The following is a 68,250-nucleotide window of genomic DNA, read 5'->3' on the forward strand; positions in this document are numbered from 1 at the left end:
GCTGGGGTTAAAGGCATGAGCCACCACACCTGGCGTTAATGCTTTGTTTAGTTTTGAGACAGGCCGATCTTAAACTTGCTATGGGGAGGGGATAAACAGTGGAGGGACAGTCTCAATCTGTGCTTTGGAAAGAATCGCTGGCTACCATGGGAAGGGGTCACAGCAAGACCAAGGACCAGGTGTAGGGGGGGGCTCTGCTGCATGCATTGGGAATGTGTGTGACCCCAAGGAAGGGCCTGGGGAGAAGAGGTCAGAGTGGGAAGAACAGTGAACACTTGGGGGCAGATACCTGAACACACCAGAGCACTGGGCACAGAGACCCCGAAGTCCCAGATCAAACCCTGAACTTCTGTGTGCTGGTGGGGGGCAGGTAGACAGGGGACACAGAAGGACCATGGACAGCATGTCACTGGTAAGGAAGTACTCAGTCTTTGCATGTGAGAACTCCATGGGCAGACTGACGGAGGAGAATGTAAAACTTGCAAAAATTAAGAGTACAAAATGATGCGAGACTTCAGAGGACTTTACTCTGGATATACTCTGGCTTTGTGGAAGCCGTCTGGCACACTCTCCCAGGATACAACAGCAGCTCTGCTTCCTCTCAATGCTTTTTGGACCCCAGGGCTGAGAATGAACACCTTCCTCCCGCCCTGTTCTCCCTCCGGGAAATCCAGCCCTGGTGCTTCAGCTTCCCTTCTCTGCTACCAGCTTCTCCGTCTCTGCCCTTGGCTGGCTTCCTGACTCTCTAGGCTCCTCTTCTAGTAGAGCCCCTCCCCCTGCCAACTTCTCACACCGCAATGGTCTCAGCTTCTTCCCAACCTGGCAGGTCTTGTCACAGCAACCCCAAGTGTCTATCCCACTTCTCCTCCTCCTCTCCCTAGCCTAATTCTGTCCTTAGCCATCTGGGTCTCTGCACAGGCCTTTTCGCAGCTCCTGGCCTTAGTATACCTCACCAAAATCTTCATAAAGCCAAACCTGACCCTTCTTTTCAGAGGAGGCTCCTTAGGGCTGCTGGGTCAGAGTCAGAATTCCTTGGTCTTCCTCTCTCTCTCTCTCTCTCTCTCTCTCTATAGAAAATGAGCATACAAGGACCTCTAGCCACTGCAAAGGAACGCCAGATGCATGCACCACCTTGCGCATCTGGCTTTACTGGGTACTGGAGAATTGAACCTGGATTCTTAGGCTTTGCAGGCAAGCACCATAACTGCTAAGTCATCTCTCCAGCCCAAAAAGATTTGTTAAAAGAGGAGAAAGATGGGCTAGAGAGATAGCTTAGTGGTTAAGGCACTTGACTGTGAAGCCTTAGGACTCATGTTCTACACTCCAGATCCCATGTAAGCCAGACACACAAGGTGATGCAATTGTGCAAGGTTGCATATGTACATAAGGTGGCACATGCAGTGGCTGGAGACCCTGACACGCCAATTCTCTCTCATAAAAATTATAAAAATAAAGAAATAAAATAAATAGTTTTTAGGGCTGAAGAGGTGGCTTAGCACTTAAGGTACTTGCCTGCCAAGACTAAGGACCCAGGTTCAGCTCCCCAGAACCCACATCAACCAGATGCACAAGGTAATGCATGCACACAAGATCGCACATGTGCACAAGGTGGCGCAGGCATCTGGAGTACCATGGCAGTGGCTGGAGGCTCTGGCACGCCCATTCATTCCCCCCCCCCCCATAAACTAAACTCAAAAGGAAGAAATTTTTTATAAAAAAATTGTTTGTGAGGGGAGACAGAGAATGGGCGTGCCAGGGCCTCCAGCCACTGCAAGCAAACTCCAGATGGTTTTGCTGCTTTGTGCATGTAGGCTTACATGAGTGCTGGCGAATTGAACCCAGGCCATCAGGCTTTGTCAGCAAGTGCCTTTAACCACTGAACAATCTCTCCAACCCCTCTCCTGTCTTCTTTCGCTTTCCCCACATCTTTCTCCTCACTATAATTCTGTCGTTCTTCTTTCTGTTCGCATGCCCTTGTTCATCTCTCTCTCAGCACTCCCACCTCATGTCTTCCCTTCTTTCCTCCTTTCTCCTAACCCTCCACGCGCCTCTTTCCCCTGTTCTGGTCATTAAGCTTCAGCATAATTGATGGCACCAGGTGGAGCTGGATCCAGTGCCCCACATGGGGGACATGTGTGCTGGTCCAGGGAGTGTGCAGAGAGCCAGCCCAGGCATGGGAGATTCACTGTGGATATCTGGCAGTAAATCTGTCCTGATGGGGTTAGAGCTCAGCTTTGCTGTTTCCAAGGTTCGAAGGCCCGGACCCGTCCCTTGCGTCTCCAGCTGCTCCTACAGGGACCTCTGCCCTCACACCTTAGAGCCCTGGGTTTCCTAGGGGCAGAATGACTCCTAGGAGATGTGGAAAGCGGAGGGTTGGAGAGCTTCCTGACAGTTCTGTGACCGCGGAGTTTCTCTAGACAATGCCCTGGCTAGCTGGACTGAAGACAGTCCCAGGGGATGGGCCAAGCCGGATATGGAGATGGAACTGGACAGGTGGACCAAAGGAAGGTAACACACCTGTGCGTGTGGGGGGGGGGGAGCTGTGTGTGTGTGCGTGTGCGTGTGCGTGTATGCATATGTGTGCGTGTGCGACCCCCCCTTTCCTGTCGCCGCAGAGCTGGATCTCGGCCCCGGCTTCCTGGGCTGAGCTCAGCATCCACCCCGTTATCCTGACTCCTCCTGCGTTCCCGGCTCGCTCAGACTCAACAGCTGCGTTTGTGGGTTTCTAGGGCCGCCACTTCATCACAGCTTTCTTGGAAAACGGGGGCGCCGAGAAGCTCGACATCCGGCTGGGTGTCGCCCAGATGACGATGTCGCGGGCGGGCGGGCGCCCCGGGGCTGGCGAGAAAGCCTAGTGGGCGAACTCGGCGCACCTGCGCCCCCTGCCGGGCGCTCGCGGGGACTCGCGTTGGTGGCTGTGCCCCTTGCAAGGGCATCAGGTACCCAGGCTGCCAGCCACTCTTGCACCACAAACCCTGAACCCTTCCTTCCAGGCGCCACGGGGGCAGAGCGCAGCAGACCTACCCAGTGACGTGCCATTCATCCGATTGCATTGCTGCCTGGCCACAACTGTCTGCAAGAGAGATTTAAGGTCTGTGGCCATATGAACAGGGTCGCTGGAGCCACCAGGGCCTGGAAGGTGAGCAGAAGTCCTCAGGATGGGAGTCGAGGAAAATCGCCAAACTGTGTTCTATTGCTCACACAGCTGCTCAGCAGACCACTATGTTTAAAGTTAGATAGGGCTGGAAGGATTGCTTAGTGGTTAAGGCATTTGCTTGCAAAGCCACAGGACCCAAGTTCGATTCCCCAGGACCCACGTTAGCCAGATGCACAAGGGAGCGCATGAGTCTGGAGTTCGTTTGCAGTGGCTGGAGGCCCTGGTGCTCCCATTTCTCACTCTCTCTCTCTCTATCCCTGTTTCTCTGTTAAATAAATAAAAATAAAATAATTTAAAAATAAAAAATAGGGGCTGGAGAGATGGCTTAGCGGTTAAGGTGCATGCCTGCGAAGCCTAAGGACCCAGGTTCGATTCTCTAGGTCCCACGTAAGCCAGATGCACAAGGTGGTACATGCATCTAGAGTTCGTTTGCAGTGGCTAGTGGCGTGCCCATTCCCTCTCTCCCTCTCTCCCTCTCCCCCTCCCCTCTTTCTCTCTGTCTCTCTCTCTCTCTCTCTTCCCAGTGCTGAGAGTCTCTCTTCCCGTCCATCTCTACTAAATCAATAAATAATTTAAAATTATAAATAAATAAAGTTAGATGACAGATGATAAACAGATATAGATGATAGATAAAGAGTGTCAGAGAGACGGAGACAGAGAGAATGGGCACACCAGAGTCTCTTGCCACTGTAGAGGAACTCCAGACACATGCACCACTTTGTGCATCTGGCTTTATGTGACTACTGGGGAACTGAACTCCAGGCTAGTAAGCAAGGGCATTTAATCACTGGGCCATTTTCCCAGTCCCCACAAGAGACTACTTTTAAATCTTTTTTAGAAATATATTTTATTTATGCATTTGAGAGAGAAAGAGGCAGAGAGAGAGAGAGAGAGAATTAGGCATGCCAGGGCTTCCAGCCATTGCAAATAATCTCCAGATGTGTGTGCCACTTTGTGCATCCAGCTTTACGTGGGTACTGGTGACTCAAACCTGGGTCCTTTAGCTTTGCAGGCAGGTTCCTTAACTGCTGAGCCATCTCTCTGGCCCCAAGAGACCATTTTTAAATTCAAGTCATGCCCCCTCTCTCAAAATCCTCCCATGCAGCTGTCACACCTTTGGGCAAACGTAGAGCCCTGACAGGGAGCCATGTGGCCCTACGTGACCTGTCACCATTTGGCCTCCATCTCCTCTACCACTGTGTCCCTCCTGGACGCCGTCCACACCAGCGCACGAGCCCCTTGCTGTGGTCTTTCTGTCCTGGCCTTGTGCCAGCTGTTCCCCAGGCATCCATGTGGGTTGTTCTCTCACCGCCTTTGACCTTTGCTCAAATGCCACTTTCTTGCTGAGGCCATCCCAATGATCAGATTTAAAACCACAATTCCCTATCCCTTTGTTCGCTGTCCTAACTTTTCCCACAGGATCTGTCATTTATGATGTGTTTACTTATCCCTTCTCCCCACTACAATAAATTCCTTAGGGCAATAATGTTTTTCATTGCTTATGTTTCCTTTTGAGTTGCTTTCCTTTTATTTTTTTAGAAAAAAAAAAAAGGTTATAGCCAGGCGTGGTGGTGCATGCCTTTGATCCCAGCACTTGGGAGGCAGAGGTAGGAGGATCACTGTGAGTTCAAGGCCACCATGAGATGACATAGTAAATTTCAGGTCAGCCTGAGCTAGAGTGAAACCCTACCTCGAAAAAAAAAAAAAAAGTTATTTATCTATTTTCAGGCAGAGAGAAACAGAATGGGCATGCCAGGGCCTCTAACCACTGCAAATGACTCCAGATACATGTGCCACCTTGTGCAACTGGCTTTATATGGGTATTGGGGAATTGTACCTGGGTCCTTTGACTTTGCCAGCAAGCCCCTTAACTGATCAGCCATCACTCCAGTCCCCTGATTTTTGTTTTTTTTTTAATATTTTATTTTTATTTAGTTCACAGAGAAAGAGTGGGGAGGGAGAGAGAGAATGGGCATGCCAGGGCCTCCAGCCACTGCCAACGAACTCCAGATGCATGCTCCCCCTTGTGCATTTGGCTAATGTGGGTCCTGGGAAATCGAACCTGGGTCCTTTGACTTTGAAGGCAAATGCCTTAACCACTAAGCCATCCCTCCAGCCCCTGATTTTTGTTTGTTTTGTTTTGTAGCAAGGCTGGCCTTGAACTCAAAACTCTATACAGGCCAGGCATGGTGGTGCATGCCTTTAATCCCAGCACTCAGGAGGTTGAGGTAGGAAGATTTCTGCGAGTTCAAGACCACCCTGAGACTACATAGTGAATTCCAGGTCAGCCTGGGCTAGAGTGAGACCCTACCTTGGGGGTGGGGATAAAAAAAAACAAACAAACTATTCAACTGAGAGTGAACTTGAATCTCCAAAGTGCTGGGGCCACAGGCATGCACCATTACAGCCTGCTTGCCCGTGATCTCTTTGTATCTCACCTCTCGGCTTTGAGGTACACTCTCTAATTGTGTTGTAATAATTCCTTTTCCTGGGGAGGGAAAGGAGCAGACCTCATCTCTTGCCAAGTCCACACAGGAACAAACTCACAGAGTCAGGATTTGCACCCAGGACTTCTCACTTGTAGGGCATAGACTTTGCATCACTTTTCTAAGGGCAGTGTTGGTAATTGATGCTCCTTGGTACTGCTTATAATGATTTATAAATAGTTCAGACTTTATGGGCTAAATAGAAAGTACTTTTATATATAATGCATGGACGCTGTATAATACACTCACAGTCACTCTGGAGGCAGGCCTTTTTATTATCCCAATTTTATAGAGAAGGTGATTGAAGTTTGAAGGTGCTAAATCGCTGCCCAGAGCCACGCCTGGAGCAGGTGGTTGCAGGTACCCAGAAGTCGCTGGGGCTGCTGGCCTAGAAGCACATTGCCTAGGGCGCTCAGAGCTTCCCACAGGGGCTTGGCGCTGGCCATGGTTCTGAACACAGGATGCTCCGAGAGCCTGGCTTTTCTTGCAAGCTTAGAATTACAGGGCTCTCACTCAACCACTTCCAGTCCTGAAAAGCAGCAGGAAATCAGAGATGAGTGAAAAGTGAAGGAGCACTTGGAGAGAAGCTGGGGTTTCCCACAATAAAGACATGGGCTTTAATTCATTTATTCATAATGGCTTCGAACTGGATGCTGGAGCCAGGAGGATTGAACTCCTGCACTGAGCTGGGTCACTTCACCTCTCTCACCTTTTAGTTTCTCCTTTGTGAAGTGAGTAATAACAGCAGCACATCAAGACCACAAAGTTGGGTTATTTTTAAAGGAGAGTCAGGCATGGTAGCACATGTCCATCATCCCAACATTTGGGAAGCTGAGGTGGGAGGATTTCCATGAACATGGGGTTAGCTCCAGAGTGAAAACCTATGTCCAAAAAATATGTTAATAGAAGCTGGGCATGGTTGTGCATGCCTTTAATCCCAGCTCTCAAGAGGCAGTGGTAAGAGGATTGCTGTGAGTTTGAGGCCAGTCTGGGACTACAGAGTGAGACCCTACTTCAAAAACAAACAGGGCTGGAAAGATGGCTCAGCAGTTAAAGGTGCTTGCAAAGCCTACCAGCTCAGGTTCAATTCCTCAGTACCCAAGAAAATCCAGATGCAAAGTGGCATATGTGTCTGGAGTTCATTTGCAGTGACAAGAGTCCCTGACATCTATTCTCTTTTTCTCTCTCATCTCTATCTCTCTCTTGTAATAAATAAATAAATAAATAAATAAATAAAGTAATATTATAAAAATAAGGTATGGAAGCTGGGCGTGGTGGTACATGCCTTTAATCCCAGCACTTGGGAGGCAGAGGTAGGATGAATGCCATGAGCTCAAGGCCACTCTGAGACTACATAGTAAATTCCAGGTCAGCCTGAGCTAGAGGGAGATCCTACCTCCAAAAAACTAAAAAAAAAGAAAGAAAGAAGGAAGGAAGGAAGGAAGGAAAGAAAGGCAAGTGTTGGGAGAGTGGCTCAACAATAAAACACTTTCCTAGAATCCACTAGTGAGGGGCTGAGGAGTGGCTCAGTGGTAGTGCACTTGTCTAGAATCCACAGTGAGGAGCTGGGGGCGTGGTTCAGAGGTAGAGCACTTGTCTAGAATCCACAGTGAGGGGCTGGGGCGTGGCTCAGAGGTAGAGCACTTGTCTAGAATCCACAGTGAGGGGCTGGGGGCGTGGCTCAGAGGTAGCGCACTTGTCTAGAATCCACAGTGAGGGGCTGGGGATGTGGCTCAGTGATAGAGCACTTGTCTAGAATCCACAGTGAGGGGCTGGGGGCGTGGCTCAGAGGTAGAGCACTTGTCTAGAATCCACAGTGAGGGGCTGGGGGCGTGGCTCAGAGGTAGCGCACTTGTCTAGAATCCACAGTGAGGGGCTGGGGATGTGGCTCAGTGATAGAGCACTTGTCTAGAATCCACAGTGAGGGGCTGGGGGCGTGGCTCAGAGGTAGAGCACTTGTCTAGAATCCACAGTGAGGGGCTGGGGGCGTTGCTCAGTGGTAATTTAGCAAGTGCAAAGCCCTAGGTTCCTCTCCAACCCTAAGAGGGATTGAGATGGGTAGAGAGCAAACACACAGAACAACAAGATTACCCTCTGAAGTTTCACTTTGTAGGTGGACAATTTCATGTGCCAACTGCAATGAAAAGAAAATGCATATCCCTGGAAGCACAGTGCACTAATGCATGCACATACATATGTGCAGGAGCATGCACACAGAGAGCACACACACTCAAACACACACACACACACACACACAAACTCTGCTCTCAAGGCTGCTTGATGTTGCAAGCCAAAGTCCTCAAAGGCCAGCATCAATCCACGAGATATGTTGGATTTCCTAGTACGGGGATATATGTGTGTGCACACGTGTGCACATGATGGTGATTGAGCCTAGGGCTTCATGCATGCTAAGCATATTCTCTGCTGCTGAGTGACTTCTCAGCACCAGGAGTTTTAATAATTGAATCTGGCTCTCTTCACATGAAGCCTGTGCTCTCCAGCTAACTGCTGACCTATTTTGTACTCAGACTGTGTCGATCATGTCTGTATTGTTCCTCAGACCCAGCCTTCTCTTTCTGCTGATACATCCAGGCCCACTTAATTCTATACTGACAACCTTCTGGCTTCTGCATATTGAATATTGAATGCTGGCAGCTCAGGTGTGGAGGCAGGCCAGAATGAAGCTCGGTGGCAGGATGCTGGCCTGCTGCACCCCCTCATCTCATTTCATCTCCACAAGCTCCAACTGAGGAGGAACCAAACCTTCCCACTGAGTGCCACCTCCTCCCAGAGTCTGTGCTGGTACTGACATTCCAGTGCCAAGTTCCCTGTAATGACTGGGAATTACTACAATGGGACCACATGTCACCTTGTGAAGCACAAGCTGAAATGTATGTCCATCATCCAGACCACATATGGACACATGACTTGTCCCAAAATGTCATCACACAGGAGAGGAGCTAGTTGGAAAGAAAAGGGGGCTCAGTGGAGGGTGTGGGGAAAGGGATAAAGGAATGCAGTGGGAGGGGATTATGATCAGGGTGCATTGTGTTTATGTATGGAGGTTATCAATAAAAAGTTGAAAATAAGGCCAGGAATGGTGGTGGATGCCTTTAATACTCGTGAGGCAGAGGTAGGATTGCCATGAGTTTGAGGCCACCCTGAGACTCCATAGTGAATTCCTGGGCTAGAGTGAGACCCTACCTTAAAAAACAAAACTAAAAGAAGGGGGCTGGGAGATGGCTCAGCACTTAAGGCACTCGCCTGAAAAACCTGTGGACCTAGGTTCAATTCCCCAGAACCCACCTAAAGCCAGATGCACAGAGTGGCAGGTGCGTCTGGAGTTCATTTCCAGTGCCTAGAATCCCTGGCACATGCATTCTCTCTCCCTCTCTCTCTTTCTCTTTCCCTCCATCTCTTTCTCCCTCTCTCTTAGATAGATAAATAAATAACTTTTTTAAAAAAGTTTTAAAAGCCAGGCATGGTGTCACACACCTTTAATCCCAGCACTCAGGAGGCAGAGACAGGAAGATCACTGTGAATTTGAGGCCACCCTGAGATTACATAGTGAATTCCAGGTCAGCCTGGGCTCAAGCGAGACCCTGCCTCAAAAAACACACACACACACAAAAGTTTAAAAATATATAGGGCTGTAGAGATGGCTCAGCAGTTAAAATGCTTGCCTGCAAAGCTTAATGCCCTGGGTTTGATTCCCCAGTACCCACATAAAGCCAGATGCACAGTACTGCATGTATCTGAACTTCATTTGCAGCGACTGGAGGCCCTGGCATGTCCATTTTCTCTCTGTCTCTCTTCTATCTCTCTCTGCTTGCAAATAAATAAATAATAAGAAAATTGTTTTAAAGTTAAAAATAAAATTATAGAGAAAGAAGAAGGGAGAAAGAAGGAAGAGAGGGAGGAGAAGGAAGTAAGGAAAGGAAAGAGGAGAAGGAAGGAAGGAAGACCCTGGAGCCAGTTGTCCTGGGTTCAAATTCTTGCTTGGCTATTCATTATGGTGAGACACTGAGCAGATTATTTAACCATTCTGGGCCCTAGGTCTGTCTGTATCTCTCTCTCTCTCTCTCTCTCTCTCTCTCTCTCTCTCTCTCTCTCTCTCCCTCTCTCTCTCTCTTCCCCCCTCTCTCATTCAAGGCCTTGCACATTCTAGGTATAGAGAACAAGCTGGGTTCACATTCTGTGCTGCATGGAATATCAGCTTTCAGACTGCACTCAGCCTAGAATGACTGACTCCATTCTATAAAGCAACAACCTTGACCTGAGTTACTCCATTGTGAGTATAAATGCCAAGAAGGGATGACTCTACAACTTGTTCACACACATAAACAACCACTGTCTGCCAGCACATCAAGAGGCACAAGCTGATAAATGATTTATTTATGCCAATAAATAATGACACCTGAAAATATACCAAATCATGTCAAAGACACCAGACACCTGACCTTATCAATCAGACAGATGTGGAGCCCCTCACTTGAGACCATAAAAGGAGCACTTTAGGACTCGAAGGTGGCAGGCATGCTGACTAGCCACTGTCATTGTTTTTCATGAGCCTCATGCAGGAACATTGTCACAGCAAAGGACTCTGCTTCATTCCCTGGGATCCAACTACAGCGTGGTTTTTCCTGTCTGTGACACTTAGCCCATGTGGAACTGACCCTCAAATGTCCTGTCACCTGGGGTGACATCTCTAACCTTCAGCAGCACTCTGCCTCTAACTCTATGGCACCTCTGAGCTCTGGAGTCACCTTTACCTTCTCCAAGACACTGTACCTTGCATACCCATTGATTATGGAAGTATGAATGTGTGATCTGGGAGTTAATATCAGTAATTAAGATGGGAGTAAAAGGATTGGCCATGGTGATGCACACCTTTAATTCCAGCACCTGGAAGGATGAGGCATGAGGATCTCTGTGAGTTCAAGGCCAGCCTGGGGCTACAGGTTAGCCTAGGTTAAAGTGAGAGCCTGCATCAAAACAAAACAAAATAAAAGATTGGAATAAAAGGAGCTGAGTGTGTGGCCACACACGCCTTTAGTCCCAGCACTCAGGAGGATGAGGTAGGAGGATCGCCATGAGTTTGAAACCAGTCTGGGACTACAGAGTGAGTTCCAGGTTAGCCTGGATTATAGTGAGACCCTACCTCAAAACACCAAAATAATGAGTAAATTAATAAAAATGAAAAGATAAGAGTAAAACGTGCTGGGGAGATGGTTCAGTGAATAAAGCACTTGACAGGAAAGCCTGAGCTCCTATCTCTAGACCCCCACATAAAAGCCAGAAGCTGGGTTGGGGAGATGGCTCCATGGTTAAAGGTGCTTACTTGCAAAGCATGCTGGCCCAGGTTCAATTCTCCAGCACACATGTAAAGCCAGATATACAAATGACACAGGCATCTGAAGTTTCTTTGCAGCCACAAGAAGCCTTGATGCACCCATATACACCACCCATGTGCACATGAGCATGCAAATTTTCAGAAATATGACACCTGAAAATGTACCAAATCATATCAAAGACACCAGACACCTGACCTTATCAATATTAAATATCTTTTATTTATTTGACAGACAAAGAGAGAGAGAGAGAATCGGCATGCCAGGGCCTCCAGATGCACGAGCCCTCTTGTACATCTGGCTAATGTGGGTCCTGGGGAATTGAACCCGGGTACTTTGGCTTTGCAGGCAAATGCCTTAACTGCTAAGCCATCCCTCCAGTCTAATCACACAAATTTTTTTAAAAGCCAGTACTTTTAGCTGTGTGTGGTGGTGCATCCCTTAAATCCCAGCACTCAGGAGGCTAAAGCAGGTGGATCACTGTGAGTTTGAGGCCATCCTGGGACTAGGTTAGCCTGGGTTAAAGTGGAACCTTACCTTGGCGGGGGTGGGGGGGGGCGGCAGAAGCCATGGCTGGCCGATGTCTATAATCCCAACATACATATAGTGAGTTGGGAGGAGGAAACAAGAGGATTTCTGGGGAACCCACAGGCTGGTTCATTAGTAAACAAGAAAGAGAAACCTTGCCTCAACCAAGGCAAAAGGTGAGGGCCAAGTACCCTCTGACCTCCACACATCTGACAGAGCATGCATGCTCCCACACTCATGCATTCATGTGCCAAAAAAATTAAAAATTTAAAAAGAGATTGGAATCAAAGAACCTGTGTTTGCCAATGGTCAGCTATTATGGGAAACAAGGATTTCTTGACAAATTGCAGCCAACAAACCAATGTAGCTTGTGAATATATTGGTTATTCAATAAATGCTGACATTGTAGAATGACACAAATATGTCTGTTTACGTTTCTGACACAGTGAGATCATGACACTAGGCAAGTATCCTGTCTACCACCAAGCCATACGCTTAATTCTGGAGGCCTGCTTGCTGATGCAAGGCCCTTGGATAGAACAGCCTGAAGCTACAAGGGCAGAGCTTCCAACTTTTTGAGAAAGGGATTAAGAGGAATATCTGAACTGGGCATGGCAGCTCACACCTATAATCCCATCACTCAGGAGGATGAGGGAGGAGGATCACCTTGAGTTCAAGGCCAGCCTGGGGTTGAGTAAGATCCTGTATCCAAAAGGGAGAAGGGCTGGAGAGGTGGCTTAGCGGTTAAAGGTGCTCACTTGCAAAGTCTAATGGCCTGGGTTTGAGCACCCAGTACCTATGTAAAGCCAGATGCACAAAGTTGGGGCATGCATCTGGAATTGTTTACAGTGGCAAGAGTGCCCATACTCTCTGTCTCTCACCCTCTCTCTCTCAAATAAATAAATAGTAAGGAATTGAACCTGTGTCCTTAGGCTTCTCAGGCAAGTGCCTAACAGCTAAGCCATCTCTCCAGCCCCCCAAAAATATTTTTTTTTTAATGGATAGAGACAAGCCGGGCATGGTGGCACATGCCTTTAATCCCAGCACTTGGGAGGTAGAGGTAGAAGGATTGCAGTGAGTTCAAGACCACCCTGAGACTCCATAGTGAATTCCGGGTCAGCCTGGACTACAGTGAGACCCTACCTTGAAAGACCAAAATAAATAAATAAAGGGGAGGGACATGTGTCTTGGAAGGCTGGAGGGACGGCTCAGTTGGTGAAGTGCTTGTTGCACAGCACAAGGATCTGAGCTCCCAGCCCCACATATGAGCTGTCATGCCTGCAGCCCCAGTGCTTGGAAAGCAGAGACAAAACAACCCATGGAACACGCTGGCTAACTAGACTAGACCAGTTGGCAAGCTCTGAGTTCAAGCACCTCAATAAATAAGGTAGAGAGTGATCAAGAAATACACTCAGTGGTTCATGCATCTGGAGTTCATTTGCAATGGCAAGAGGCCCTGGCACACAGCCATTCACATTCTTCCTGGCCTTCTCCTCGCAAATAAAAATATTTTAAGCCAGGCATGGTGGGGCACGCCTTTAATCCCAGCACTTGGGAGGCAGAAGTAGGAAGGTCACTGTGAGTTTGAGGCCACCCTGAGACTCCATAGTGAATTCCAGGTCAGCCTGGGCTAGAGAGAGACCCTACCTCAAAAAAACAACATTTTATTTATTTATTTAAAAGAGAGAGAAAGAGGCTGATAGAGAAAAGGGGTTCACTAGGGCCTCTAGCTACTACAAACATTTTCCAGATGCAAGTGCCACTTGTGTATCTGGTTTTACATGGGTACTGTGAATTAAACCTGGGTCCTTTGGCTTTGCCAGCAAGCACCTTAATTGCTGAATCATCTCTCCAGTCCTTCTTTGTGTTTTGGGTTTTTTAAATATTTTATTTATTTACTTATTTATTTGTAAGGAGAGAAGGAGAAAGAGGGAGGGAGGAAAAGAGAGAGAGAAACTGGGCATGCCAGGGCCTCCTGCCACTGCAAAGGAACTCCAGATGCATGTGCCACTTGTGCATCTGGCTTCACATGGGTACTGGGGAATCAATCCCAGGACATCAGACTTTGCCAGCAAGCATGTTTAACCACTGAGCCTTCACCCCAGCCTGTAGCAACTCACTTCTGATAGCTATCCCACAATCTCAAAGGTTCCACAGCTTTCCAAAAGAGTTCTACCATCTGGGAACTAAGTGTTCAAACATGGGAGCTTGTGGGGGACATTTCACCTGCAAAGTGTGCCAGGAAAAGTGTCTAAGAACTGGAGGCGGGGCTCTTGTGGTTGAGGTGAGGGTTTCCAGGTCTTAGAATTGGAGATTCCTAGGTTCTAGGACCTGAACTTCTGGATTCTTGGTTTTTGGAGACTAGAGTACCTAGGTTCTGGACAGCCAAAGTCTCTGAGTCCTGCTATAAAGACTTCTATGGGTCAAAACAAGTCCATTCAGAAAGGTGTGAAGGGAACCCAAGCGGTAAGGCCTATAAAGCCTAAGGACCAGAGTTTAATAAAGAAAGATGCACAAAGGGACACATTCAACTGGAGTTTGTTTGCAGTGGCTAGAGGCCCTGGTGTGCCATGCATGTGCACTCTTTCTCTCTTTCTCGCTCTTTCTCTGCCACACCTTTAATCCCAACCTTCAGGAGGCTGACATAGGACAGTCACTGTGAGTTCAAGGCCAGCCTAAGACTACAAAGAAAAGTCCAAGTCAACCAGACCCTACCTCAAAAAATCAAAAAAGGGTGGGGGTGGGCTGGAGAGATGACTTAGTGGTTAAGGCACTTGCTTGCAAAGCCTAAGGATTCATGTTCCACTCTCCAGATCCCATGTAAGCCAGATGCACAAAGGTGAGGTAAGTGCAAGGTCACACATGCCCACTAGTGTCTGACGTTCAATTGCAATGGCTGAGGCCCTGGCACACGGATTCTGTCTCTCTCTGTCTCTCTCTCTCTCTTTCTCTCTCTCTCTCTCTCTCCCCCCCTGTCTTAATTAATAAAAAGAAAAAGGTGGGCTGGAGAGATGGCTTAGCAGTTAAGCACTTGCCTGTGAAGCCTAAAGACCCCAGTTCAAGGCTCGATTCCCCAGGACCCACGTTAGCCAGATGCACAAGGGGGCACACGCGTCTGGAGTTCGTTTGCAGTGGCTGGAGGCCCTGGCGCACCCATTCTCTCTCTCTCTCTATCTGCCTCTTTCTCTCTCTGTCTGTTGCTCTCAAATAAAAATAAAAAAATAATTAAAAGAAAAGAAAATAAAATGGTGCCCAGGAGGCTGGAGATATGGCTTAGTGTTTAAAGGTGCTTGCTTGCAGTGACCACTTAAAGTCAGATGCACAAAGTGGCACAAGTGTCTGGTGTTCATTGGCAGCAGCAAGAGGTCCTGGCTTGCCCAAGTTCACTCTTTCTCATAAATAAATAAAAATGCTTTGTTTTGTTTTGTTTAAAAAAAAAAAGCGTGGAGGGACAGGAGAGATCATCAGATAAAGGCATTTGCTTAAAATGATGCACACGGTGCTGGGAAAATGATGGCTCAGCAGTTTAAAGGTGTTTACTTGCAAAGCCTGTCCTGGCTGGAGTTCCATTCCCCAGCTACCTATGTAAAGCTGAAAGGGGAGATTTGTCTGCAGTGGCAAGAGACTCCCCCCAGTGGTACACCCCACGCATACACAAATAGGAAAATTTTACAGGTGTGGATTCCTGGCCTTTGTGGGCCAAAATGTATGCATTGTAGCAGGTAGTTTTCATTCCTGAGCTCTGAGTCCACAGCCAGACTTTTATGTTTTGGAGAGAAGAAATCCTAATTTTTTAAATTTTTTTTTCAAGGTAGGGTCTCACTGTAGCCCAGGCTGACCTGGAATTCACTGTGTAGTCTCAGGGTGGCCTAGAGCTCACGGCGATCCTCCTACCTCCGCCTCCTGAGTGCTGGTATTAAAGATGTGCACCAGCACACCTAGCTGGGAAATCCTAATTTCTTAGGACAAAATCTTCTTTGTTTTTTCCAAGTTAGGATCTCACTGTAGATCAGCTGATCTGGAATTCACTCTGTAGTCTCGGGCTAGCCTCGAACTCATGCAATACTCCTACCTCGGCCTCCTGAGTGCTGAGATTAAAGGCACACGCCACCATGCCTGGCTGGACAGATCTTTACTCTGTGAGTCCTTCCAAGGACTTGTTGGTCAACACAATGAGCAAGTACTTACAGGCATTGTGGTTCAGCTCCTAGCACCTTAACAAGGCTTGGGGAGCCTCTCTTCTTATCTGGAGATGCCAGCACCCTTGGTACCCAGAGCCCCAGCTGGCCCATCCTCTTCCCCAAAGAGTATGGAGACTGGCAGAACCTTCTGCTCCAGGCTCTGGGCAACAGTATACCCATCTGCCACTACTGTGATGCTGTGATGAGACCTGTTCCTCTGGTCTCCAGATGGTGCTGGCCTCTCTAGCAGCACATAGGTGTCATCTGGTGAAGGCAGTGTGCTAACTGCAATGCATGACCCATAGACCACCTCCAGCTGCCCAGAGCTGACAGGCACCAAGGGACATCTGGTGCAATGGCTCCGGCCTTTGGCTATAGCCTGATGGCTTCTCCAACAGGATGCCCAAGGTGCTGGTGGCCAGATGCCACAACTGCCACAGCACCACCCTACCAATCACCAGCTTCCTGTCGTGCTTTTACCCACATCTCTGACATCCTCTTGGGCCCCTGTTTCCAAAATTTCATGAAAGACATATACCCATCTGGGCACTGAGCCCTGCTCCATGCTCAGCCTCTACTGTGAAATGTGCCAGCTATTAGGTGGCAAGGTTTACCCTGGCAGAAGCCAAGCCTGTGTGGTAAGTGCCCAGGGCCTCTGTTCAGCCACTTGGCTTTTGATCAAGAAGGCTGGCTCCATTCCTGCCTGGGATTAGCTCTTTCTTGAATGCCAGGCCCTCCATGCACAAATTATCCCCTGAAACCTTGTGATTGCTCTGGTGCCCAACTCAAACCCAATCCCTCAATTATGGTTCAGACCTTCAATATTTGCACACTCTGAGGTATTTGAGGCAGGAAGATTTGGGTTCCAGAGCAGCCTGGCTGCACAGCAAGACCCTGTCTCAAAAAGAAAGAAAAAAAATTCTCCAGCTCTGTCCCTCCCAATTCTCAACTTTTCACCTCTTTGGGAATCCAGCGCCTGCTCCTGGCCTAGCCCAAGCCCTTTCCACCCAGAGTCCCATCCACACACGATGCCTGGTCTCCAACCTTGCACTTTTCCCACCTGAGGGATCTGGCTGTAGTTCTGTCTGGGTGCAGCTTTCCTTCCCTTTCCCTTACCCTGTATATCCACTCCTCCCACCCTGTGTCCAGTCCTAGGTCCAGACACAAAAGGTGACAGTGGCAGCCACATGACTCAAATAAGTCTCTCTGCAGGTATGGTGTGCCCAGCGCAGCCATACACTGGACTGGAGAGAGCTTAGTGGTTAAGGCACTTGCCTTCGAAGCTAAGGACCCAGGTTCAATTCCCCAGTACACACATAAGCCAGATGCACAAGGTGGCACATGCATCTGGAGTTTGTTTGCAGTGGCTAGAAGCACTGGCACACCCATTCTCTTTCTTTCTATCTGCCTTTCTCTCTCTCTCTCTCTCAAATAAATAAAAAACATATCTTAAAAATAGGAGCTAGGTCGACTTCTCTCCTCTAACTGGGGCCCATTCTTCCCTTCTGCCTCCCCCACCTTCCCCTTCTCTCAGCTTTACTACCAAGCAGATTCTCCCCCTGTGGCAGCTGTAAGGAGTCAGCAGCTCCAGACTGTTTCAAACCCTGACATCCTTTTCCCATTGGCTTTGCTGGCCAACTATAGCAGCCCTGAGGCAGAAGGAAAAATCTAGCTGGCCAGCCTTGCAGCCTTTGGGCATCCTGCCTGGAGCCAGGTTATGTGGAATCACCTCAGTTCACATGATGAAAATGAACATGAGGAGGCAGGACATGGTGGTGCAGGGTGGAGGCAGGAAGATGGGAAGGAAGTTCAAGTTCATCCTTCATAAACAGCAAATTCCAAGTAGTCTGAGATATATGAGACCCTAGTTAGATAGCTGGATGGATGGATAGGTGGATGGATAAATAGGCAGACAGATGAGATGGAGGGAGGGACAGACAGACTGATGGATGATAGATGACAGATGATCAAGGCTGATGAAGAGCAAGGCCCTGGACTTGATTGCTAGCACCAAGAAACAAAAATATAGTTGACAAAAAAAGGTGAACCACTATTATCAAAAAGGAGCAAAAAAAGACACCATTAAAACAGAGATTTAAGAAGCTGGAGAGATTGCGCAGTGGTTAAGGTGCTTGCCTGCAAAGCCTAATAACCAAAGTTTGATTCCCCAGTACCCACACAAAGCCAGATGCACAAAGTGGAGTCTGTTTGTAGTGGCTCGAGGCCCTAGCCTGTGTCTCTCTCCTATCTCTCTCTGCTTGCAAATAAATACAAACATATATTTAAGAAATAGAAACTGAAGCTGGATGTGGTGGTGCAAGCCTTTAATCCCAGCACTTGAATGGCAGAGGTAACAGGATTGCCATGAGTTTGAAGCTAGCCTGAGACTACATAGTGCATAATGAATTCCAGGTCAGCCAGTGCTAGAGTGAGACCCTACCTCAAAAACAAAACAAAACAAAACAAACAAAAAACAAGAGCTGAAGCGATGGCTTAGTAGTTAAGGTGCTTGCCTGAGAAGCTTAAGGACCCATGTTTGACTGTCCAGGTCTCATGTAAACCAGACACACACACAAAGGTGAAGCAAGCACAAAGTCACACATGCCCACTAGGTGGTGTAAGCATCTGGAGTTCAATTACAGTGGTTGAGGCCCTGATGCACCAATTCTCTCTCCCTCTCTGTCTCTAAAATAAAAATAAGTAATGGAAATCTAAAAAGCCATCATTAACATTACTATACTTCCTGACAGGGTGCCCAGAGTTCTACCCAGTCCACTTTCCTGGAGGAATTATCAGTCCACATTCCACTGAGACCCCATCACCACCCCTGCCAACACACATATCCTTTTGCAAAGGCCTACTGTGAGTCCTCCAGCACTAGATCCTGCCTGGCACATCTTTGGGGCACAGTTTATGGCCCTAATTAAGGTTTGACCCCCTCTTCTCACCATTGAGTCTTCCAAAAGGGTTTTTAAATATTTTTTTGAGAGCGTGAGCAAGAGAGAGAGAGAAGTGACATGCCAGGGCCTCCAGCCACTGCAATCAAACTCCAAATGTGTGTGCCACCTGGAGCACATGTGCAACCTTACATTTGCATCACTTTGTGTGTCTAGCTTATGTGGGATCTGGGGAGTCAAACATGGGTCCTTAGGCTTTGCAGGCAAGCACCTTAACTGCTAAGCCATCTGTCCAGCCCTCAAAGGATTTTTCATTAGTTGACTCACCTTCTGATTCCACCATCCCACTGCCACCCAAAACCATGCACTCCCTGTTCTTCAGTGGTCTATGGACTTGTCCACCAGTTCTTCCATTTGTCACCTGATTGGTCTTCTTGCTTCCCACGGGCTCCCACTCACATTGAACTTCCACTGGCTTCTCATTAAGTCTGACCAACCCCTTACTCCAGCCTGGTCCCCACTGATTCCTTACTGACTCACATGGAGCCTCCAGCTGACTTCCCACTGAGTCTTGACACATAATGACTGTCTCCTTTGTCCAACTGATAATGTCTCTGTTTTGTCTGTTTTTTTCTTTCCCTCCTTTAAAAACTAAGCCTGAGTCTCCACTGGGGCCACAGTGCTGAGAAGAAATGGCAGTGGAGTGCTCAGCAGCACTGAGACATCTCTATCAAACCTTCTGAGGCTCAGGCAGAAGAGGTGGCAGAAGGAATATAAGAGCCAAAGGAAGGGCAGGACTGCTTACAATGCTAGGTTTTTTGTTTTTTGTTTTTTTCTACAGAGGATTTTGTTCTAGTCCAGGATGACCTAGAATTCACTACGTAGTCTCAGATTGGCCTCTAACTCCTCTTACCTCTGCCTCCCAAGTGCTAGGATTAAAGGCATGTGCCACCACACCCAGCTCTAGAATGCTGTTTTCTAGACACAAAATGGCACTACCTATGCAAAACGTTCATAATAGGAGGAAAAGATGATGACATCAAAATAGAAGCGAGGCCAATTGGAAAGAAGGGAGTCACTGGAGGGTGGATTTGAGAGCAGAAGAATAAGGGTGGGTGGGAAGTATCATGGTTTGTTGTCTATACTGATGGAAGCTGTCAATGAAGAGTTTTAAAAGGGTCTGAAGAGATGGCTCAGCAGTTAAAGGCACAGGCTTGCAAAGCTTGATGGCCTGGGGTTGATTTCCCTGTAACCACGTAAACCCAGATGCACAAAGTGGCAATTGTGTCTAGAGTCTTTTTTCTTTGCAGTGACAAGAGGCCCTGGGGTGTCCATACTCACTCATTCTCTATCGTGTCTGTCCCCTAAATAAATAAAAAAAAGGGCTGGAGAGATGGCTTAGTGGTTAAGCTGCTTGCCTACCAAGCCTAAGGTTTCCCCAGTACCCACATAAGTCAGATGCACAAGGTGGCACATGCATCTGGAGTTTGTTTGCAGTGACTAGAGGCCCTAGTATGCCTATTCTCTCTCCATCTCTCTCATAAATAAATAAATAAAATATATTTTAAAAAACAAATAAAAATACTTGAGCTCCTTGTAGGTAGATCCCTGTTACAAGGGGCAGTGTCACTGTGGGCAGATCCTGGAGCCCAGCCTCACTAGGTGTGCTCAGGGCAGTTTGTGCTTGCTGGTCTTGCTGTTTGCTTGCTGCAGTTGTTTCTCTCTGCTCAGGTTTACAGAAGCAAGCAGCTTTTTCAGCCATTGATAAGAGTTTCCCCTGGAGATTTTTTTCTTTTTTTTTTTTTTCTTTTTGGTTTTTCAAGATAGGGTCTCACTCTAGCTCAGACTGACCTGGAATTCACTATGTAGTCTCAGAGTGGCCTTGAACTCACAGCGATCCTCCAACTTCTGCCTCCCAAGTGCTGGGATTAAAGGCATGTGCCACCATGCCCAGCATTCCCCTGGATTTTATAAGCCTGAAATAAACCCCTTCCTCCTATAAGCTGTATCTGGTTGGATATTTGTCCCAGCAACATGAAGCTGACTGCAACAGTAATTTGGTACTGAGAAGAGGAGCTGTTTTTGCAATGAATCTGACCATGTAGATTTGGTCTTCTGGAACCTGTGGCTGGAAGAATGTGGAAGGATTTGGTACTTGCGACTACAGAAACCTTATGGAGTGGTAAGCCAAGTTTTATGGCCTATCCTGGTGAGAGTTTGAAAATGCTAAATGTAGAGAGAATTGGGTTTGGAGGCTTGGCTTATGAATTTTCAAAGAGGAAGGAGAGACAGCAGAAAACCTTGTTGAAACCATGCTACTGGCATAAAGGCTGGCTACATTCTTCTGCCCAGGCCAACAGAGTTTCATCAAGGTTAAATTTAAAAGTAATGGACTGCTACTGAGCTCCTGAGATTCAGCCTCCATGACTTGTCAGCTTTGCTAGGTGAGCTTTTCAATGACGCAGCTGCCTTTGAGTCATCTATTGCTCTTATAAGCAACCCTCACCTGCTCTGTAAGTCACCCCAATAAATGCATTAGTTCACCAAAAAAAAAAAAAAAAGTAATGGACTGCTGGGTGTGGTAGTGCACACCTTTAATTCTAGCAATTGGGAGGCAGAGGTAGGAGGATCACTGTGCAATTGAGGCTAGCCTGGGACTACAGAGTGAGTTCCAGGTCAGCCTGGGATATAGTGAGACTGCCTTGAAAACCACACACACGACAATCAATAAGCAGCCTTCCAGGCTGGAGCCTGTCCTCGCCTTGGGCCTCCCAGCGCCAGATGTGGGCTCCAGCTGCGCCTGGAACGCGGGCAGAGCTTGCACTATTGGTCTTTGTCTCCTCACATAATGCCTGACATTCAGTTGATGTTGAATGAACTTGAAGAGACACATAGGCAATTAATTTGGAGAAGAGGGTTGAAACCAGATTGTGAATTTTGTTGAATGGGAAAATGTCTTTGGCCCTACGGTTTGCTAACACTCATTTTTCAAAGTGGTCTTAGTTTACTTTTATGTAAATAACTGCCTCAATTTCATAGTTTTTACTATAGAAACCTACAATCTACAATTGCCAGAGATTTAAACACTCTAAACAGAGATTTATCTGAAAGTACATCCCTTCTAATTCCAAAATGTTGAGATACTGGGGAGAGATACCGATGTCATCAAGCCAGACCAACAGAAGTTCTTTTGATCTGCTTCCACGGGAGTTCCGTCTGGTGGAAGTCCACGGCCCACCTCTGCATCAGCCTTCAGCCAGTAAGCCCAAGCCCCCCACTATGCTAGACATCCCCTCGGAGCCACGCAGCCTTACCATCCATACCATTCAGTTGATCCAGCACAACCGACGTCTTCGCAACCTCATTGCCACAGCCCAAGCCCAGAGTCAACAGCAGACAGAAGGTGTAAAGACTGAAGAGAGTGATCCTCTTCCCTCTTGCCCTGGATCACCTCCTCTCCCTGATGACCTTCTACCTTTAGACTGTAAGAATCCCAACGCACCATTCCAGGTCCGGCACAGTGACCCCGAGAGTGACTTTTATCGCAGGTAAGGAGAACCTGTGACAGAACTGGGCTGGCACCCCTGCCGACAGCTGCTGTACCAGGCGGTGGCTACAATCCTAGCCCACGCGGGCTTTGAGTGTGCTAATGAGAGTGTCCTAGAGACCCTCACTGATGTGGCACACGAGTACTGCCTTAAGTTCACCAAGTTGCTGCGCTTTGCTGTGGACCAGGAGGCTCTGCTGGGGCAGACTCCATTCCCTGATGTTATGGAGCAGGTATTCCATGAAGTGGGAATTGGCAGTGTGCTCTCTCTCCAGAAGTTCTGGCAGCACCGCATCAAGGACTATCATACGTATATGCTGCAGATTAGTAAGCAGCTCTCTGAAGAATATGAAAGAATTGTCAACCCTGAGAAATCCACAGAGGACACTAAACCTGTGAAGATCAAAGAGGAACCTGTGAGTGACATCACATTTCCTATCAGTGAGGAACTGTAAGCTGACCTTGCTTTTGGAGATCAGTCCCTGCCCTTGGGTCTCAGAGTGAGCACTTTCCATCCAACCTTGAGGTGGAAGCGTCACCACAGCCTTCAAGTGCAGAGGTAAATGCTTCTCCTGTTTGGAACCTGGCCCATGTAAAAATGGAGCCTCAAGAGAGCGAAGAAGGCAATGTGTCTGGGCATGGCTTGTTGGGCAGTGATGTCTTTGAGGAACCCATGTAGGGCATGAGTGAAGCTGGTATCCCTCAGAGCCCTGATAACTCAGACAGCAGCTATGGCTCCCACTCCACTGAGAGTCTCATGGGGTCCTCCCCTGTCTTCAACCCGCGCTACAAGAAGAAGATGAGGAAAATATAACTACAAATGGACATTTTTGGTCCAGACCTACCACACTCAACAGGAAACCTTGATGTATTTGAATTTGTTTCCACAAGCAGTGATTGGATTCTTATTCTTAAAAACAGTGGTCTTCTCTAATTACAGAAATTGTACTTAAAAAAAAAAAAAGAAAAACACACACACACAAAGTAATGGACTGGTATGTTTGGTAGAAGATAATAGAACAGAAAAATATGAAAGATGTATGGTATATCACAGGAAAATTTTTATTTTGAAACAGGGTCTCACTAATTTGCCTGGGCTGGCCTTGAACTAGTTATGTGGCCCAGAGTAGCCTAAAACTTGGAATCCTCTTGTCTCAGGCTCCCAAGTAGCTGAGATCACAGGTATGCATCACCAGACTGGTACAAATCAGGGGAAATCCTTGGTAGTAACAGACAAGTCTCTTCTTTATTTTCTTTTGTGTGTGTGGGGGGGTGCACGTGCATGCACATGCGTGTGTGAGTGCAGGAGCACACATACCACAGCACCTGCGCAGTGGTCAGAGGACAACTTTTGGGCTGGAACTCACCTGTCCACTTGAGGCGGGGTTTCTCTCTGGATTCTCACTCTGCTCCTCTTTGCTGTGTAACGGTAAGCTTGCATATTCAAGGACAAAGGAACTTCTCATTGTAGCTGTGGTTTTCCTTGGTTACCTCCTATCTAGCTCCCTGTCTAGGGAACGTCTGGAGTGGCCTCCTTTCTGGAGTAGGTGGAGGCTTTCTTAGAAGCTGTTCTTGTTCCCACTTTAGTCTACTGTAATTAGATGCAGGAACATGTGATAGGGCAGCAAGGCCTTGTATATATGGGGGGAGGTGGTTCCAGGGAGCCACTGGAGCCTGCTGAGCTGGATTTGTTGTTGTTCCCCAAGCCCTGTCCTTCCTTCTATCTGGGCAGCTTTGCTATCTCATACCCAGCTACAAACCCTCTTAATTTTCTTTATTTTTTTAATTTCTGTTTTATTTTTATTTGCTTATTTGAGAGCAACAGACAGAGAGAGAAAGAGGCAAAAAGAGAGAAAGAGAATGGGCACACCAGGGTCTCCAGCCACTGCAAACGAACTCCAGATGCATGTGCCACCTTGTGCATCTAGTTTACGTGGGTACCTGGGAATTGAGCCTTGAACCAGAGTCCTTACGCTTCACAGGCAAGTGGCTTAACCACAAAGCCATCTCTCCAGCCCTTTATTTATTTGACAGAGAAAGAGGGGGAGACAGAGAATGGGCACACCAGGGCCTCTAGCCACTGCAGACAAACTCCAGATGTATGTGCCCCTTTGAGCATCTGGCTAACGTGGGTCCTGGGCAATCGAACTTGGGTTCTTTGGCTTTGCAGGCAAACACTCTAACAGCTAAGCCATCCCTCCAGCCCTTAATTTTCTTTTCCAGTGTTGATCTCACTGTTTTAACCCTAACATCTACTTTAATTGCAATTAAACCAACTAGCAGGGCTCTGTGGGGCCTTCGGTGATAACATTGGCCCACTTGACCTGCCACTGCACACCAGGTCCTGATCCATAAGCCTAGTCACTGCCCCTTGCCCACTGCCCCGGACTAACTGTGGCCTTCTCATCAGATACCCAGGAAACATGCCTATTGGTCAAGGTTCCTCAATTCTGCAGTGGCTCTTTTGGGCACTTCCCCATATATATTAACCCCAGCCTTTCAGGTATGTGGCTATTTCCTCTGCCTTGAAACATTCACTGCTGGAAGGAGGCTCCTAAGAGTGGGGAAGCTTACAACACGCATGAAATAAGACTGGCAACCCCTCCCCAAGGTAATAGAGCAACAAGCAGTTGCCGAGGGGACTGTCCAGTGGGGCCTCCTGCAAGCTGGGCAGGCAGCTCCATCGATACAGTTGAGTCCTCAGCACTCTGAAGGCTGAGGCAGATGGATCCCTTGAACCCGGGAGTTTGAGGTCAGTCTGGGCAACACAGAAGGCCTGGTCGACTTAAGAAAGACAAAATAACTCCTTACAAGGCACTCTTCCACACTCAAAATGGCCTGGATATCCATGACCTTATAATGCCTGACACTACCTACACAAGACCATCATAATAGGAGGAAAAGATGATGATATCAAAATAATAAAAGAGACTGATTGAGAGGGGGAGGGGATATGATGGAGAATAGAGCTGCTAAGGGGAAAGAGAATAGGGAGAGGGAATTATCACGGTTTATTATATATAATTATGGAAGTTGTCAATAAAAATATATATTTAAAAAAAAATAGCCAGACGTGGTGGCGCACGCCTTTAATAGCATTCGGGAGGCAGAGGTAGGAGGATCGCTGTGAGCCAGCCTGGAACTACAGACTGAATTCCGGGTCAGCCTGTGCTACAGTGAGGCCCTATGGGGGGGGAGAGTGTTGCCAAACCATCACCAAAGCAAACAAAAACATGCTTGCGCCAGTCTTCTCCCAATGCCCTGCCATCCTCTCACAGATCCGAGCCCCTAGCTCCCTCTCCTCCCAGGAGCCAGGGCTCGGGCGTTAGCTCAGGGGGTAGCAGCCCCGCCCCCGCGGTCCTCAGACTGGCGGTTTGTTCAAATACACCGACACCCTCCGGGGTGGTCCAGGGCGCCGGCGGTCCCGCCCAAGGTCGTCTTGACGTCCTACAGCAACAACCAATCGCATGCGGCGGCAGCGGAAGGCGGGAGGCGGGAGGCGGGGCCTCTGGCGCGGCGCGAGCCGGAAGTGGCGGTTGCCTGGCGCGCAGGCTCGGTTGCGCTCCGCGTGTTCGCTGCGGCCGGGCCGCCATGAGCCGTCCCAGCCGGCTGCAGAGACAGGTGCTGAGCCTGTACCGCGAGCTGCTGCGCGCCGGGCGCGGGAAGCCGGGTGCCGAGGCGCGGGTGCGGGCGGAGTTCCGGCAGCACGCCAGCCTCCCGCGCACCGACGTGCTGCGCATCGAGTATCTGTACCGCCGGGGACGCCGGCAACTGCAGCTGCTGCGTTCCGGCCACGCCACGGCCATGGGGACCTTCGTGCGCCCTCGGGGCCCGCCGGAGGGGCCCGGCGATACGGCCGCCCGGGATGCCCCACTGGACGGCGGGGACGCTCCGCGGAGGCCTCGTGAAAGCCCAGAGGTGCCGGAGAGCCTACCCGATGGACGGTGACCGAGGTCGCGCGGTGGCGCGCAGGCTCCCCGCCTGACAGTGTGGGGAGGACCGGAGCTCATCTGGTGGCAGGTGAGACTAGCTCGCCGCATTAGGGCCATGGAGAGCCCCGTTGTGGGCCGAGAGGCTGAACCTGTCCTGATGCATGACGAATGAGGGGTCACGCACCCCTCAAATCAAGGGGAGCACTGATGCCCTCCCCCTCCCTACGGACGAGCAGGGAGGGACGGGGGATGCCTCTTCGGAGAACGCGCGCACGCACAGGCCCTTGAGGAGCTGCCCTTTGAGGTGTTTAAAGCAGAGAAAAGAATGCAGACTTTTTTTTTTTTGCTAAGAAATTTAGTAAGACGCCTTGATGAACTGCAAGAAGCTCGGGATCTCCCTTTGGAAAGCTTCCCACATTCAGTGTTATAAACCAGGACTGAGGAGGGATTACTGATCTCATCCCAGGTGGTCCTCAAAGACTCCTCAAGAATCCTTACTGGATGGCTGTAAGGGGAGATCCACACTCCTGTGTGCCTTCCCTCAAGATTGTTCAACAAAGGAATAAATTTTGGGGTGTGCTTACTTCCTTGTTAGTGGTCATAAAGATTTTCTGTAGTTAGGGGCTTTTGCTTTTTGGGTTTTTTTGGGAGGGTTGGGGGGGCTGAGACAGGGTCTTCCTGTGTGACCCAGGCTGGCCTCAAGGTTGGAATCCTCCTGCCTTAGCTTGTGGAATAATGGGATTATAGACTCAAGCCAGGGGAGAATTTTTACTCTTGGCTGCGTGGACCCGAGTCCTCGGTCCTGGGACCTTCCATGTAGAACATGGGAACAGCTTCTGTGGGAATGCAAGTCAGGTCCAGTAGCAGGTATTTTGGCAGACGACCCACAGCATCTGTTCCTGTCTTGAACCTGCTTCTAGTTTCCTGCAGCAAATTCTTGTGCTTTGCCTAAGGATGGGCTGGGGAGAACACCCTTCCAGAAGAGCCCTCACTGATGAGGTGTGGAAGCTGACATATAATTGCTACAACTTGAGTTGGAAAAAGGCTCCGTTGGTAGAGCACTTGTCGTTGGTAGAGCACTTGTCGTATGAGTGTGATGTGAGTTTGGATCCCCAGAACCCACATAAATGCCAGGTGTGAAGTGTGCCTGTGGTCCCAGAGTTTGTAGGTGGAGATAGGATCCCCAGCAAGCTGGCTAGCTAGATTAGCCAAATTAGTGAGCTCTAGGTTTATTAAGAGACCTTTAGTGTAGACCTCTGGCCACACACATACAAACATGCATATACACATCCATGCACATGCAGAAAATAAATATAAATAAATGCCACAACTTGCTCTTGAGGGGAACAACTTTATGTTCCACATGTTTTCCCAAGGTACCTAGCCGTTGTGTGCCTGGAGCAGCTACCAGCTCATTAATGTCACCCAGTGTTGGCCTTCCCTTCCTGGATTACGTTCTTAATCTGCCACTCCTCCCAGGATCACTTCCCAAATTAACAATTTGGGCTTGAATCTTTGATTCAGGGTCTTGGGAACCCCAACCCAAGATGGACTCATTCAGGTCTGTGTACTGCACTCAAAACAGTTCGATCTCGAAGGTGAACACCAGGGCTGTATCCCAGGTACAGGTACTGCAGCATTAGATATTCTCACACATCTTTTGGACAAAACACCTGACCAAAAGTAGTTTATGGGAGGAAAAGATTTATTTCAGGCTTATACTTTTTTTGTTTTAAGATTATTTTCATGTAACCCTCCCCCCCTTAGTTTTGTTTTTGTTTTTTCAAGGTAGGGTCTCTCTCTAGCTCAGACTGACCTGGAATTAACTCTATTCTCTGGGTGGCCTCAAACTCACGGCAAACCTCCTACCTCTGCCTTCCCAGTGCTGGAATTAAAGGCATACACCACCACACCCAGCTAGTTCTTTTTTTGTTTAAGTTCTCACTCAAATCCAAGCTGATCTGGAATTCACTATGTAGTCTCAGGGTGGCCTTGAACTCATGGCAATCCTACCTCTGCTTCCTGAATTCTGGGATTAAAGACATGTGCCACCACCCCCTGCTTTTTTTTTTTTTTTCTATTTATTTATTTTTGGTTTTTCTAGGTAAGGTCTTTCTCTAGCTCAGGCTGACCTGGAATTCTTTTTCTTTTTTTCTTTTAATTTTATTTGTGAGAGAAAACAGAGAAAGTGGCAGATAGAGAATGGGTGTGCCAAGGCCCACAGCCACTGCAAATGAACTCCAGACACATGTGCCTCCTTTGCATCTGGCTTATGTAGGTCTTGAGGAATTGAACCTGGGTCCTTTGGCTTTACAGGCAAGCACCACAACTGCTATGCCACCTCTCCAGCCCTTGGGCTTTACTTTTGAGGGAAAGCTTCACCAGGGCAGAAAAAAGCACCTGGGGCATCACTATTCCACATAGGGAGGGAGTCATCTGAGTGAGGTCAGCTCTCAACACCCAGTAGGGCTGGATAATCGACTCTAAGATCAACCCCCTAGCCACACACTTCCTTCAGCGGGGCACCACCTCCCAAAAGGCTCCACCAGCTGGGGACTGAGTAGGAAGCTTAATCACAAACACTTGAAGCTATGGGAGACATTTTACATTCAACCACCATGGACAGCGACCATGTATATTACACACGTTTGGGCTGTGTGTTCAGACTGGGGGAGGACCGTTGACATAGCTGAGCACCAGATAGGGTGTCCTGGACAGTCGGGCATGAGAGCAGCAGGGGCCACTTGACATGGACCACAGCAGCATAGCACCCACCAGAAGGAAGAGGAGGAGGAAGGTCAGGAGCCACTTGGAGGCAGGAGTAGAAACCCTAAGAAGGGATGTGAAGTGTTAAAATATATAGGTAAGCCTGGTCTCCCACAAACCAGCCCCATTTCCCAAGCCTCTTACCCAGGATCCACATCCACCATGACATCAGGGTGACTGGGAGATGCCTGCCTCTTGTTCTGAAAGTAGAAGGCAGCCAGCAGCAGAATGAATGGAAGTGACACTTGGAGCAGGCTTTCCCTCACTACTGTAGGCCGGCTGGTCTTATTTCTCCTTTCCTGGCACCCCAGGATCCCACATGGACTTGGTAGATCTCTTAGATGTGGTGGATGTCTGCCTGTCCTCCATGCATCCCACCCCACCCCCCTTTTCCTGATAACACTGGCCTAGGTTAGGTCAGTGTGACTCAGTTCCATGATAGGACATGTGACCTAGACCTGGCCAATGAGATCACCCTGACAGCATACTGCCTTTGACCCAGGCCACGGAGTTAAAATCTGCCCTGGCACTTTGCCTGCTACTAGTAGGTCCAAGGCCATCTCCTTCCCCTGGGGTGAGTAGACCAGTGAGAAGTGAGTAACAGCTGGTGCTGCCAGCTCACCTGAGACGTCCTGAGCAGGGAGTGTCGTCTGTGACCTAAGTGTTTCCGGTGGCTGAGCCCCAACGTGAATATGTCCTGTGGAGAAAAAGGTAATGTGGTTCTTGGAAAACTGGCAGCACGGTGGGGGTAGGGCCTGGAAGGAGGGTGTCATAGGGATGGGATTCTGGGGAAACAGCCAAAGAAACCAAGAAGGGAGAGACATTACTAATTCATTTACTCAACAAATGTTTAATTAGTGTCTGTTACATGTCAGGCATGGTTCTAAGAGCTGAGGACTTGATGGTGATGAAATATGGCAAAATTAACAAACAAATCCATCATATCAAGTTGTGGTAAGAGACGTCAGGAGATGCAGTAAATACTAAGTGTTGGGGGTCAGAGCAGCCGCTGAGAAGAGGTTACATGTGGAGAAACAACTAGAGGGAGGAGGTGAGCTGGGCATTCATATGGGAGCTTCGTGATGGGAGTGAGGTTGTGCTGGAGAGGGGTCAGGACTGGTAATAGTGCAGAAAGTACGTAAGCAGACAGACAGGAAGGAGGGAAACAGAGAGAGGACATACATGGAGATGAAAGACAGATGAGGGGAGGAAGTCATGGAGACAAGGCTGGACATGAAGGCACATGCCTGTAATCCCAGCACTCAGGAAGCTGAGGTAAGAGTACTGTTGTGGGTCTGAGGCTAGCCTAGGCTATATAGTGATTTCCAGGTCAACCTGGGCTAGAGTGAGACCCTACCTTGAAACCAGAAAGCACTATCACACCAACAATAACCAAAAAAATCAACAAAAACAAAAAGAGACAGACAGGAGAGAGAGCCACCAAAACCTCCCTGAAAGGTTAAGACAATGCTCTGAGACAAAGGTGCCTGTGAGTGCCCAGCCAAGTGAGGAACTGTCAGGGGACTGCTCTCACCTCAAGGCCCTGTCCGCTGCCCTGGGAGCCCTTGTGGCCACACAGCTCACACGGAGCTCCTGGTATCCGAGATAGCTTTTGCCCTGAGGGCCCGAGACCCCCAACATCCCCTGCTGGATCCCACTCTAATTCTGCAGGAGTAGGAAAGTTACTGGGTGTCCAGGGCCCCCAGATCCCACCAGGTCCTGGCCCGTCCGAGTCCCCCTCAATTTCCAAGTCCTGGTCCAGCATGTTGGCCTTCTCAAACACCTGGAGCAGAGAACAGATGTCATGGTAGATGGGGGCTTAGGCCCTGGGCTGGGGATTAGCAGAGGGAGCCATACCAGGCTGTAGCTGACCAGCTGGGCCTGCAGCTGCCAAAGCCGTCGGAAGATGGTGTCTCGGTGGGCTGCAAGGGCCCTCAGGATCTGCTCCAGAGATGCCCATGTCCTGGGTTCACTCCGCTGTGCCAGCCCTTCACCAAATGCAAGTAGTGCGTCCACACGCTCAGCTGCCCCTCGTAGCTCTGTCTGTACGGCCTAAGACATGTGGTTAGATACCCCCAGGTATACTAGACACCCAGAACCTGGAATTACTCACTCTCCCTTTTCTCAGTCCAGAAAGCTTGTGCCCATGCCTAGGATTTTTCCTACCCTCCCATATACTGGCCTCTTGTTGCCCACCTGAAGCTGAACCATCCTGCTGTGGGCCACTGTCCATATCCCGAGGCCTTGCTCCAGGTCCTGCAGCTGGAGGCCCAGCCCTAACAGGCAAAGGTGTAGGCTGTCCTGTTCAGCCTCCAGTACCTCCAGGCCAGAAACAGGGTGCTGGGGAACACCATGGCTGAATTAGAGCCAGTAGGCCAAGACACTACCCCAGCTCTCATAGCCACCCTCCTATGTAGGCTGTTTGCCTTCTGGATGCTTCTCTGAAGCAATCTTTGGGACTGCTTTGGGACTTCCACTTTTGTGGGGGAGCTTCCACTTGGAGGTTCAAACCATCTAATTCAAGGTTTAGGTGTATGGGCTTGAGGTTCTGGGTAGGGAGTGGAGTAGTAGAGCAGGGTACATCCTAAAGAAATGTGACTGCCTTAGGACCAGTGGTGAAATACTGATTTCCTACTTGGTAAACTATTGAAATACTTCAAGCTAGGGTGTGGTATTACACACCTATAATTCCAGCATTCGGGAGGCTGAGGCAGGAGAATTGATGGTTCAAGGCCAGCTTTACTACATAGCAAGACTGTCTTTAAAAAAATGGGACTGGGGAGATGGCTTAGCAGTTAATGGCACTTGCTTGCAAAGCTTGACATCCTGGGGTTCAATTCTCCAGTACCCACATAAAGCCAGATGCACAAAGTGGTGCATGCATATGAACTTCATTTGCAGAGGCAAGAGGCCCTGGCATACCGTCTTTTACTTTCTCCTTGCAAATAAATAAATACAATGTTTTTTAAAACCCACAAAAATAACGAAATGATAATTGAAATACTTATAGACTGATTGGCAAAGAAATATTCCAGAGTTGTCTGCCTCCACAGATGCTAAAGCCTTCCCAGAAACATCACCCCATCTCTAGGGTGGAAGCCAGATTCTGAAGGACAGAGTAAATGGGGCTGGCACAAAGGGACTGGTCAGCTCACCTCATGAAGTTTGCCCCCAGCTGGGTGCTCATGGGAAGAGGCCACTGGTGGTCTCTGAGGGCTGGTGGTGGGCTGAGTACTCTGCAGTCCACCTTCGGTGCACTCGGGAGGATCCAAGGAGACCTGGAGCTCCTCTGGCCTAGAGGGAAGGGATGTTGGCCAGGCCCTGCATCAGCCTGTATGTCTCGCTTTCCACCCACCTGAACCCCATTCCCAGCTGTTTCTCCATGTCCCCAGGTGATCGTGGCCATAGCACCTCCTACTCTCATCAAGTGGCCCCTGCCAATATTTCCCTTGAGACCAAGTTCCAAAGCCCCAGCACCCACCTGTTTATCTCCTCTTCAGATACAGGACCAACTGTGCATCCATCAATGTCTGGCTCCCTAGGGGCTCCTGGGGGGTGGTTGAGGGACTCGGAGGAGACTCCAAGGCCAATAGGTGGGGCCAGGGCCATAGCTGAGAGCCTGGGACAGTCAGGTGAAGACTGAAGTAAGAGCCTCTCTCCGGTCAGTGGGGTCCTCAGGCCTGAACAAGACTCATCCAGGCCAGAAGCTGCTGAGAGGCCCAGGGACTGGCCTGGCTCCACCCCTTCCCAGAGGAACCTGGACCCAAGTAATCTGATGCCCTGCTCAGGTGACCACAGGAGCCACTTAACTCCTTCCTCCCTAGAGGGACCTGTACCTAAATTTGTCATCCCCCACACTTTCCCAAAGGACTTGAGACAGAAAGTCCCACCCAACCCCTCAAAAGGCCACATTCTGTTCCTCTTGGGGACCCCTATCTGACTGCCAGGGCTTACATATCCCATCCCTTTAGGGTACTAGGTTCAAGGATACTGACCAGCTAAGCATCTTCAGGCCTGGAGGTGCAGGCCTAGTGACACAGGTATGTGTAATGGTGCAGCAGGAGGTGAACAAGTTTAAGGGCAACCTAGGGTACAGAGAGTTCTAGGTCAGCCTGGACAGCCTACTGAGTCTGTCTCAAAAAAGAAAAAGTGCAAAACGTGGGTGGAGGGCTGCCGGCCATGTAGCTGGATGGCAGAGCATTTGTGTGGCATGCACAGAGGAGGAAAGGAAGACACCAAGCGACACCAAACATCTGTTCCTCTCCAATAGAAAGTCTAAAACCAAAGGGGAAAGTCGGGGGGATGGGAATTACTATGAGTTATTGTCTACAATTACGGAGGTTGCCAATGAAAAACTTATTTTTAAAAAAGTCTAAAACCAGAGAGAGATTTTTGGTTTATTTAGAATGGGGTCTTCCCCGTGCTTCCCAGTTACTGGGAGAATACGTAACCCAGGAGCGCCACCTCTGTCCGAGGGTTCCAAAGTCACCGAAGCGTGGAGGAGCCGGGTAATCGGAGCTGGACCTGGGGCTCGCTGGTCACTTGCTGAGCAGGAGGCCGGCACGCAGCACGCGGGGCACGCGGCGGATGGTCAGCGAGACGCGGGTACCGCGCACCAGGCGGGCTCCGGGCAGCGCCGAGCAGCAGGCGGCGGCGTTGGGCGGCGGCGAGGCGGGGTCCAGCTCGTCCACGCGCGCGGCCGCGATGCCGTGCAGGTGGCGCGTGTAGGCGGCGCCCCGGAGCACCAGCAGGCTGCACGGCTCCAGCAGCAACGAGGTGATGGGCTGTGGCGGCGGCCGGGGCTGCGAGGCGGGACAACGATGGTCAGTGGATATGCAGAGGTTGGGAGCGGGTGAAAAGTCAGCAGGGGTCTGGAAGGATGGCTTAGCAGTTAAGACGCTTGCCTGCAAAGTCTAAGGACCCAGGTTCCATTCCCCAGAACCCACATAAGCCAGATGCACAAGGTGGCACATGCACCTAGAGTCCATTTGCAATGGCTGGAGGCCCTGGCGTGCCCATTCTGTGTCTCTGCCTCTTTCTTCCTCTCAAATAAATAAAATACAAAATAAATAAAAAACTAAAATATGTTAAAAAACAAAAGATAAATATATTTTTTCAAAAAGATCAGAAATGAAACTATCAGGTATCTGGGAGAGGGGCGTGCCCAAACACAGTTATGTGGTGAGGCGTCAAGAATACGACAGTCTCTTGCACTGGTGTTGGGGTGCAGTCAGACCATCTGGAAGAATCTTAGGGCACATGGGACTGGATGACACGTTAGTACTGGGATGTCTGAGGATATCAAGAAAGTCTGGTGGGGCTGGAGAGACGGCTTATCAGTTAAGTGCTGCCTGTGAAGCCTAAGGACCCAGGTTTGATTCCCCAGTACCCATGTAAACCAGATGCATATGGTGGCACATACATCTGGAGTTTATCTGCAATGGCTAGAGGCCCTGGTGTGTCCATTCACCCCGCCCTCTTGTAAATAAAAATTAAAAAGAGAGAGTATGGTGGGCTGCTGTGTGGGCTCACTGGCATCCTGCCATGGGAGAAGGGCTCATGAGGCCCCACCCCTCCCTGAACATTTATAGTTAATAGTTGATGGAACAGGAGAAACACTTCAGTTGGTGATGCCACTGGCAAGGTACCCATGCCCCTGAAACAAACCCTCACCCACAGTCCCGTAAGCAACCCTAATGAAACCCATGAAAGAAAAACACAAGGGGAGCAAGTTGGGAAGAGAAAGTGGATCAACAGGAGTGGGAAAGAGGAAAAAGAAAGTGTGATGGGCCAGGAATGGTGGCACACTTCTTTAATCCCAGCACTCAGGAGGCAGAGGTAGGAGGATTGCTGCCAGTTCAAGGCCACCCTGAGACTACATAGTGAATTCCAGGTCAGCCTGAACTAGAGTGAGACCCTGCCTCTAAAAAAAAAAAAAAAGAAAGAAAGAAAGAAAGAAAGAGTGATGGGCTGGATGTGAATATCATCCAAATACATTATGTACATGTATGAAAAATGTCAAAAAATGTCCAACTAATGGGCTTCTGCGTGAGAAGGAAAATACTTGGTAGCAGAGGCCAGTAAGTTCAAAAGGAGACATAAAGGAAAGAGAAAGGAAGGGAGGAGGATACTTAATAGGTTGATATTGTATATATGTAATTACAATGATTGTAATGGGGAGGTAATATAATGGAGAATGGAATTTCAAATGGGAAAGTGTAGGGGTGGGGAGGGAGGGAATTACCATGGGATATATTTTATAATCATGGAAAATGTTAATAAAAATAAAAAAAAATAAGTTAAAAAATGTCCAATTAAAGGAATTAATGGTGAGGCTGGAGAGATAGCTTAGTGGTTAAGGTGCTTGCTTACAAAGCCAAAAGATCCAGGTTCAATTCCCAAGTACCCACATAAAGCCAGATGCACAAGATGGCACATGCATCTGGAGTTCATTTGCAGTGGTTAGAAGTCCTGGTGTGCCTATTCACTCTGTCTGTCTCTCTTCTCTCTCTCTCTACTTACAAATAAATAAAAATACTTTTATTAATGAGGCTGGAGAGATGTTAGTAGTTAAGGCGCTTGCCTGCAAAGCCAAAGGACCCAGGTTCAATTCCCCAGTACACATGTAAAGCTGGATACATAAAGTGGCACATACATCTGGAATTCACTTGCACTGACCGGAGGCCCTGGTACACCCATATTCATATTCCCTCCTCTTAAATAAATACATAAAAAATATTTCAAAAAATTAATGTATGTTGGAGCAATGCATGGTGGTACAAGTTTATAATCCCAGCACTTGGGAGGCTGAGGAAAGAGGCTGGCAAATTTGAGCTACACAGACCTTGTCTCAAAGGTGAACAAGCCAGGCATGATGGTGCATGCCTTTAATCCCAGCACTTGGGAGGCAGAGGTAGGAGGTTCGCTGTGAGCTCGAGACTACCCTGAGACTACATAGTAAATTGCAGGTCAGCCTGAGCTAGAGCAAGACCCTACCTCAAAAAAAAAAAAAAAAAAAAACACAAAAATAAATAAATAAATAAATTTGCTAAAAGTACTGAAAAGTCCTGCATGAAGTATATGAGGTGTCTACATGGTACCAGGGGTACTCAGCAAATAGGGGTAGTGGTTATGGCACCCTGAAAACAAACGTATGGATATAAGCTAGGTGTCTACAGAAAGTGCGGGTACACCAGTAGGGTACAAGGGAAAGTATCTGGGTGTCTGGAGTACCCTGAATGCAGGTGGGAATGAGTTGTTCTGAAGGATTTGCAATGTCAAATATCAGAATGTCCCCAAGTACTTGAGACCCACCGCCTCAAGGTGGTCATCCTCCGGCCGCCGTGGCTGGTAGAAGTCGAGCACAGTGTGAGAGCCCAGGCTGATGGTGCTGACAGTTGGGTAGTACAGCGGTCCATCCTCATGGGGCTGTGGAGGGGGAATCATGGCTCGCAGCCAGGACAGGAGCCCACCCCCCACCCTCTGGGTCAAGGGAAGGTCCCCCAAATTGGGAGGCAAGTCCTGGAGAGTATGTAGCTTCTCAGTTGGGGATGGACAAACACAATGGCTGCCCTGTCCCACAGTGGCACAACAGTCTAGAGGAAGTCATTTACCACACGGGTTAGGGTGAGGGTGGGTGGTTACCATAATGCCCTCCCCAGGCAGGTACTGGTTCACGAGGACATGATTAGCTGGGAGACCCCCAAAAAGGCTGAGATCAGACACTTTATCCACGCAGCGTTGGAGCCATGGAGGCAGTCGCTCAGGGACCATGCCCCTGGGATGGGGGAGCCCACCTGGAGAGTGCAATAGGGTTCTGAGGGCATCCAGCCAAGGAGTCTTGGCACCTGCAGTTCCCATTAGGGAAGTCCAGTGGTTGCATGCATTCTGACTTCCTCATCTCTTAGAGACTACCACTGGAACCTTCAAGGGCTTTCTGACTTCTTTAGAACCTTAGCCCTAAAAGATACTCCCAACTACTCAGGACATCCCTAGTCCCTCATTCCTAACCCCTCAAGACTACCACTGACCCAAGTTCTCCTGGCCCTGAGAGCCTTTGTAACCTCAGGGAGATGCCCTCCCCCACCCCCACCCAATCTTGAAACCACTGGACCTGAGCCCCCTGCCCTGCTCCACATCCCAGAATCACCCACACTCCCAAGGATACTTACCCCAATTCTGAAGCTTCCTCCCAGACAGTTGGGTCCACTTTGGCTTTGGAGCATTGAAAACCTAGGAGGTGGCAAGTGTGCTTTTAAGGATTAACCCTCAGTGACTTCCCAACCAGGCTAACACAAGGGCTTTCACTTCAGGTGGAAATGTGTCAATAGCTTGTTTGTAAGTTCCAGCAGGGGACCACAGCAATTTATATTCCCTTGACTGGAGGATGGTCCTCCTCTTCTAGACCATGATCTTGGTAGGGATTCACATAAAGTAGTGAAGGAGGACGGGTACCTACCTGGCCAGCCAGGTCAGCTGTATCAACCCTGGCAACCAATGGGTTCACAAATGTCCTGTTCAGATTCCCTTCACAGCTGAAGGTGAAGGGTCATCGTACTGGGATTATTTTCTTGGTATACAGTGTTTCCAGAATTTTGAGAACAATTTCTTTTTTTTTTTTTTTTTTTTTTTTGGTTTTTCAAGGTAGTGTCTACTCTATCTAGCACAGGCTGACCTAGAACTTACTCTGATGTCTCAGGCTGGCCTCAAACTCACAGCAATCCTATCTCAGCCTCCAAAGTGCTGGGATTAAAGGCATGCTCCACCATGCCTGGCCTTCTCTTTTCTTTTCTTTCTTTCTTTCTTTCTTTTTTTTTTTGTGTGTGTGTATTTTTGTTTTTGTTTTTCAAGGTAAGGTCTCACTCTGGCCTAGGCTGACCTGGAATTCACTATGTAGTCTCAGGGTGGCCTTGAACTCACAGTGATCTTCCTACCGCGGCCTCCCAAGTGCTGGGATTAAAGGCGTGCGCCACCACATGCCTGGCTATTTTTCTAATTTATTTATTTACAAGCAACAAGATAGAAGGAGGGAGAGGGAGAGAGAAAGAGAAAGAGGGAGAGAGAGAGAGAGAGAGAGTGTGTGTGTGTGTGTGTGTGTGTGTGCACGCATGTGCGTATGAGCAAATCAGGGCCTTTTGACGCTGCAAATGAACTCCAAATGCATATGCCACTTTGTGTATCTGGTTTTACATAGTACTAGGGAATGGAACTCAGGCCAACAGGCTTTGCAAGCAAATGCTGTTAGCCACTGAATCATCTCTTCTGCTTTGACAAAGCTCTTTTTAAAAAATTATTATTTGAGGGCTGGAGAGATGCCTTAGTGGTTAAGTGCTTGCGTGTGAAGCCTAAGGACCCTGGTTCAAGGCTCAATTCCCCAGGACCCACCTAAGCCAGATGGACAAGGTGACACATGCATCTGGATCTGGAGTTAATTTGCAGTGGCTGGAGGCCCTGGCATGCCCATTCTCTCTCTATCTATTTGCCTCTTTTTCTCTGTCTGTCACTCTCAAGATAAATAAAAATAAACAAAAAATTATTATTTGAGAGAGCAAGAAAGAAGCAGATAGAGCAAGAGAATGGGTACACCAGTGCCTCTAGCCCTGCAAATGAACTCCAGACACATGACCACCTTGTAAAAGCATGACTACCTTGTAAACACATGACCACCTTGTACATCTGGCTTACATGGGTCTTGGGGAATCAAACCAGGGCCCTGTAGCTTTGCAGGCAAGCACCTTAACCATTAAGCCATCTCTCCAGCCCTGGAAAGGCTCTTTCTAATAGGCTTTACCAATGCCTAGTAAGAGGAACAGGAAGGGTGGGGGAGGGTACTATATGGCACTCATGTTTCTGCCAGATTTTCAGTTACACTTAGGAGTTCCCAAATAGGAGCTTTGGGTGGGAGAGGAATTAGGGATGAAGGGGAAACAGACTAAAAGGGCATTGAGGTCACCTGTCGAAGCAAATACTCCTCCTCTTCCTTGGAGATGAAGTCGGGGATGTAGTAGATTACAGGTGGTGCCTACATTGGAAAGACTCCCCTGAATATGTGACCCTTTGACACAGGGGTCCACACCATGGAAAAACTCCTCCCTCTGGAAAAGGCCTCAGGATGTCCTCCCGCCAGGATCAAAAGTCAAGGGGCCCATGACCATTCTGGGATGGGGTTTGCAGTAGACTGGACTCTCAAGGTAAAAATGAATGGAGTGACGGGACAGACCCAAGCACAGATCAGCAGTCAGACTGCCTACCCCACTCCCACCTCCCACCCTCTTGTTCCGGCCTTCTCCATCTACATCCCCAGTCCTGACAACCTGTTCCACCCTAAATGGTTCCAGTGCTGGGATACTGGCATCCTGCTCTTCCTCCATGTACGCCAGCTCCTGTGCCACAGTCCTACGGGGAAGAGAGGACGTCCTGGGGTCATTAAGCCTCCCATCCTCAGGCTGCGACACACTTACACCCCATCAAAGGCCAGAGCCTAAGCTCAGTGCTCCTGTGGTCCTCATTCTCTTCACCCGGAGTCCTAAGCATCTCAAAAGCCACCCAGTGAACGCCCAGTCTCCCTGGCTTGACACTGTGAGCAGCCAGCACTGTCCTCCGAAGCTCTGCCCACGAAGCACTCACCAGATCACGCCTCTGTCCTCTCAAGCCTCTCACAGAGAATATCCTCTGACCTCCACCCCCCCACACACACACACACACACGAAACCTTTCTCGAAAGTTCCACACATAGCCACTGGAACCCCTTGAATCAACATTTGACTTGGAGACCCCACTTTAGACCTTGCGATCGTGAGCTTGGCTCTCAAGAGCCCCTCGAACGTCCCTGCAGCATCATCCCTCCTCGATCTCCAGGTCTGAGCACCCCGCTCCCCCAGTCCGAGACGCGTCCACTCGTCCTCCCCGGCTCTCTCTTGGCTTTCCTTCGCTGGCCGAGCGCCCCTTTCCTCCAGCATCCTCGGACCCGATCGGGTCAGCCACAGCCTGCCCTCGCCGAGCCGCTCGGGTCATTCCGCAACCCGCGCCCTACAGGAGACCCTGAACTCCCTCAGAAACCCACCTCTACAGCCTGACACCCCGAAACCGACGGGCCACGGCCCCCAAGCGAATCTCCAGACTCAACACAGCCGTCCTCGCCCCGCCACTTCCGGCTCGCAGGATGACGCAAAAGCCCCGGACCAATGGCTCCTCCCGCGGACCAGCGAGCGCGTCTCCAGCCCCCGACCCCCGCCAACGCCCGCCGCGCCTGCTCAGGGACGGGCTGCGCCTCCCGGCCCTTTCACCCGATGGGAACCAGCATGCCCCCCGTCCTCTCTGCCAGGGTACTGGGCAGGGCAGTAACCCCCAGAAAACCTGACACAGGGAGGCCATAGAAACGTCTTTATTGGAGAGGACAGGAGTCATGCTGAGTCTGGGGACATGCAGTGAAGGGGCAGTCGCGAGCTGTTCTGGGTGGTCAGGGCCCCTGGGCCGCTCTGGACCCACGGGGCCTTCAAGTTCTCCCTCAGGCTGTTGGTCTGGCTGGCCCAAGTGCTGTGAGGTCATTGGGGCCAGTAACTTAGGTTTAGTGTCTTGGACCTGTGACCAGAAGGTAGATTGAAATGGGGGCTCCAAGATTTGGAGTCCCCTTGGGGCCTTCCACGCATTAGAGATGGAAGCTTTGAGATTTGGGAGTTCCCCTGGGATAGGGGTCTTGGAATATGGGGTTTGGGAGATCCGTAGACTAAGGACTTAAGTTCTCTAGTCTGTACCAGCGATGGGACTTTTTTTTGGGGGGGGGCGCTCCTGGTGCCTGGGAATAGAGTTTGAAGTGCCTCAGGAGCCTGGAACGCATTATCTTGACAGCAGGTTCCTCTATCCTGGCCCCAAGGACCCCATTATTAGGGTTTTCTGAGGGCTTGGAATTGGATTTTTAAATTGTTGATTCCCTGGGGATTTAGGGATTGTGTAATTTGGGGGATCTGGGCGTTAGAATCTTGGGGACTTCTAGAGACTGTAGAACTTGGAGACATGGGGTGGAGTTGGGACATATATACTCCGGAGTTTGGACTCCCCAGAGTTCCAGAATGGGGTCTCCAAATTTTGGGATTCCCCCAAAGGGGAAGTCATTTCTTTAAAAATAGAGAATTTTCTGGTAGCCTGGCCAGCACAGGGGCTGTGGGCCATGTGGGGTGGGCTTCATACAAGGCACTGGGGGTTTCTTGAGGGTGCAAAGATAGGAAGACTTGGAGTCCTGTCATTCACACTTACAGGACCATTTTGGTGTCTGTAGATTGGGGGTGACAGTGGGCTGGTTAAGTAGGTCTTGTCTTGAGGGTTAAGAACAAGTGTCTTTGTGAATGGAGGCAGTCTCTGATAGAGGGTCTTCAGTATAAGGGCTTCAAGGTGACCATGGGTCACGACATCTTGAGGGGAGTGATGTTAAATGGAGATAGTTAAATGGAGCTAGTGAAATGGTCTGTAACGGACAGTGTCACCTATGTTTATTTTAAGGAGGATGGATAGGGGCTGTTTGTTCATGGGACTTCTGATCCACTGGTAAATGACTCAAGAATGTCCTGTTATGGAGAGAGTCACCATCACTTGGGTGATGTAGAAATCTGTTCACTGGCAGGGGGTCTGCTCTGAGGGGTGGGAGACAGGAACTAACCTGAAGGTGCTACTCATGGAATCTCCTTCGGGGTGACATGGGGGTCTGTATTTGGGGGAGGGTCTGTTAGTAATGGGACCTCAGTGATTGAAGGCTAATGGGGGTCTCTATTCTGGAGGTATCACTGGGACTCTATCTCAGGGTGACTGGGGGCTCCTTGTGTCAGGAGATGCTAGAGGGGACTCTGTCAGGTAGCCAGGGCCTCTAAGACTGCATCTCCGCCCTCAGCATCCAGGGGAACCAGCAGCAGAAGAGTAATCTGAAAGAGAGAACCGATTCATGTGGCTGAAGATGTGGAGCACCTGGCTTCCTCGCCCTCTCCCCCCAATCTGGAATTCTTTCTCTAGATGTGCCTTCTTAGGTTTGTGTGGTATGTCAAGGTGTCTGAGTCTTTCACCTGTCCCTAAAAGTTGAAGCCACCAGAGGTCAGTGTCAGCCACTCTTAAAGCTTCTGGGCATGCTTACTGGTCAAAACTTTTCCTTTGTTTTGTTTTGTTTTGCACTTAGGTGGCACCCTGGGAGACCATTTGCAGAGGGCAGAGGAGAACCTTCAGTGTTCCCCTCCCACAGTCATCCTTCTGTTTTTCTTTGGAGTCTCTTACTGATTCCAGAGCTTGAAGATTGTTTTGCAAACCCCAGGGATACTCTGGTCTTGGCTCCTCATAGGACTGGGGTTACAAACATGTATAACCATATCCAGCTATTTATGGGGGTGCTGGAGAATCTAATTCAGGCAGTCTCAGGTCCCTCAGGCTCTCATGCATGTGCAGGAAGCACACTTAACCACTGAGTTCTCTCTCCCACCCTTGTTTTATGGACATGTGTCTGTGATATGCATGCATGTGCATGTGTTCATACATGTGTGGCACACTTGTATGTGCATATGTCTGAGTAAATGTGAAGGCCTGAGAACAAACTCAGGTGTTATGGGCCACCCATCTCTCCCTCTTTTTTTGTTTTTTCGAGGTAGGATTTCACTCTAGCCCAGGCTGACCTGGAATTCACTATGTCTCAGGGTGTCCTTGAACTCAAGGCAATCCTCCCACCTGTGCCTCCTGACTGCTGGGATTAAAGGCGTGCGCCACCATGCCTGGCTTGCACCCACCCATCTCTTTTTGAGAGAGGGTCTCTTGTTACACTGGTGCTCACCAATTAGGCTAGACTAGCCTGCAAGCCCCAAGACTCCTCCTGTCTCTGCCTCCTCAGTGCTGGGATTACAGGTGCACATCACCACACGTGGCATGTCACAGGGATTCTGGGGATCAAACTCAGGTCCTTGTGCTTGTAAGCCAACCACTTTTAACAATTGAGCTATCTCCTCCACCCCTTTTCTGTTTTTCACTTTGTTTTTCTTTTGTTTTGTTTTTTAAGTTGCTTTTGTAAAACATGGTCTTACTATACAGCCCAGGCTGGTGTCAAACTCGTGACCCTGCCTCAGCCTCCCAACTGCTGGGAGCACAGCTTCATGCCCAGCTTAGCTTAATTTAGTCTCCATTTCCTGCCCCATCCAGAGCTTTGGACTCCTGTGTCTGATGCCCTTGTGCATGTCTGTCTCTTCCTAACATCCCACACGAGAGGGAACAGGGGTTGGCCACCCACCTGGAGATAGAGTTCTCTGATGCAATGTCCTTTGGGGTCCGGACTGTTGTGAAGGTACGCTTGGGCTGTGTCACTAGAAGGGAGGGCAGGGTTTCAGGTGAGGGGATGATAAATACACTTGTGTCCTCAATACCCACCAAGATTCTATCAATAATCTAACCATGTCTACAGGACCTACCTGGATTTGCTCATTTCTATTTGAACCATGTCAATTCTCACAGGTTGCCCAATAATTACCCATGTTCTCCATTAAACACTACAGTCCCCCCCAACACACACACACACCTGTTTAGCGCCTTGCTATTTTATTTTTGTTAGCTAGGTTTGGAATTTCTTTTTTATTTTTATTTTTTGCAACAGGTTCTCACTACATAGCCTAGGTGACTCTTGAACTCTTGATCCTTCAAACTCAACTCTTTCAGGTTGGGGGTTGTGTTTTTTCATTTTGTTTTTGTTTTGTTTTGTTTTCCCTACTGGAGATAAAACCTAGGGCCTCACAAAGACTAAGCAAGTGCTCTACCGCTGAGCCCCGCCCCCAGCCCCTCACTGTGGATTCTGGACAAGTGCTCTACCTCTGAGCCATGCCCCCAGCCCCTCACTGTGGACTCTAGACAAGTGCTCTACCACTGAGCCACTCTTAGAGCCTTAATTTCTTCATATCCTATAGTTCATAACCTCCTTGGGATCCTGTCTCACATTTTCCTTAGCCTGTGTCCCCAGTTTAATACACAGGATCTCATTAGTACATATATGAAAACCCACATGCCCTTTCCTCCCATTCACAGACCTACACTCCTCCCCAAACCCAGACCCTTACTCACTTGTCACTTGATGCACTTTTTTGGCTCCAACACTGTCCCCAGGAGGATCAGTCGATCCACCAATCCTAGGGAGACACAAACAGAACTCAGAGCCCCAAAAGACCAGGAGCTGAGCTCCAGGGCACCCAGAAGAAGAAGCGAGAGTATGGGATTCAACCACGCTGAACCATGCTGTCCAGCTGGTCCAAGAAGAGAAGACCATCTGAGGGTGGACCAGGGCTGTGGGTGGACCCCTGGGCCAAGGGTCAGAGTGAGGCTCACCTCTGGATGCGAGATGCTGGCGCAAAAACCCCATGCCTTGGAGGACAGGTGAAGTACCGGACACCAAAGACAGAGCCATCATGCTTGCCAGTGGGCTGGTCCAGCTCGATGCCGTACCAGTAACCTGCAGCAGGCCATTGTCAGGGTACATCATTTCCCCGCCTGTCTCCCCACCCCACCCCCGCCAAGTGCCCCCACCCTCACCTGGAGCAAAGTCTGTCTTCCCGAAGAAGCGCACAATGCCTTGCTTCTGGCCAGCCACAAGAACCTGGTCTCCAACCTCTGCTTTGGCACCCTCACGCTGCTGCAGGCTGCCCAGAGAGGGGGAGGATGGAGATTTCTTCTTGCCTGGGGATAGAGGGTAAAGACGTGGGCCAAAGGAAAAACCTGAGGCCAAAGTCAGGAAGCCAGAAACTGTCCTTTGAAATATAGGGAAGGGGTTGAGGTATAGCCCAGGAGAGGTGTTTGCCTTGTACAAAATCCTGGGTGCAATGCCCAGCTTGCAAAGAATAAAAAAATAAAACAGCTGGATGCAGTGGTATATTCCTATAACTCCGTACTTAGGAGACTGAGGTAAGATCACTTGAGTTCAGGAGTTTGAGATCACCCTGAGTAACATGAGATCACATCTCAAAAATGAGTAGATAAGGGCTGGAGAGATTGCTCCGCAGTTAAAAACACTTGTTTGTAAAGCCTGATGGCCTGTTTGGTACTTTGATTCCCCAGTACCTTCATAAAGCCAGTGTAGTGGTTTGATTCAGGTTTCCCCCATGAACTTATGTGTTCTGAATGTTAGTTCCCCAGCTGGTGACAGTTTAGAAATTGGAGCCTTGGGGCTGGACAGATGGCTTAGTGGTTAAAGTGCATGCCTGCAAAGCCAAACGACCGTGGTTCAATTCCCCAGGACCCACATAAACCAGATGCACAAGGTGACACATGCATCTGGAGTTCATTTGCAGTGCCTGGAGGCCCTGGTGTGCCCATTCTTTCTCTCTCTCTCCCCCTCCATCCTTCTTTCTCTCTAATAAAAAACATATTTTTTAAAATTGGAGCCTCCTGGAGGAGCAATATTTTTAAGGGTGGGCTTATGGGTGTTATAACCAGCTTCCCCTTGCCAGGGCTGCTCCTGCTGCTATTTTCCACCTGATGTTGGCCAAGAGGTGGTGTCCAGCCTCTGCTCATGCCACATCTTCCACTGCCATCACGGAGCTCCCCCTCACATCTATAAACCAAAATAAACCCTTTCCTCCCATAAACTGCTTTTGGTTGGGTACTTTCTGCCAGCAACGAGGAGCTAACTTCAACAGTTAGATACACAGAGTGCCACGTACATCCAGAGTTCACCTGCAGTGGTAAGAGGCCATGGCGCACCCCTAAACACACACACACACACAAATTAGTCTTTAAAAGTAGGAGAGGCCTGAGGGGAAGCTAGGCCACAGGAAGCAGGGGTGCACAGGCCCTTACAAAAGCTGGGTGGGGGCAGTGGGAAGCCAAAAGAGCAACTGGTTCCCAGAAGCAGAAATTCAGAGCTTATCCTCTAAGACAGGAACAGAGGAGGAAAGGAATCCAGAAGGTGAGTCACCCACATACTGTCCCCAAGATTGGCTCATCCCAACCCCCTAAGGCTCCTTCCCTGACCTTTGTGTTCCCTTCGGCCTTTGCCAGTGACACGGGAGAAGTCCATACGGGGAGTCCGAGGTGTGGAGGTGACAGAGGAGGGGGGTGCGTCCACGGCCTTGGAGATCTTGGACACAGAAGCAAAGAGACCTGGGGGGGAGAGAGCCTCGGCTTAGTGTTGCCCGAGCCTCTGCCCTGCCTGTGCCCTGCCTCTGCCCAAACTACCTGGGCAGCGGTGGCAGGACTGAGGAGACCCCAACGCGCCCAGTGGCCCCAGAGAAACTGACCTTGCTTGGGAGGGCAGATGAAGTACCGGACACCCCCAACACTGCCGTCGTTCTTGCCCTCGGGTTCGTCAAGCTCCACACCGACCCACTGGCCACTGGCAAACTCAGTGGTCCCACAGAACCGCAGCGTGCCCGTCTGAGGACAGGGAGGACATGCTTGCACAGGGGCCGTGGTGGACCCCTGACATACAGGCATCATGGTACGGTGGATGTGGGCCCTAGGCTCAAACCTCAGCTCTGACATTGCCATTTACTGGCTCTGTGACTAAACCTCTTTATGCCTCAGTTTCCTTATCTGCCAGGTGGAACAAAGATTGTATCCACTTAATGAGACTGTTAGAAAGGCAGGTAGACCACTTACCCAGCATACACAGGTCCTAGGTTCCATTCCCAGCATTATAAGAAAAATAAAGATTGTTATGTAGGGGATGGAGAGATGACATAGCAGTTAAGGTGCTAGCCTGCAAAGCCAAAGGACCCAATTTTGATTCCCAAGGACCCACATAAGCCAGATGCACAAGGTAATGTATGTTTCTGGAGTTCATTTGCAGTAGCTGAAGGCCCTGGAGTGCCTATTCTCTCTATACATCTGCATCTTTCTCTCTTTCAAATAAATAAAATAAAACAATGAATTCATTTTTTTTTAATTTTTTGGTTTATTTTTATTTATTTATTTGAGAGCGACAGACAGAGAACGAGGCAGAGAGAGAGAGAATGGGTGTGCCAGGGCTTCCAGCCACTGCAGACGAATTCCAGATGCATGCGCCCCCTTGTGCATCTGGCTAACGTGGGTCCTGGGGAATCGAGCCTCGAACCGGGGTCCTTAGGCTTACGCTAAGCCATTTCTCCAGCCCCCTCTTTTTTTTTTAATATTTTCTTTGTTCTTTTTTATTTATTTATTTGAGAGCGACAGACACAGAGAAAAAGACAGATAGAGGGACAGAGAGAGAGAATGGGCGCGCCAGGGCTTCCAGCCACTGCAAACGAACTCCAGACGTGTGGGCCCCTTGGGCATCTGGCTAACGTGGGACCTGGGGAACTGAGCCTCGAACCGGGGTCCTTAGGCTTCACAGGCGAGCACTTAACCGCTAAGCCACCTCTCCAGCCCTGAATTCATTTTTTAAAATATTATTATAGGGCTGGAGGGATGACTTAGCAGTTAAGGCATTTGCCTGCAAGGCCAAAGGACCCAGGTTTGAGTCCCCGGGACCCATATAAACCATATGCACATGAGGGCATACATGTCTGGAGTTTGTTTGCAGTGGCTAGAGGCCCTGGCACACCCATTCTCTCACTCTTTCTCTCTCGCTCTTTCTCTGTCAAATAAATAAATATACATATTTTTTTAAAAAGATGTCGTATCTCATACAGTAAATAGCCACTAGTCACAAATGACAATTTAAACCAAAAGTTGATGCATGACGCTCACGCCTATAATCCCAACCAACATTCACGAGGCTGTGGCAGGACGGCAGCGAGCCTGGGCTACACAGTGAAGTTCAGGTCAACCAAGACTACTGAGGCCCAGTCTTAATCCTAACCTGGGTGGCATGGTGGTGCACACCTTTAATCCAAGCACTTGAGAGGCAGAGGTAGGAGGATTGCTATGAGTTTGAGGCCAGCATGAGACTATGTAGTGAATTCCAGGTCAGCCTGAGCTAAAAGTGGGACACTACCTCAAAAAAAAATGTGTCTCCAAAACCATCATAATAGGAGGAAAAGATCATGACATCAAAATAAAAGAGAGACTGATTGAGAGGGGAAGGGGATATGATGGAGAATGGAGTTTCAAAGGGGAAAGTGGGGGAGGGAGGGCATTACCATGGGATGTTTACAATAATGGAAATTGTTAATTAAAAAAATGTGTTCTATGTCTGGAGAGAGAGTTCAGTGGTTAAAGGCATTTGCTTGTAAAGCCTGCTGGACCAGGGTTCAATTCCCCAGTACCCACATAAAGCCAGATGCATAAAGTGATGCACACATCTGAAGTTTACAGCAGCAAGAGGCTCTGGCGCACCCATTTATAGTTGCATGCTCTCTTTCTCTCTGTCTTACCTGCAAAGCCTAACAACCCAGGTTTGACTCCCCAGTACCCAAGTAAAAGCCATATGCACAAAGTGGCACATGTACCTGGAGTTTGTTTGCAGTGGCCAGAGGGCCTAGCACACCCATTCTCCCCCCCTCCGCTCTCTTTCTCTCAAATATATAAAAATAAAAGATATTGTTAAAAAATTCGGGGGGGGGGGGCGACTGGAGAGATGGTTTAGCAGTTAAGGCATCTGTCTACAAAGCCAAAGGATACCGGTTCGATTCCCCAGGATCCACATAAGCCAGATACACAAGGGGGAGCATGTGTCTGGAATTTGTTTGCCATGGCTGGAGGCCCTAACATGCCCATTCTCTCTCTCTCTGCCTCTTCGTCTCTCTCAAATAAATAAAATATATTTTTAAAAAAATGTATTATGTAGTCTTCAGGTGGCCTTAAACTCATGGCAGTCCTCCTACCTCTGCCTCTTAAGTGCTAGGATTAAAGACATGTGCCACCATGCCGGCCTTAAAAATTATTTTTACAAGCCGGGTGTGGTGGTGCACACCTTTAATCCCAGCACCTGGGAGGCAGAGGTAGGTAGATCACCGTGAGTTTGAGGCCATGCTGAGACTACATAGTGAGTTCCAGGTCAGCCTAAACTGGAGTGAGACCCTACCTCAAAAAACAAAAACAAGGGCTGGAGAGATGGCTTAGCTGTTAGGTGCTTGCCTGTCAAGCCTAAGGACCCTGGTTTGAGGCTCAACTCCCCAGGACCCACGTTAGCCAGATGCACAAGGGGCGCACGCGTCTGGAGTTCGCTTGCAGTGGCTGGAGGCCCTGGTGCGCCCATTCTCTCTCTCTCTGTCTGTCTGCCTCTTTCTCTCTCTGTCTTTTGCTCTCAAATAAATAAATAAACAACAACAAAAAAATTTTTAAAAACTCCCCCCTTCTCCATATATATGTTTGTGTGTGTGTGTGTGTGTGTGTGTGTGTGTGTGTGTGTTTTAATGTGTTCTTGGGCTACAGAGATAGCTTAGCAGTTAAAGCACCTTCCTGCAAAGACTAAGGACCATGGTTTGATTCCCCAGAACCCATGTAAGCCAGATTCACATGGTGGTATATGGATCTGGAGTTGATTTGCAGTAGCTAGAGGTCCTGGTGCACCCATATTCATTCATTCTCTCACTCCCTCACTTTCCCACTCTTAAATAAATAAATAAGTAAATTAATTAAATAAATAAATCTTTAAAAACATGTCCTTGAGTGTCCAGTATGGTGACACATGTCTTTAATCCCAGCACTTGGGAGGCAGAGGGAGAAGGATCACTGTGAGTTCAAGGCCAGTCTGACATTACATAATGAATTCTGTGTCAGCCTGGACTAGAGCAAGACCCTATCTCAAAAAAAAATAAAACAAAAAACTGTGTACTAGAGCTGGGAAGACAGCTGTAAGTCAAGTGCTTGCCTTGCAAACATGAGGACCTGAGTCTGATCGTTAAAACCCATGTACAATAACGGGCATGGCAGCATGCACTTGTAATCCCAATACTAACAGCTAGATAGATCAATGAGGCTTCCTGCCTAATTAGTAAGCTCCACTCCAATGATGGACTCTGTCACAGTGATGTTCAGCACCTGAGGAACAGCACTCCAGGTTATCCTCTGACCTCCACACATGAACCCACACATACAAAATGTGCCACCCCAACTCAGCATGGCGGTGCAGTGCACATTTGTAATCTGAAGTTCAACTCCCCAGTACCCATATATAGGCAGATGCACAAAGTGGTGCATACATCTGGAGTTCATTTGCCATAGCAAGAAGTCTTTGTCCTGGTGTGCCCATTCTCTTTCTCTCTTCCCCCCTCCCCCTTCCTTCCTCCTTCAAATAAATAAATAAAAACATTTTATTTTAATTGTCCTCTGGGGGCTGGAGAGATGGCTCAGTGGTTAAGGCACTTACCTGCAAAGCCTAATGACCTGGGTTCGATCCCCCAGTACCCACGTAAAGCCAGATGCACAAGGCGACACATGTGTCTGGGTTCACTTGCAGTGGCTAGGGGCCCTAGCATGCCCATTCTCTTTCTCTCTATCTGCCTCTTTCTATCAAATAAAACAAAATAGAATAAAATAAATTGTCCCCTGGGTTTGACTGGATCATATACTAAAAGCTCTCTCTATATGGTACATACTGAACTCATGATCAGGAAAGGAAATGTGACTTGTATGGTTTCTCACTATCCAAGAAACAAAATAAAATTTCCTCCTGGTGGCCTGCAGGTGGGCCTAGTATGATTCAGTCCCCTTTGACCTCTCCACCTTCTTCCTTTCTCCATAACTCCTCTCCTGTAGCACTGCTCTGTCCCATCCCTGGATCTTCATACCTGCTGTCTATGTCCTTGCAAGGTGAGCTCCTTTTCCTCAGTTTGGACATCACCTCCTCAGGGAAGCTTTCTGAACATCTCAGTGCACACCGCCCTGCCTCTAGCCAGGGATGGTTTCCTAAACTCAGGCACTGAATGCTTTCCACAGCCCTTGCTGCCATCGGAAATGATCTCAGCCAGAGCAGCCCCTGACTGTCCCTCCCTCGTTACGCAGAGCTCCATGGGAGTAGAGCTGGAGCTCTTGTTATCCCATGAACACACTGGACCTGCACAGAGCATGAGGGACACCAGGTCAGTAAAGGAAAGCTGGGACGCCTACATAACAAAGATTCCTCTCTACCCCATCCTTGGAAACCAAGAACAAGCTATGGTGCCAAAGTCAGACTTTGGGGTCAAAGCTCCCCTACCCTTTCCATCTGTTTGCCTTCCTCGAGGTACTTACTCTCACCTTCTCTTCTCCTAGGCTACACCCACGAGCCTTTGAGCCTGTACTGGCTCAGTAAAGTCCCGACAATGCTTAGGGTGGAGGTGAATCACCAAAGGTGGCCACAGGAACCCCAGGGGAGCCTCAGGTTGAAGAGCCATACTGATTACTATTTCAGCCACAACTATGCTGAGCTGTCACTGTTATGCGCTGGGTCTGTCAATCCCCAGGACCTACATAAAGCCAGATGCACAAAGTCTGCATTGTGTTTATAGTGGCAAGAGGGCCTGGAGTTCCCATCCTCTCTCACAAGCTCTCTCAATCTCTTTTAAATAAATAATTTTTTTTTCCAGGTAGGGTCTCATTCTAGCCCAGACTGACCTGGAACTATGTAGTCTCAGGCTAATCTTGAATTCACAGCGATCCTCCTACCTCTGCCTCCCAAGTGCTGGGACAAAAGGCATGTGCCACCACATCCAGCTTAAATAAATATTGTGTGTGTGTGTGTGTATTTTCTTTTAAGAGAGAGTGTGAGAGAGAATGGTGCACCAGGGCCTAAGCCACTGAAATCAAACTCTAGACGCTCGTGCCACCTAGTGTGCATGTGCAACCTCGTGACTGTGTCACTTCTGTGCATCTGACTTACGTGGAATCTGGAGAGAGATCAAACATGGGTCCTTAGGCTTTGCAGGCAAGTGCCTTAACCGTTAAGCCATCTATCTCTCCAGTCCATATTTTAAAATTTTATTTATTTATTGGAGAGAGAGAGGGGGGCAGATATATAGAGAAAAAAATGGGTGTGAGTGCCAGGACCTCTGAACACTGCAAATAAACTCCAGATGCATGTACCACCATGTGCATCTGGCTTTATATGGGTACTGGGGAATTTAACCTGGGTCCTTAGGCTTTGCAGGCAAGTGCCTTTACCGCTAAACCATCTCTCCATTCCTCAAAGTTCTTTTTAACCAGAAGGCAGAGGTAGGAGGATCGCCATGAGTTCGAGGCCACCCTGAGACTACATAGTGAATTCCAGGTCAGCCTGAACTAGAGTGAGACCCTACCTCCAAAAAAAAAAATTTACTTAATGGAGACTGTAGAGATGGTACCCACATAAACCAGATGCACATGGTGGCACATGAGTCTGAAGTTCATTTGCAATGGCTAGATGTCCTGGTATGCCCCTATTCTTGCTCTCTCTCAACCAAATAAAAATATTTTTCTAGGGCTGGAGAGATGGCTTAGCGGTTAAGCGCTTGCCTGTGAAGCCTAAGGACCCCAGTTCGAGGCTTGGTTCCCCAGGTCCCACCGTTAGCCAGATGCACAAGGGGGCGCACGTGTCTGGAGTTCGTTTGCAGAGGCTGGAAGCCCTGGCGTGCCCATTCTCTCTCTCTCCCTCTATCTGTCTTTCTCTGTGTCTGTCGCTCTCAAATAAATAAATAAAAATTTTTTAAAAAAACCATTTTTCTAGAGAGATTGCTTAGTGGCTAAGGCACTTGGCTATAAAGTCTGAGGAACTAGGTTCAATTCTCCAGTACCCATATAAGCCAAATGCACAAGGCGGCACATGTGTCTGGAATTTGTTTGCAGTGGCTGGAGGCCCTGGTGCACCCATTCTTTCTCTCTCAAATAAATAAATAAACAAACAAATAAAAATTTTATGCTGGGCATGGTGGTGGATGCTTTTAATCCCAACACTCAGGAGGGAGAGTGTGAGTTCAAGGCCACCCTGAGACAACACTGTGAATTCCAGGTCAGCCTGGGCTAGAAAGCAAGACTTTACCTCGAAAAATAAAATAAAATAAATTTAAAGAAAATTACTTTGAGATGAAATGAAGTACTATGAAAATGACTAGGAAGTAGGCAAAGGAGACAGTCTGTATGCAGTCCAGGCATCCAGATCCCAGGCATGAGGGAGCTGAGTCTTTCCCCTCCATCCACACCCTAGCTCCTGACCTTCTGGCCATCCAGCAGCACACGGTCTCCCAGGCGCAGGCCCAGTGCACTCAGCATGAGATTTCCCGGGACGTTGTCATAGTTGGGTAACGTGACCTTGGGAAGGGCACAAGACAGTGGCACAGCCTCCTCCAACAGCGTGCGAAGCTCTTTGGCCACCAGCGCTGCCTCTGCTTTGTCAAGGGACATGTCCATAGGGTCTGGAACCACCTCTGCTGGCACCTGTCCCTTGCGATTCTGTGGTCAGAGGGAAGAAAAGGAATGCTCAGTGGGACCAGCCACACCCTCACGGACATCATGCCCCACGCCTCCAGTCTGGGTGGAGCAGGAATGAGAATGGCTCACACCTTGGGCCAATCTGGGAATAAAAAAGGATAGAGGTGAGCTGGAAAGATAGGTCAGTGGTTAAAGGTGCTTGCTTGCAAAGCCTGCTAGTCAGGGTCCAATTCCCCAGTATCCACATAAAGCCAGATGCACAAAGTAGGCATGTATCTGGAGTTCATTTGCAGTGGCGTGCCCCCTCTTTCCTTGTAAAATAAATAAATAAAATATTTCAGGGTCCAGAGGGATTGCTTAGTGATTAAGGCACCAGCCTGTAAAGATAAAGGACCCAGGTTCAATTTCCCAGGACCCATGTAAGCCAGATGCACAAGGTAGCGCATGCTTCTAGAATTTGTTTTCAGCGGCTAAAGGTCCTGGTGTGCCCATTCTCTCTGTGTCTCTCTGCCTCTCTCTCCCTATTTATCTTTCTCTCTCTCTCAAAAATAAATTATTAAAATTTTTTTAATATTTCAAAGAAAGGACAAGGGGGCTGGAAAGATGTCTCAGTGGTTAAAGGGACTTGTGCCTGGTGTGATGGTGCATGACTTTAATTCCAGCACTTGAAAGGCAGAGGCTGTGAGTCTGAAGCCAGCCTGGGACTACAGAGTAAGATCCAGGTCAGCCTGAGCTAGAATGGATCTTACCTGGAATAAAACAAAACAAACAGAAAGACACTTGCTTGCAAAAGCCGAGCAGCCTGAATTCGATTCCCTTGTACCCACATAAAGCCAGATGCACAAAGTGGTACAAGTGTCTGCAGTTTGTATGCAGTGGCAAGTGGCCCTGGTATACCCATACCTACTTACTTTCTTCCTCTCTCTCTCTCTGCAAATAAACAAATGCTTTTTATTATTTATTTATTTTGAGATGGTTAGCCTAGGCTGACCAAGAATTCACCATGTAGTCTCAGGGTGGCCCTGAATTCATGTTGATCCTACTACCTCTGCCTCCTGAGTGCTGGGATTAAAGGTATGCACCACCATGCCCGGCTAAACACTTTTAAAAAATTATATTTACTTATGAGACAGAGAGCGAGCGAGCACATGCACGGCAGGGTCTCTAGCCACTACAAGGGAACTCCAGACATATGTGCCACCATGTACATCTGGTTTATGTGGGTTCTGGAGAATCAAACCTGGGTCCTTAGGCTTTGAAGGCATGTGCCTTAACCACTAAGCCATCTCTCTAGCTCTGCTTTTTTTTTTTTTTTTTTTTTTTAAGAAAAAGAAAGATTGGGATATTAAGACACAGACAAAATGGAAATCTACCCTTTGAATCTGGGTTAGGATGTGTTAGAGCCTTGATTTTGATGCTGGGGTGGAACCAGTCAGAGAATGAGGTCACCCCTCCATGCTATAGGTCGTGCCCTTAGGAAGGTTGTGTCTTCAGAGATCTCCCTGACTTACTTTCTCCATTGCAAAACAGGGCTTATAAAAGACTCAACCTGCCATATAATGTGGATATCAACTATGATTTCATGTGTTGAATGTGCAGAGGATTTTGAAACATTTCAGAAGTGGTCTTGGGCCTGCTGAAGGGAAGTGACTGGCGCATGGGAGTCGGTAAGAGGTGACATTACCCTGAGCGCTGGGTTGGCGCCATGCTCCAGTAAACATTTGGCTGCGCCCAGGCATAGGTTCGAGGCTGCGATGTGCAGGGCTGAGCCATGGTTGAAGTCACTGCAGGTGGAGTTCACCACTGCGAAGTGGGCGGGTGAAGAAGGGTGAATGAGAGACCTAGTTCCAGCAAGCCCCGCCTCTTACCGCTAGGCCCTCTGCCCACCCTGTGCCTCCATCGCATGCCATGCCTCCCGTGCCCAGATCCCCACTGTCACCTCAGATCCCCGTCCCTTCACGTCTCCTCCTCCTACCTCTCTCCCGCCCAGGCCCCGCCCCCTCCCTGCCGGCCCCGCCCCTCCGCCCAGGCCCCGCCCCTCCGCCCAGGCCCCGCCTCCTCACCGCGGGGCCGCGCGCCCTTCAGCAGCACGCGCACCAGGTCGGGCACGTCGAAGTAGGCGGCGTAGTGGAGCGCGTTCATGTTGGTCCAGCGGCTGCGCAGGGTCACGTCTGCGCCCAGGGCCAGCAGCTGCTGCGAGAGGCGCACGGCCGCGGCCGGGTCCCCTGCGAAAAGAGCCGGGCTCAGCCGGGAAGCGCTCCCTCCGCGGGGCACCTCAGGGCTTCACACTGGGATCCAGATGGGGTCTGGGTGGTTTTGAGGGTGTCAGGGTGGGCGAGCTTGGGCTCGGACCCTCACCGACTCCGTGGGCCCCAGCCTTGCACGCATAATGGAGCAGTGTCATGTCGGTGAGCCCATCGCGATCGTTCACATGGCAGCCTCTGCGCAGAATCTGCGAGGAGCAGAGGACCGAACGAGTTACCCAAACACTTGGGCACATCCCCTCCTTCCCTTCTCCCACTTCTCTAAGTGTTCCTACCTCATTGCCGATGACGTCTATCTTGTGCTGGACTTGGGGCACCCACTGACGTACGATAGCAAATAGCTCTGGGATGGTGGTCTGCGGATCAAACAGAATCTCCTGGCACGCAGGGTCATTGGGGTCGAAGAAGGTGAAAGCTAGGGTGAGGAGAGGTCCGAAGTCACTACTGGCAAACTGACCGCACTTTCCATCCTGAGCCTCAGCCTAGCCTTCAAAAGCCTCTAAAGCAGGGTTTTAAACTGTTGGAAACCAGCCACTGTCAATCCTCGGGGCGTTTTCTGTGTCTGTGTGTCCAACAGAAAATCAGGAAGGTTCACAATTAGCTAATTAAATGATTAAATATACAGATAGGCAGCGTCTTCAGAAATTAAAACAAGATGACGACCAGAAGTGTGGCACCTTCCAGGCTGCATGCTCATGGGTGACGCTAAGGCTCTGGTCCCCAGGTGCCCTGTCAGTGTGGACACAGTGAAGAGTGTGCAAACACACACTTGAAATCCTGAGGCAGGAAGATTAGGTGTTTGAGGCCAACCTGGACTAAAATAGAAAGCTTCACACCGTCCTAACCTATACAGCAACACCTTATCTCCAAAATTTAAACACTGGGAATGGAGCTCAGTGGTTGAAAACTTGCTTAGCATGCACAAAGCCCTGAATTCGATCCCCAACACCACATAAAAACACACATTAAAAATATGGCCTCCTGGAGCCAGGCGTGATGGCGCATGCCTTTAATCCCAGCACTAGGGAAGCAGAGGTAGGAGGATTGCCATGGGTTTGAGGCCACCCTGAGACTACATAGTGAATTCCAGGTCAACCTGGACTACAGCGAGACCCTGCCTTGAAAAAACAAAAAGAAAAAAGAAAACTCAGATCTTTCCAATATTGTGCAGCCACATAAGATGTATCCATGAATGAGCAGGCTCCAGCCTGTGGCCAACCAGGGTCCTACCCAGAAGGACTTCTTTTTTGTTTGTCTGTCTGTCTGTCTGTTTCGAAGTAGGGCATCTCTCTAGCCCAGGCTGACCTGGAAATCACTATGTAGTCTCAGGCTGGCCTTGAACTCACAGGGATCCTCCTACCTCTGACTCCCAAGTGCTAGGATTAAGGCGTGCCACCATGCCTGGCTCACCCAGAGGTACTTCTGTCTCCTTGCATTAGATGCTGGTAAGTGTTGCTCTCTGTGGCAACATCAGCACCCAGCAGGAGCCTGACACGTGGCAGGAACTCTGTGTGCTGAATGAATGAGTAAATGAAGATCAGGTCCTGCACAGCCCCGGGGAAGCGCCACATGGATGGTGAATCAGGAGTCCTTCCGCATTCACTCACAGCACAGCCTGTTTTGGCTCAGAACCCTGCTCTGGCTCCCATCCTACTCAGAGTCCTGTCCAAAGTCCTCCTCACAAGCACAACGCACTGCAGAATTAGGCTTCCCTGGCTTCTCTTCCCTCTCCCTTAGTCCCCTCCAGAAGCACTGGCCTCCTCCTGTCCTCCAGGGTGCAGGGCAAATTCCTGTCTCTTTGCACTTGCTGTTTTCCCAGGCAGGCAAAGGGCTTTGCAAGTGTTTGCAAAGCTTCCCCACACCCCAACTCTAACTCCACCCCTCTGCCCTTCTGCATCTGTGACTTTAGTTGTCTTTTCAAACCACCAATCACCACTTAACACAATGCTTTCCTGGCTCCGCTATTTCTACCACCCCCTCCACACACACACACCCTGGAGATGGGGTTTCAGTCTTGACTATGGTTAGTGGGCTGTAGCACACCAAGCCATACCCCCAGGCCTTCTCTCCCCTCTTTTGTTCTTTATTTCCCATTCTCACTTGTCACCCTCACTGGGATGTTTCCAGTCTTCCTTGTCTACTTCTCTGTCCCCGCAGCTCAGTGTGCCCATGGATACCTGCCACAGACAGCACCAGCATTCAGTGGGGCCAATGCAGCCAACGCACGGCTGCTAAATTAACTTCCAAACTAACAAACGAATACACCTTTGGCTTTCTCTCTGGCCTAGACCACACTCCAGATTTCTTGTTCTATAAGCAGGATTCCTCAGAGGACCCAACATAGACTCTGTGATTTCCCACAGGGCCTATCAGATCCAGCTGAATTTCCAAAAGAGGTTTTCCAGTTTCCTGGGATGGACTACCACACACATATCCTTGGCACTCAGATCATACTGTTTTTCTATCAGACTAAAATGAATTTGCCTCTCAGATCCACTCCTGGTGGGTGATATACCCACAGATGTCATACCTCCTGCCGCACCCTGACGATGCCAACTCCCTGAACCTAGTACCTAGTTTCTGCCAGGCACTAGCTGCTAGGAATTCTCAGCCAATCTCATCTAGAACCTCTCCCGTCTCTCCTGTACTCAACCCTGGCTGGGCTCCATGTCTCTCTAACCAGAAGCCAGAGGGAGCTTTTAAGATTGTCAATCAAACCTTCCACACCTCTCCTTTTATATTACCCCAACACACACACACACACACACACACACACACACACACACACACATCACTCTGCTCTCCCTCTCACACTTAGAATATATATGTCTCAGAGTAGCCTGTACGTCCCTTTCAGATCGGCCCGTGCCAATCTTTCACCTCAAATCTGATCACTCTAAATGCAGCTCTAAGGTCTTTCCATTTCAAGCTGCCCCAGGGCCTCTACTTGCTACTCTGCGCCTAGAACTCTTTTTCCGCTTCTCCTATGGCTGCTTACTCTTCAAGCTTTGGGGCTTAGCCCAAAATGTACCTCATCAGAAAGACACGCCCCAACTACTTAAGTCTCATGCAGAAAGTCATTATCTATTATATCCCCACCTTTTATTTCTTTCACAGTATTCGCTCAGTGCCATTCCTTCTTCTCCCAGCCCTGCCCTATCCTAGGGTATTCCCTGATGTCACTTCCTAAGGAAACCTTGTCTTTAGCCCTTGCAGCATTCTGCTCTTGATAGCCACAGCCTTCTTCATGTCCTGTAATTACATATTTATACTTATGTGTGTGGCTGAAACTGAGGCCTGTGAGCTCTCTCACAGCAAAGCCTGGGACAGCCTTACTCTGGGCTCTGGCCTCAGTTCCTAGCATAAAACTAGGTCCATATTGGCTTCCAAAACCATGTTTGTTGACTGAGTAAAAGACTGAATGATGTGTCATAAATCCAAGACTAGAATTATTCTAATTCCATTCTCCAGTGAGCGGATGAAATTAATGGAGGTCTAAAGGTCTCTGCAGCTAAAACTCCCGTGGAGCACCTTTGGCAACCCCCCACCATCACACCAGCAGGGGTCAGACCCAGTGCAAGGGTCCAGGCTGGGTCCCAGAATGGGGGCAGTGGTTACCGTAGTCCTTGGGGAGGGGAGCAGGCGCGGAGGGGTGTACAACGGGCTTCTGCCGGCGCTCCTGGGTGGGGCTGGGGGCTTCAGGAACTGGCTCATCCTCTTCCTCCTCTTCTTCCTCCTCCCCTCGGGGCGGAGGGGCCATCGGGGCAGGATCTGTCTTAGTCATGGTCTTCAGTGGCCCTGGGGGGCGGGCGGGTACAGAGTTGGGGGGCGGCAGGTAGGCAAATGCTGGAAACAGATGTCAGCTAGACGGGGAGCCTCCTCCCAGACGCTTCCAGGGTCCGCAGGTGGCCTGCGTGTAACCAGCTCTAGATGTTGGGCAACCTCAGGGACTCCCCGTTACCCAACGGAGGACCTCGGGATGTACGCCCAGAGCCAGCCACCTCCCCCAGGCCCAGCCCCCCATTCTTCTCCTCCCGCGCCAGGCCCCTGGGTCTGGGCCGCCCCCTCCTGGGGTTTGTTTATCTGGGGATGCAGGATGCTTCGCCCCTCCCCTTCTCTCGGGCCTCCCATCTTACCTCGGGTGGTGGTGGTGCGAGATGGAGAGCAAGGCTGGGGCTGAGACCGCGGGAGTAATGGGGTGTCGGTGTCTGGGGAGGCGACGGGGGGGGAAGAGAGGGAGACAGAGAAGGGGACGAGGCCCAAGCGCCGGAGGGGGGATGGGAGTGGAGAAGGAGGGGCGCGGGCGGCGCATGCGCCGTAGCAAGGCGCGGGTGGGGGGGGGGGAGAAGATGTTGGGAGGCGGGGCTCGTGGATGGAGACGCTGGAAGAGATAAGACCCCAGAGGCCTACACAGGGAGGAGACGGTCATCCAGGAAGGATGTGAGAGGCACCAAGGCTGAAGGGAGATGAAGTAGAGACCAGGACAAAAAAGATGGGGGATAGTGCAGGTGTTTTAATCCATCCAGCAAATCAGGCCTATCGGGCCGTGGTGCCGGCGCGGTGGTGGTGGGCGGATCCGCTCTCTGGGACCCCCAGCCCTGACCTCTTCTTCAGGCGCGTCCCACAAGAGGTCCCAGAGGGATGATTGTGATCCTCAACTTCGCCCTTATCCTCACCTAGCACTTACTTAGGACCAGAGAGATTAATAAACAGCTGGCTCATGGGAACAGCAAGAGGTTAAAGTTGAGACCAAACATCGTCACCGGGCCCCGTGGCTGCAGCAGTGTAGAGGGACAGATCTGCTGATGGATGCTGGGTGCCCACTGGGAGCTTCTCTCGCTCCCTGGAAAGCCCTCCGGAACCAGCTCAGGGTCGTCCCAACCTCCATATAGGCTGGAGGAGCCCTGCTCTCTCCAGACCTCCCGGCCTGGGACGACCGCCTCCCACCTTCCTTCCTCCATCGTGGCGATAATTACAGAAGTTCATCCACCTCTCCCCCGGCCTTCACCCGGGTCCCTGTTTCACCCTTGCACACCCGGACTACAAGCAGCTCTGCAGTCCTTTCTGCTCCCCACCCCACCTGAGTTGGCTCCCTACACATGGGCACATACTGGCCTCGTCACCCGCTGGCGCCAACTGAACCTGTTTCCAGGGCCTGAATGACCAGTGGGAAGAACTGAGCTGTGACCAAGGGTGAGTCAACAGAACCAGGGGACTCCAAGCGATTTCTTCTGCACAGGAGCCCAGAGACAACAGCCTGCAGAACTGTTATTAACAGCTCTGTGCAGTTGGAGAGATGGCTTAGGGGTGAAGCCTAAGGACCGTGGTTCGATTCTCCAGGTCCCACGTTAGCCAGATGCACATGGTGGCACATGCATCTGGAGTTCGTTTGCAGTGGCTGGAGGCCCATTCTCGCTTGCTTACTCTCGCTCTCTCTTTCTCTCCCCCTCCCTCTGTCTCTAATTAATAAATAAATAAAAGAAAAATCTTTAAAAAAAATAAGAACAGCTCTCCACGGTTCCGTAGAAGTTTATGCAGATAGTGGCTTAAACAAAACAAAGTACAGAGCAACTCCCTGTCTCAGGAGCAGGAGGCCTTCTGGCTGGCTTGGAGCTATAGATGAATATTAGACTTCCTGACAACAGAACAGACATCACAAACTCTGTTCCCAGCATTTTGGGATGAGCACAGAGGTCCTTATTCCCAAAACATGGTGTCAGCAGAATCACAAAGTGCTCTGCAAACAGAAAGCTTTTACTAGGACGGGCTACAAGACCCCTGCACACAGGACCCTCTTATCATCAGTCACACCAGGGCCCTCCCTGACTCAGGAGGTGCTGGTTCACATCACTCCAGGCCTTGTGGTGCAGGCATAGCCCTCAGGAGGATAAGCAGGAGGACCCTACCTTGATCCTGCCACCCCACCAAAATAAAAGCCACTCTTGTGAGCCGTAGCCCATAGACCTGATGTGAACTTGTTGCTCTCCAATCCCACCTCCTGTCACTTCCCCCTTTGCTCACTCCACTCTGGCCATATCTGCCTCCTTATTGTTCCTCCTGCCTAGAGACTTTCCTCCAGATACTTTCCTGGTTCCCTCCTTCCCCTCTCAATATTTTACCCCTGGGAGTCTTCTAAAGGGCACTTCCTTTGTTCTAACATTGCACTCCCACCTCATCATTGGTTTTCTTCAGAGCAGAATGGCCTTTTATACCCTAATGTCATGGCCTCTGCAGGGCAGTCCTTTGGGTGGGCTCCCTCTTTCCATCCAGGTGCCAGCGACCCTCCTCCTGACAGTCTTCAGAGCACTTACCCCAGCCTGCAGTGGCCTGGGTTGTTCATTTGCCAGCTCACTGTCTCCACAAGCAGACAAGAGCATGAGGACAGGGACGCTTTGTGGCTCTGCTCTCCGCCCTGTCTTCAACCTCACAGAGGCTTGGCACGTTAGGTGCAGGGCAACCGCCAGGGGCTTCTTAGAACCAGGCACAACACTCCTAGAACAAAGGATCCTTGTTCTGCTCTGAGACTGCTTCCTCACTGCAGTGGTTTGAGCTGGGGGTAGAAGGGGCTGGGCACCCAGGGGAATAAGGGTGAGAGGGGACTTGGGCCAGATCACATGTAAGATTCAAGGGGTTCCAAGGAGTGAGGAGTGGATCCCAGGTGCTGGGGAGGGGCACCACTCCTCCCCAGACATGGACGATAGGGCCCAACCAGCGCCAAGCAGGATGATGGCTCTTCTGTCTTCTATCTCCACCCTCCACACTGTCAGTCTGACTCTTATATGCTGGGTGTCCAGGTTTGGGCTTGGCATCCAGGGTGGCAGGTGCAGGGCCTTGGGCAAGGACCACAGCTATGTCAGGTCCTCCCCAGATGATGGTGAAAGCTTGTAATTCCTCAGGTCTTGTCATCTAAGCATGCAGTACTAGAGATGTGAACACAGAGCAAGCAAACAGGGGCAGATAGATATGACAAGGAACAGGTGAAGAGTTAATAGCCTTCCCTGAAAACGGAAGGGAAGTAAAGAGTTATTAACTATCCCTAATGCTTGCGGGCAATAAAGAAGTTTGGCACCTTTCCTGATTGATGCACTCCTCTTAGCCTAGATGGCCTTGAAGGACCAGAGGCCATCTGAGTAGAGTATCCTCCCTTAGACATTCCTGGCTGAAGAAGCCTATTCTGAGCAAGGACACAAACAGCTACAATATTCTTACCAAGTGCACCTGGTCCAGTCTGTTTTTCTTAGGGTCCTCCTTATAAACTTTCCCCACAGCCTGGCTCAGTGCTTCAGCCTTTATTCTGTGGGAAAGCTGAGGCCCCTTGCTGTTTTCTCTCAATGAAACAGTCTTGTCTGTAGAGATCAAATCTGGTGTTCTCTTTTGCTTTTCTCTTACATTTTCCTTACAACAGGGAGGCCAAGGGAGTCAGGAATGAGAGAAAGATGTGAATGGAGGGATGGCTTAGTGGCTAAGGCATTTGTCTGCAAAGCCAAAGGACCCAGGTTCAATTTCCCAGGACCCACGTTAGCCAGATGCACAAGGGAGTTTGTTTGCAATGGCTGGAGACCCTGGCATGCCCATTCTCTCCCGACCCCCCTCTTTCTTTGTCAAATAAATAAAAATGAAATTTTTCCAGGCATGTTGGCACACACCTTTAATCCCAACACCGGGAGGCAGAGGTAGGAGGATTGCCATGAGTTCGAGGCCACCCTGAGACTCCATAGTGAATTTCCAGGTCAGCCTGGGCTAGAGTGAGACCCTACCTCAAAAACCCAAATAAAATAAAATAAAAATAAATTAAAATTTTTAAAAAGATGTGAATGGAGATGGAGTAGTGGATTTGAGGCCAGAGACATTTGTAGGAGAGAACAACACAGACAGATGAATAGATTGGGACATGGAAAGATGCAAGTGGAGAGAGATTTGGGAAGATAGGTGGGGGACAGTAAGATAGGGACAGAAAGACAATGAATATAAAAGAGTGGCGGAGGGCTGGAGAGATAGCTTTGTGTTTAAGACACTTGCCTGCCAAGCCAAAGGACAGAAGTTTGATTCCCCAGGTCCCACGTGAGCCAGATGCACAAGGTGGTGCAAGTGTCTAGAGTTCTTTGCAGTTGCTGGAGGCCCTGGAACACCCATTCTCTCTCTCTCTTTCTCTTTCTCTTTCTCTTTCTCTTTCTCTCTCTCTCTCTCTTTTCTCTCTCTCTCTCTGCCTTTTTCTCTCTCCTTAAATAAATAAGTAGAAAAAAATTTAAAAAGAGTGATGTTGATATGAAACAGAGGCAGGAATTGAATGGGGACAGGGAGACAGAGAGAGAAAGAGATACAGCGTAGAGGCCCTGAAAGCTCCATGGAGCTTCCCAGAGCTCAGCTCCGCTCCAGGCCCGTCCTGCTGGCTCCCAGACCATAGCCTTAAAGCCCCACTGCTGCAGCTGACCACTGTCACCTGGGAAAACAATCCCTGTGCTGCTGTATCTAGAGTCCCCATGAAACACCCGGAACTGTCAGCTGGAGACACTTCCACTACACAGTGCAATAGACCCCTTTCCCATGAGTCTAGGAACCTCAAGCTCTGCTCCAGGGATTTACCAAGATGAAAGAAGTGGCCACACTTTCTTTTTTACTACACTCCCCCCCACCAAATAAAAACAACCTAGCAGTAAAAAAAAGGTGGGCTAATTAACATCTTTAGTCAAAGTCTACAGGTACTCATGGAGGGGCCAGGCAGACAGCTTTCCCACAGAAGAGGATAGACCCCTCCAGAGCCACAGGCCTGGGCTTGATTCCTCTGCAATTTCCTGCCTGACTGGGCATTAAGACTGCTCTGCATCCTCCCTCGCTTTCATATCTGGAAAACAGGGACCAGAGCAGCATCAACATCATAGTGAAGGCCAGGCATGGTGGCACACTCCTTGAATCCCAGCACTAGGGAGACAGAGGTAGGAGGATCACTGTGAGTTCGAGGCCACCCTGAGACTATATAATGAATTCCAGGTCAGCCTGGGATGGAGGGAGACCCTACCGTGAAAAACAAAACAAAACAAAAATCATAGTGAGCAGCAGGTGTGGTGGCCCAAGCCTTTACTCCAAGCACTCAGAAGGCTGAGGTAGGAGGATCCCCATGAGTTCAAGGCCAGGCTGGGCTACAGAGTAAGTTCCAGATCAGCCTGGGCTAAAGTGAGACCCTGACTTGAAAAAACAAAAAGATCAAGGCTGGAGAGAATGCTCAGCGGTTAAGGTGCTTGCCTACAAAGCTTAAGGATCCTGGTTTATACCCACTTAAAACCAGATGCACAAGGGTGGCACATACATCTAGAGTTCATTTGCAGTCACTAGAGGCCTTGGCATACATATTTTCTCTCCCCTCTGCCTCTTTCTCTCTCTCAAATAAATAAATAAAATATTTAATAAAACAAAGATCCTAATGAGTTTTGAATAAGCTACTGCCTAGCAAGGAGTAGAGCTCCTTAAATATTTTACCTAATTATTCATAAGGGGAACAGCCATCACTCAGCTGTGACAGTGGTTGCCTGGCATTGGCAGGATTTTTTAATTTTTATTTACTTATTTACAAAGAGAGAGAAAAATAGAGAGGGAATATGAATGGGCAAACCAGGGCCTCTGGCCACTATAAACGAAGTCCAGAAGCATGCACCACCTTGTGTGGGCACTGGGGAATTGAACCAGGCCAGCAGGCTTTGCAAGCAAGTGCCTTTAACTACTGAGACAGCTCCCCAGTCCAATTTTTCTTTTTTCTCTTTATATTTATTTATTTATTTGCAAGTAGAGAGAGATGGAGAGAAGACAGACAGAGAGAATGGGCACACCAGAGCCTCCAGCTGCTACAAAGGAATTCCAGGGGCAAGGGCCGCTTTGTGCAGCTGGCTTTACATGGGTACTGGGCAATCGAACTGGGGTTGTTAGGCTTTGCAGGCAAGTACCTTAACTGATGAGCCATCTCTCCAGCCTCATTACCCAGGCTGGCCTCGAACTAGCTGCGATCCTCCTGCCTCTGCTTTCCCAGCGCTGGGATCTCAGGCGTGTGCTACCCCGCCACCCTGTTATCTTTTTGCGCTATGCCTGGGCTCTACCCTGGGCTACACCAAGCCCCCAGATCAGAATAAGTCTTTTAAACTAGGCTCTGGCCAACCGCAGACACGGGCGGCGGGACAGCGGGGCTGGCCAGGGCGGGCCTCCACCCGGCTAGCAGGCGCTCCCCGAGGGCGGCGCACCATCCCGGTCCCGCGGGCCGAGCGGGGCCAACGGATGCGGGTCGTGGTGCCCCGCGGGCCGGAGGTCACTCCCGCGGGCTCGTGGGGGGGGGGGGTCGTGCGCCCGGCCTCCTGCGCCGAGGGCTTCTCTGGGCTCCGGAAAGCAGGGGCATCAGGTGGACCTCCCTCACGATAGGAGGCCGGAGGGGCAGATTCAAGAGGTCACTTGGCGCGGGGAGGGCTGGAGAGATGGCTTAGTGTTTAAGGCGCTTTCCTGCCAAGCCAAAATACCGGGGTTCGATTCCCCGGGACCCCCGATGCACAAGATGGCCCAAGTGTCTAGAGTTCGCTTGCAGTGGCTGGAGTCCCTGGTGCGCCTATCCTTTCCCCGCCCCCGTGTGTGTGTGTGTGTGTGTGTGTGCGCGCGCGCGCGCGTGTGCGTGTCTCAAGTAAAAGATAAATAACATACTAAAAGAAAAAGAAAATAAATGGAAGGGACTGTGGAGTGGCAGGGGTCAGATTCCAGTATTTTGGGTGGGGGAGCCGAGATCTCCCGCTCGCCTCGGCCCGAGTCGCCGGCCAGTAGACGGAGGGCGCCGGGATGGACCGCAGGTGGCGCAAGTCCAGCACCGGGAAGCGGGAGGGCGAGATGCGCTCAATGCCCACGTGCTGCGGGCGCTGGGCCGCAGATGCTCCCGAACAGGCCTGCAGCCTGGGCCATCCTTCAGCGGGAACTGCAGGGTGGCGGGCCCACCGGATCAGCACCTGCTTCCCTACCCCGCACTGCCCTGAGGACACCCACACCCAATGACCCTGGACTTCTAGCCTGTGCCTCTGCTGGGCACGAAATGGCCCTGCCTCCCACCTAGACTTTCAACCTGGTACTCTCATGCCATTCTTGAGCTCTGCATGCTGAACCTCCATGAGCCCCTCTCCCTCCACCTCCCATAGGGTTTTGCAGCTGTGCCCCCCGCTGCCCACCCCCCCCCCCGCCATTCCCCCGTGCTCCTGCCCATGAACATGAGGAGCAGTATACAAAATCGGACATTTAGAATGTAAGACAGTACATTTCTGTCAAAATATTTCTTCCACATCCATATAACATGCGTGGGGTGCAAGCTAGGGGTTAAGGGAGATTTAAGAACCCTCCACCTGAAGCTGGCTGGCTTAGTGGCTCATATCTGCAGAACCACTTGAGAGGCCATGGCAGAAGATTAGAAATTTAAGGCCAGACTCAACTACACAGAGTTTGAGGCTGGAATGGGATGCATGAAATCTTGACTAAAAAAAAAAAAAAGTAATGTTTCAGTAGATAAAAGTCTGCCAGGCCTGCCTGCTACTCACATAAAGCCAGGCCGGCATTTGTTGCAGCAGCAAGAGATCCTGGCACATTCATACACACGCACGCACACACGCACACACACACACAATTATGAATAAATAAGTATTAACCCAAATACAGGATATGGGCCTAGTTTGAAACAAACCTTTCGGTAAAAAGCCCTTCATCTTCGTCTCTTCCTCCCTCGTCTGTGTGTTGGGGGAGCACATGCGCAGGTCAGAGGCAAACACTAGGTGTTTGCCCTCACCCTCCGCCTTATTGAAGCAGTCTCTTGTTCACAGCGATGTATACTAGGTTTGCTGCACCCAGCCTCTGGAGGAACATTGTCCTGCCTTTGTCTCTGCCTCTGTCTGGAGGGATCACAGATCCCCATGCCACTGCATCTGGCTTTACATGGGCTTGAGGAATACAAACTGTTATTCACATGCACAGAGAACATTTTATCCACTCAGAAGCCTAAGGACCCAGGTTTCATTCTCCAGGTCCCACGTAAGCCAGATGCACATGGTGGTACATGCATCTGGAATTTGTTTGCCGTGGCTGGAGACCCTGGTGCACCCATTTTCACTCTCTCTGTCTTCCTCTCTTTCTGACTCGAATAAATAAATAAAAATAAAATCATGAAAAAGTAACATACAAGTATCAAGAAAAGAAACAAGGGCTGGAGAGATGGCTTAGCAGTTAAGGTGTTTGCCTTCAAAGCCAAAGGATCCTGGTTTGATTCTCTAGGACCCACGTTAGCCAGATGCACAAGGGGGCCCACGCGTCTGGAGTTCCTTTACAGTGGCTGGAGGCCCTGGCATGCCCATTCGTTCTCTCTCTCTCTTTCTCTGCCTCTTTCTCTCTCTCAAATAAAATATATTTTTAAAAATTCTTTATTTATTTTTATTTATTTATTTGAGAGCAACAGAGAAAGAAAGAGGCAGACAGAGAATGGGCACGCCAGGGCCTCCAGCCACAGCATACCCTTGTGCATCTGGCTAACGTGGGTCCTTGGGGAATGGAGCCTGGAACCGGGGTCCTTAGGCTTCACAGGCAAGCACTTAACCGCTAAGTCATCTCTCCAGCCCAATAAAAAATATTTTTAAAAGAAAAGAAAAGAAACAAAAGTTAGCCATAAAACACCAGAAACGTGATATAGGAGGCAGAAGGTTAACTAGAATGGGGCATGAGTTCCTGGATGGGGTGGGTCTTTGTGTTGATGCAGCTGTCCTTGAGTCACCCACGCACCTGTAAGTAACCCCAACGAGCTCATTGGTTCTCAAAAAAAAAAAAAAAAAAAAAAAAGATACAAGCTGGGCATGGTGGCACATGCCTTATGCCTTTAATCCCAGCATTAGGGAGGCAG

General features: G+C 49.5%; 4 protein-coding genes and 1 pseudogene across 8 annotated transcripts; 2 read left to right on the plus strand and 3 right to left on the minus strand.

The window, feature by feature from the left end:
* The first annotated feature begins 21,730 nt into the window (after window positions 1-21,730).
* On the plus strand, window positions 21,731-22,961 carry LOC101615740 (annotated as a pseudogene).
* A 2,773-nt stretch (window positions 22,962-25,734) lies between these two features.
* Window positions 25,735-26,662, plus strand: Sdhaf1 (succinate dehydrogenase complex assembly factor 1). The gene has a single exon (XM_004659811.2). It carries the CDS (start codon window positions 25,739-25,741, stop codon window positions 26,093-26,095), a length of 357 nt encoding a protein of 118 aa, XP_004659868.1. The 5' UTR covers window positions 25,735-25,738; the 3' UTR covers window positions 26,096-26,662.
* Window positions 26,663-28,336: 1,674 nt separating this feature from the next.
* On the minus strand, window positions 28,337-33,352 carry Syne4 (spectrin repeat containing nuclear envelope family member 4). Of its 2 annotated transcripts, XM_004659940.2 has the most exons (10): window positions 33,310-33,352; window positions 32,841-32,930; window positions 32,327-32,464; window positions 32,001-32,139; window positions 31,042-31,185; window positions 30,703-30,897; window positions 30,380-30,628; window positions 29,468-29,542; window positions 28,990-29,045; window positions 28,337-28,909 (listed from the first exon to the last, which is right to left on the minus strand). In XM_004659940.2, the coding sequence occupies exons 2-10, from the start codon at window positions 32,849-32,851 to the stop codon at window positions 28,741-28,743; spliced, it is 1,176 nt and encodes a 391-aa protein (XP_004659997.2). In that variant the 5' UTR covers window positions 32,852-32,930; window positions 33,310-33,352; the 3' UTR covers window positions 28,337-28,740. The 2 variants fall into 2 exon arrangements, with proteins under 2 accessions (XP_004659997.2, XP_012804567.2); XM_012949113.2 differs by lacking the exon at window positions 30,380-30,628.
* Alkbh6 (alkB homolog 6) lies at window positions 32,419-40,007 on the minus strand. 3 transcript variants are annotated; one of them, XR_006638188.1, is made up of 9 exons: window positions 39,908-40,007; window positions 39,159-39,240; window positions 38,798-38,866; window positions 37,017-37,077; window positions 36,490-36,641; window positions 36,160-36,273; window positions 33,370-33,647; window positions 32,841-32,930; window positions 32,419-32,464 (listed from the first exon to the last, which is right to left on the minus strand). XR_006638188.1 is itself a non-coding variant. In XM_045155453.1 (7 exons), exons 2-7 carry the CDS (start codon window positions 39,213-39,215, stop codon window positions 33,384-33,386), a joined length of 717 nt encoding a protein of 238 aa, XP_045011388.1. In that variant the 5' UTR covers window positions 39,216-39,240; window positions 39,908-40,007; the 3' UTR covers window positions 33,219-33,383. The 3 variants fall into 3 exon arrangements, 2 of the variants coding, with proteins under 2 accessions (XP_045011388.1, XP_045011389.1); XM_045155453.1 differs by lacking the exons at window positions 32,419-32,464; window positions 32,841-32,930 and having other exon boundaries at window positions 33,219-33,647; XM_045155454.1 differs by lacking the exons at window positions 32,419-32,464; window positions 32,841-32,930; window positions 36,160-36,273 and having other exon boundaries at window positions 33,219-33,647.
* A 205-nt stretch (window positions 40,008-40,212) lies between these two features.
* On the minus strand, window positions 40,213-59,648 carry Clip3 (CAP-Gly domain containing linker protein 3). 2 transcript variants are annotated; one of them, XM_045155018.1, is made up of 14 exons: window positions 59,492-59,648; window positions 58,974-59,153; window positions 55,631-55,770; window positions 55,450-55,543; window positions 55,155-55,316; window positions 54,776-54,894; window positions 52,876-53,112; window positions 46,086-46,221; window positions 45,820-45,948; window positions 44,383-44,526; window positions 44,179-44,302; window positions 43,918-43,982; window positions 43,097-43,169; window positions 40,213-41,756 (listed from the first exon to the last, which is right to left on the minus strand). In XM_045155018.1, exons 2-14 carry the CDS (start codon window positions 59,137-59,139, stop codon window positions 41,702-41,704), a joined length of 1,644 nt encoding a protein of 547 aa, XP_045010953.1. In that variant the 5' UTR covers window positions 59,140-59,153; window positions 59,492-59,648; the 3' UTR covers window positions 40,213-41,701. The 2 variants fall into 2 exon arrangements, with proteins under 2 accessions (XP_045010953.1, XP_004659998.1); XM_004659941.3 differs by having other exon boundaries at window positions 58,974-59,265; window positions 59,492-59,644.
* Window positions 59,649-68,250: the final 8,602 nt, after the last annotated feature.

Source organism: Jaculus jaculus, chromosome 7 (genome assembly GCF_020740685.1).
Source record: "Jaculus jaculus isolate mJacJac1 chromosome 7, mJacJac1.mat.Y.cur, whole genome shotgun sequence".
NCBI classification, from domain to species: domain Eukaryota; kingdom Metazoa; phylum Chordata; class Mammalia; order Rodentia; family Dipodidae; genus Jaculus; species Jaculus jaculus.

Bases quoted from the DNA above. Each gene is read 5' to 3' on its own strand.
- Sdhaf1 (XM_004659811.2), top strand. From the start codon at position 25,739: ATGAGCCGTCCCAGCCGGCTGCAGAGACAGGTGCTGAGCCTGTACCGC.
- Syne4 (XM_004659940.2), bottom strand. The intron at 32,140-32,326 runs GTGGGTGCTGGG...CCTTCCCTCTAG, and splicing joins TCTGAAGAGGAGATAAACAG to GCCAGAGGAGCTCCAGGTCT. The intron at 28,910-28,989 runs GTAAGAGGCTTG...ATCCCTTCTTAG, and splicing joins ATGGTGGATGTGGATCCTGG to GGTTTCTACTCCTGCCTCCA.
- Alkbh6 (XM_045155453.1), bottom strand. From the start codon at position 39,215: ATGGAGGAAGAGCAGGATGCCAGTATCCCAGCACTGGAACCATTTAGG. The intron at 38,867-39,158 runs GTTGTCAGGACT...TTTCCAATGTAG, and splicing joins AACCATTTAGGGTGGAACAG to GCACCACCTGTAATCTACTA. The intron at 37,078-38,797 runs GTGACCTCAATG...GCCACCTCCTAG, and splicing joins AGGAGTATTTGCTTCGACAG to GTTTTCAATGCTCCAAAGCC.
- Clip3 (XM_045155018.1), bottom strand. From the start codon at position 59,139: ATGACTAAGACAGATCCTGCCCCGATGGCCCCTCCGCCCCGAGGGGAG. The intron at 55,317-55,449 runs GTGAGGGTCCGA...CTCTTTTCGCAG, and splicing joins GGCTGGGGCCCACGGAGTCG to GGGACCCGGCCGCGGCCGTG. The intron at 53,113-54,775 runs GTAATGTCACCT...CTCTGACCACAG, and splicing joins GCGCCAACCCAGCGCTCAGG to AATCGCAAGGGACAGGTGCC.